We start from the raw sequence: 72,089 nt of genomic DNA, 5'->3' as shown, positions 1-72,089 counted from the left end.
CTTCTCCATGAGAGGCTGCAAGCCTCTCACCAGGCTGAGCAGACAGGATTGGGAGAAGCTGGAAAAAGGGTTCAAGCTACAGAACAGCTGCTTCTGGTCCCAGTCAGCACCACTGTCCTGCTCAGAAACTTCAGCATCAGTGTAAGAAAGTAATCTCTAAGAAAAGGTTCTCCATGTCTCTATTCCTGGTTAAATATTGCAAGTGGGTCACTTGCGCTTGGAGAAGAGGGGGAAGAACAGGAGGAATCAGGAACCAATTCTCTGGTGGTCACAAAGCTCAACTGTCATTTCTCCATCTGTGTAAAACAATGGCCATACATTTTCCAGAGCTGTGCCCAGGTTGAATGCTTGTCGTACGATGTTCCCAAGCACCCTGCATGTACTAGGGAGCAAAATCAGAGCTCCTCAAGCGTATTCTTTGGGTTTATTTTTGTTCTCCCCCTCCCCGTCCACCCAGGAATAGAGACATCGCTGAGGTGATGAAGACTCCTTTTAACCTTTGCAAGACGCCTGAAAACTTAAAAAGATGCTAACTTGGTACTGGGCCCGAGCAGTGCTGTTGAAGTGCTGCTGCTGAAAGCAAGCTGTGCTAAGATAAATATTTTGCTCTCCAGACCCACATGGTATCTCTACATAGTACTCAGCTGCGTGAACATATGCACTGAACTGAGCTGTCTCTGTTCTGGGCCGGTTGCTTGCTGCTGACATACCCTCCATTTCCTCTTTTGCTGGAGATTGTGGACTGCAGGCCTAACGTGAAAGCCTTCCAGCTTCAGCACCTTATAACTAGAATCTTGGCTTTCCAAATTGTTCTGGTAGAGTGTAGCAGCCTTATCTACATCTAAAAAATGTAGTAATGCCCATGGGGTTCCAGGAAAGAGCTGTGTCTTGCTTTTCCTAAATCTCCTGGGGAGCCTGAGAAATAGGAATGGATCCAAATTTGAATGACTTTGTGGTTTCTGAGCTAAGCTAGAAAGGAAAGGAATTTTCCGCTGTCACTCATTAATTTGTAGGGCATTTGCATTTGAAAAAAACAAGAATGTGTGTTGTTATCTTTCTATGTTTTTTTTTTATATAGTAAGTGTGGAGCAAAAGTAAGTAATGCACCTACTCTGAAGTCTGTTATAAGTAGTAGCATGAGAATAAAGTTCTGCCTGAGCTGCCAATATTTTTCCTATGTTAAGAGCAACAGCAAAGTAAGATGTGTATGTTCTTGTTTAAGAAAGCGTATTACTAATGAAAAAAATGTGGTTTTTTTTCTTCTTTTGATACCTATTTCTGTCTGGAAAGATATTAAATATTTCCAAACGTTTAAAATAGTGAGATCAGAAGTAAGGAAAAGACTGTCAGTGGAAGGACTTTTTTTCTCCCTTTAGATGTACAGATCCTAATATGTATTGTGCATGATTATGTCACAAACATGTAGACTCTAGGGCCTGCCTCTCCCAGAGTCATGTCAAGGTGACCTCAGAGTGCAGTTGCACTGACCTTTACTTCATATGTGCAGTGTGATTTCTCATGCTGAGACCCCAAGACCCGTAGCATAAGTACGCTGTTCCCAGAAGGAAGGAACCTGAGCAGAGCTTTGGGCTATGTCAGCCTGCCATGGCAAAATGTGTGGCAACAATGTTGCATTAGAACTGACCCACCAAATAATTAAAGTGGAAACCCCTCTTATTTGTAGGTAATATAAATACTTTCGATGCCATCCTAGAATTCAAGACTTGATTAATTAAAACAGTTGACAACTAATTTTCTATATACTTCCTACAAATCCTCAATGTGGATCTCAAGTGTATTCCTTTGATTGCCTGCCTCCTGTTGATCAAACTTAGTCTAACACAGGCAGAAATTACAAAAAAAAAAGCAGTTGGTTTGTGCGGAAGATGTGTAAGATGAAGCTGGATCATGCCTTGAAAGAATATGTATTTATGCTGAAGAAATCTGCCCATTGCATCAAAGTATTCACTTTTCTTTTTTTTTTTTTTGTCTCATGACACTTTCTGGTTCATCTAACACTCGTTCAGATTGTTTTGGTCCCTCCTCAGCAGTATTTTCCATTCTCTCTTTCTTCCTCCCTCTCCCTCCCCCCTCTGGGTTTGTGCAGGGAAACAAGAATGCAAAAACCTGTGGCATCACATTGTAATCTATGACAGCTCCATTGTGTCTTTTCCTGTCTTTGCTGCTGGTCTTTCTCCAATAATATGTTCATTTGCAACAGCCACATAAATTACCTGGTGACATACATCTTATGTCCTTCCAAGGTGATCTATTCCATCTCCATCCCCTTGCGCATGACTCATTCCAGTGCTCATGTGACAGGTTAGGTGACAAGTGAAGCTGAATCCAGCACAAGTACAGAAGATTGCTACAGGTATAAGGTTCACTGACCAGTGATCTCTTTTCCCTAAGCAATCCTGTGAATTATTGCAATGGAAGTTTCATTTCTCCTGTTATTGAAGTTTTTTATTCTGTAATCTTGTCAGGATGAAATCAGCAGCCAAGTTGTGTCTTTGCCTTTTTGGAGATTTCTTCTCTCTAGAGATTTTAATATGTTTTTTTTCCTAGGAAAATATAATCTGTAACGTATCTTTATAGAACTGAACTGTCTTCAAATGATGAGGTTATTTTATCTTGAGGAAGGCTCATCACATAATTGCAAGGTTTCAAAACAAATCAAGTAGAATTCTGAAATTCAGAAAAATACTGTTTCTAACTAGATGTCAACTAAAAAGGTAGGAAAACAGTGTCTTAGCTCCAACAGAATATGCCTGCCCCATCTAGTAGTTTGCCACAGGAAGAATTAAGAAGCATTCAGTGACTTCTCTAACAATGGAGCAGGAGTCCAGCCTCAAACAACTCCGACCATCTTACCAAGAAGAATAGAATATGACAAACAAGACAAGAATACAGTCTTGTTGAAAGTCTGTGGTCAGAAAAGGCTCAAAAAAAAGGCACATATACTCTCACAAAATAATTACATGGGTGGTTTCTGAGTTAGAAAAGAATCAGTAATAAAGTCATAACTTCAGTATTTTAAAAAAAAGAGAAAACCAACAACAATAGCAATAGCAATAATAACAGGTTTTGCTGGTCAGGATTTGACTTTGCACTGGAATTACTCTGTAGGCACTTACAGAGCAGACGTAAACACAACACAGAAAAAAAAAATATGCTGCAGGAAGGTTTGTCCCTGCTCCAAGCTTAAACAGAAGAATATTTGCATTACAAAACAACCACACATAAGATAGAAAGTGGATAAATTATACATGCAAACCCTATGGAGTTCTTAGTTCCTACTAAATAAAAAGTACAATGCAGTGAAAAATTTTAAATTCCACTTTATATAATAGAGACAGTTGTTTAAGTATTTTTCATTATGCACCAATTATCCCTTTAATAATAGAAATAAATGGAGGCTCCATCATGCAAAGAGCTCCACACAGGGACAGGTCTGTGCAAGACAGAGACCTAAACGTTGAAACCCTATGGATTCATTTTACTGTAACAAAAGATGTTAAACTATTCTAAGATTCACTCTGGTAATTACATGTTCTATTCTGCATTAAACACCCATGATTTAGCTACTAGGTTGTGCTAGCTTCCACAAGCATTCAAGTTAAGTATTAAATTAGTAAAATCTGTAATGAGAAAATCATATTGAAAAAGATTCTTAGGTCACATTTCTGTGTGCTGTACGAAACGCAATAGATATATCACTTAATCCCTGTTGCACTGTGCTAGTTATGGCTTTAAAAAATGAGAGAACAAGGCTGTTAGATGTATGCCTTCCTGAGGCATACACAGAAAACCCATTCAGGTAAAGTGTGGTTTCCCACCTGTTTCCTGAACAGAACAGGGTCTCACAAGATGCGCACACACGAGTGATGCTGATGGGGGCAACTGCACGGCCCTGGGTGCGGTGGCTGAGCGGTCCTACGGGCTCTGGGCTGCAGGAGCAACGGCAAAGCAGAACCTTTAGAGCAAAAAAGTTCACTGATTGCTTCATGGCACTGACTGTCTTTCACATATATATAGGGAAAAACAGACCCACCATTTCCTAAAACAGACCATCTGCCTTTCCTCTTTATATACAAAGCAAGTCTCATTCTAGCGTTACTCCATGGTGTAACTTATAAATAATGGGATCTACACAGCAGACTGGGAGATGGGATTTTTCTTTACATAGCCAACAGTCTTGCTGCTGTCCTTGAGGACAATGCCTTTTTGTTTGTTTCATATGAATATGTGAAAAAAAAATCCCTTTCTAAACACTCCTAGGCAATGAAGGAGAGCGATATAGTAAAAAAAATGGACAAATTGCTCCAAGCAAGGGGTGTGGAATGGTGTGATTATACCTATTAATAAAGCAGACAAGCTTTAATTGCAGCGAGAGTGCTTTTGACTGCCGAGAGTTACCGCCCAGTTCCAAGAAGAGGATTGTAAGTGATTAGTGCAGCACTCGAGGGGGAAAGAGGAGTCAGAAGTGTAAATACAAGAGGAGATTTAGGGCTTCTCTAAGCTATGGCTTCAAACCTGTCAACAACCTGCACACAACATCTCTGTTATTTAAGTTACGAGGTGATTCTGTTTTGCAGGGAATGTGTATCCCATTTCTGGTTCAGGTCCCCTCCCTCCTTTTGGCAAGTTAATCATTTGGGAGAAAATTAGTAAGGACTACAAGTGATGATAATGCATTGTTGTTTGTGTCAGACTAGTTTCCAAGGGCCTCAAAAAGCATCAGGGAGCTGTTGTGTTTGATACTGCAGGAACACACAGGAAGGCGCTCCCCGAATGACATCCCTCCTGCCCTCTCGAGTCCTCTCAGTAGAGGCAAGATTATTTTTGCAGACCTTTCCAAGCTCTAGCATTAAGTGTGAGGCTCGCACAGTTGCCCTTCTCCGTGCACTTTCCCACAGCCGGGCTGCCCTCTCGTGCATTTGCTTCAATCCCTCCCCTGCACTTGGTCCCCACACGGCCAAGAAAACTGGGCTGACCTGGTCTGTGTGGCTGCTGACGGGAATTGCCTGGTGCAGAGGGTCATGAAACGAGGTTGTGGGACTCCGCTGCAGCCAAAGGTGAGACCTACGCTCAAAAGCTCCTTGTGCTTTGGCTTCTCCTTTTGTTGTGTAACTTAAAGCATTCCTCTGATATGTTCATCAGTTCATAACACCATACAGCACTATGCCTGCGTCAGGGTAGAAAATACTCCAGCAGTCTGCTTCTAGTTCCCTTCAAAGCGGCTTTCAAGTTGTGCTATTTACATCAAAGCAGTATTGACATTTCTCTGTTTTCAATATTTTTCTTGAGGGCATGGAAAGATAACAGTATGAGCAGTAATAACAAGAGTAACAACAACAATAACATAAAAGCAATGTTTCCAGTAGGAGGCTTTTACAAAATATAGTTCTGTAAGTGTCTACATCACAAGATCCAACCTGCTATTTTATGTAGTGCTATCAAATCACAGAACAAAAAGATAAACTCAGTGGGATTTCAGTAGGCTATGGATCATATAACTGGGTGATCTGAGTTCTGTTATCAGCTTCAGCTCCCAACTTTGAACAAAACACATAAGCTGTCCTGCTTTCATCCTGTTTTCCTTCCTGTACAGAAATTTCCAGGTTGGATGCAGTCATTATGGTCTGTGTAGAAGACAGTTCAATCCACTGAAGGTTTTACTCTTTCATACGGAGGATTGCTGAGGGCAATGCCTTGGGTAAATGTGCGTGTAATGTTGATGCAGTGGTGGGGAATGAACTCAGACCTCTGAATCCAAGACATTTAAAAAAGACTGAAGTCCTGTGTCTCCAAAGATACTACAGGCCTTTTAACCTGCCTGGCAAGCCCTGTGTAGGACTTAAAAGCCAGAAGCTAGAGGCCTAACAAAAGATGGAGAGCTTGTGAGAACTGCAGTCGAAGGTAACACAAGGATCTTCATCTATGGATCTTCAAAGTAGCTGTGTCGGGTACTGCTGTTTCAATGTGACAGCAGTAAAGAGCACAGCACAACTAGCAACTGGTTTTATAGCCTAGGCTGGCCCCATGCCTGTTCCTGTCAATACCAGGTGTGTCCTCCATGGGCATAGGTAATTCAGGTGTGTCCTCATGGGCTGTAGTCACATCCCGGACAACCTCCTGCTGTATAAGCATACCTCAACAAGTAGTTTTTTTTCTCCTGAAATGCATATTCTGTGGTTTTGTTGGGCTTATATGCATATTTCTGTGTGAAATTCAATGGTGTGCAGCATGAGGGAGGTTGTACATGTTGACAGGAAGGGTTGTTCATGGTTTTAAACTTGGTGAATCATAGAATCATAGAATGGTTAGAGTTGGAAGGAACCTTCAAAGGTCATCTAGTCCAACCCCCCTGCAAGGAGCAGGGACATCCCCGACTAGATCAAGTTGCTCAGAGCCTCACCCAGCCTGGCCTTGAACGTTTCCAGGGATGGGGCATCCACCACCTTTCTGGGCAACCTGTTCCAGTGTTCTACAACTCGCATTGTAAAAATTTTTTTCCTAATATCCAATCTAAATCTACCCCCCTCTATTTTAAAACCATTGCCCCTCGTCCTATCACAACAGGACCTACTGAACAGCCTTTCCCCATCTTTCCTGTAGGCCCCCTTGAGGTACTGGAAGACTGCTATCAGGTCTCCCCGGAGCCTCCTCTTCTCCAGGCTGAACAGCCCCCACTCTCTCAGCCTGTCCTCACAGGAAAGGTGCTCCAGCCCTCTAATCATCTTCGTGGCCCTCCTCTGGACCTTCTCCAACTGGTCCATGTCCTTCTTATGTTGGTGGCTCCAGAACTGGACACAGTACTCCAGGTGGGGTCTCACCAGGGCAGAGTACAGGGGGAGAATCACCTCCCTCCACCTGCTGGCCACGCTCCTTTTGATGCAGCCCAGGATGCGGTTGGCCTTCTGGGCCACAAGAGCACATTGCCTGCTCGTGTTGAGCTTCTCATCCACCAGCACTCCCAAGTCCTTCTCCTCAGGGCTGCTCTCAATCCATTCTCTGCCCAGCCTGTATTTGTGCCCGGGATTGCCCAGACCCAGGTGCAGGACCTTGCACTTGGCCTGATTGAAATTCATGAGGTTGGCACGGGCCCACCTCTCCAGCCTGTCAAGGTCCCTCTGAATGGCATCCCTTCCCTCCAGTGTGTTGACGCCACCACACAGCTTGGTGTCATCAGTGAACTTGCTGAGGGTGAATCACCGTCAGATGGGACTGAGCAAAGTGTTTGGAGAGGCTCAGACTGAGAGACTGTGAAGGTGCAGGGAGCAGGGCTCTGGCAGTTCCCAATGGCCTTGTTGCAAATGTTAAAAGTTAAAAATTTAATTTTGAAATAAAGTGAGCTAACCTTGATCAAAAGTAAATTGTAGAATATAGGAATGTTAAGAATCAATGGTAGTCACAGGAATTGTAGCCTTAGAGGTTTAAGTTTTGTTTAAAATTGGTTAACCACGGAGATTTTGATTAAGATTAATTGACTTGTAGCATTGTGTTTTAGAAAACTAAGGAAACTGTTACGGACAGCAGTTTACTGCTAGGAAACCCCCTACCCTTTCCATCTCAATCTGGGTATCGAGGACCCCAATCAGTAGAGCTAAGTGAGATTAACCTATGATTGCTTTAATATAAGAATAATATGATTTTTGATGTTTAAATATCAATATGAGGTGATTCTTGCTAACTATAGAACTGTAGTCACATAGGTTAAACTTTATATGAAATCTATTTGTCCTTAGAGGGAATGGGGAGTCTTAGGACTGTTACAACATCTCATTTGTTAGAAGTTAGCCTAGCATGTCTGGGGTAATTAAGAAGAGTGACAAAACAACGGTAGGCCCCAAACACGACCTGTAGAAAATAGACCCTGAGCCATTACTTTGGAGCCAGAAAATCAAGGAGCAACGCGACCTGTTCCCAAGACCATATATGGAAATTTTAAGGAGGGGTTCGACCAGCAAATTCGAGGAGGGGGTGCTCTGACGAGCCCCAAGACCACCAAAAGACCCTCGACTCAAAAGACTAAGCATGCGCAAGTGGGTGGGGAATATTATAATGGTTTCTTTGGAACTTGATGTTTATGCATAATATTTCTCGGAAATCTAGTAAATATGTATAACAGGTGTGTACATAACCTGTGCTGTTGGATCGAACGGGTGCGCACGCTAGGTGGAGCGATCCCTGTACACCCAGCGCTGCAATAAAGAAGTGCCTGCTTCTTAACTTCTCATTGCTGTTAAGGAGTTTTATTCCGGATTTCGGTAACAGCCTGTTCAGAGTTGCTGGTTCTCCAGTGACAGTGCCTACAGCTACCTGCATTTGTTTTTAATTAAATTGCATTGAGTGTTTTTGTGACCTGCAGCCATGTCCTTTTATGCTGCTGCCTGCTCTCAGAGGCTGAAAAGATTATTGTAAATCAGGACTTATGTGATGCTGGGGTGAAACTGTTGTGTCAGAAAGCTGAGGTGATCCTGAACTCACCCTCTAACAACATTACTGCAATATACACTGCTAGACACTAGTCACAAAATTAAAGCTGAAAATCAGGTGCTTGGCTATATTTTGATTTGAGTAACTAAATATTGTAATGTGCTGCGTAGAAAGCAGAAAAAGCAGTGAAGAGTGAGAAAAGATTTCCCAAATCTATTTCCTTGAATTCACAATAATGTGAATATATAGAATCATAGAATGGTTAGAGTTGGAAGAGACCTTTAAAGGCCATCTAGTCCAACCCCCCTGCAAGGAGCAGGGACATCTCCAACCAGATCAGGTTGCTCAGAGCCCCGTCCAACCTGGCCTTGAACGTTTCCAGGGATGGGGCATCCACCACCTCTCTGGGCAACCTGTTCCAGTGTTCTACAACCCTCATTGTAAAGAACTTCTTTCTTGTGTCTAGTCTGAGTCTACCTTCTTTTAGTTTAAAACCATTACCCCTTGTCCTATCACAGCAGGCCCTGCTAAAACATTTGTCCTCATCTTTCTTTTAGGCCCCCTTTAAGTACTGAAAGGGGCATATTGATGTATCTTTACAGCTTTTATTTTGGTGAGATGTTTTCCCCAGTGACTCTAGTTGTCCAGTTCCAATAAGCCTTCCTCAAACCATGAAACCTAAAATTTCCTTGAGTATACTGATGTCTTACCAGGACTTCTTGGAATTACATTTACCAGAATGCTGAACATGTTATCTAGAATGCTGCAGGTGCTTATGAACCACCCATTCTTTAAAGGCTCTGTACAAACAAACATAAGGAAGAAACTCTTCACTGTAAGGGTGGTGAGGCACTGGCACAGGTTGCCCATGGAAGCTGTGGATGCCCCATCCCTGGAAGTGTTCAAGGCCAGGTTGGATGGGGCTTTGAGCCACCTGGTCTAGTGGAAGGTCTCCCTGCCCATGGCAGCGGGGTTGGAACTGGGTGATCTTCAAGGTCCCTTCCAACCCAAACCATTCTATGATTCTATGATAAGCCAAATGCCTTGAAAATCTGTCAATAAGCAATTGGACCTGAATAAGAAATTTTAACTCCTAAGCCCTGACTTGTTTGTCACTCAGTGTACACTTATTGTATTTTAGCCATGTTCTCTAATTATCATAGTTTCTTTATTAACAACTTTTGTTAACCACTGAGATGCTAGATTTCTTGTTCTTTGTTTTATGCTCCTGAACTTGTACCTTTACCAATACATTTAACTGCATTTTTAATCTGTGAGTTTTCAAGGTCATTCAGCCTTACTGAATATAGAAAAGAGAACCTGATCTAATTTACTAACTTCTCAAAATCGGGAAATATTTGGACTTAACAACTAAGTTAACAAAAATGAAGTAAAATCATATTTATGAATGACTCAGGAGTAATTAGCTGCAGCCAATGAGTTTCCACATGTCCCATTTAGTAATTACTTCCCCACCCTAAAATTCTTCTAGTAACATCTGTTTTTTATATATAATATGAAAATTATTCAGTAGTAATTCATAAAATATGGTGTCATATCACATAACCAAAATCAACTTTTCTACAGACCTTCAAGAATATTATTTTTGAAGTACTTCCTCTGTGTAAAAATCAGATATTATGAAAAAAATGTCTATTTGTGCATTACCTCCCTTTGTTAGGTAAATGAACATAATTTTTCTTTCTTTCTAGTTTTGACTGAAAGTTTTGAATACTACTTAGTATCTTCAATTTATTTTCAGTTGACTCAATTAATAGCTTGATAAAAAGCTATCTATAGCTGTCTTTGTAGATACTGCTTCTCTAATATCCTCACCATTTATGCTAATCAAGTAAAAATAACATTACTTCTTATCCAGCTGGGAGTTGTGTGATGAAATCTGTTATTTATCAAATCCAGAAGTAATTAGTGCTTATCGTTACTGGTACCATTTGTTCTCCAGTCTGTATCCATTCATTCCTACCAAAATGACACAGTTCCTGGTGATACTTATATCTCTAATAATATCACAGATATTTGGATATGGTATTTATCACTGTCTTCTCTAATCGGTTTTATAGTTTTCCTCCTTATGCATGACCCTCTTCCACATGACATCTTTCAGTTAAGGTCTATGCTAAAAATTCTGTCTTTCCTGTCGGTAGTGAGATATTTTCATTGGAAGAATTTCACTCTTCCTGAAACTGGCTTCTCAGTCCTGGAAGAGGTTCAAATGAGCCACAGCAGACCTCTGGTGACAAGCTTTGCATACAGCTTCATAAAAGTTAAATCTTTAACTCTTAATAGACCATCTCAGAAATGGAAAATGGCACAGGAATAACTGGGTTTGTTCTGTTGGCTACAGTTTATTTTGAAAGGGAAAAGTTGCACTACATCTAGGCAATAGATTTCTTCTAGTCCAATTAGAACTGTCTGTGTTAGAAACCCTGTGCATAAGTCCCTCAAATCTTCAGTTTAGGTAAATTTCATCAAGTTATTAATCCTTGCCAGTCACAAATGTCAAACGAGTACCACTGAGAGCAGGGGAAAAAAAATCCTGTATTTTGTTGCAGTTCCCATCACCATAATAGCTTCCAAGTAGTCCAAAAGCATTGGTTAAAAAGTTCTTGATACTCTAGAACAGATTTTGCTTTTTTTTTTTTTTTTTTGGTGAGTTACAGAATGTTGGCAGGAAGTTTTTGGGCATCTGAGCAAGAACAGAATATGCTCATCGCAAATTACATCTTCAGCAAATTCGTGCTAACTCAAATATATGTCTCCCAAGCACATGTAAACAGATTTTCCAAAGTCTCAGAACTTGGCAATTTTATGTTGATTTTCAGAAGTATGGCAAAAGTTACTTTAAAATAAGTAAGCCAAACAATATATTGTTCCCAAACTGCATTCTAGGAGGCAGATGAAAAAATTTTACTGAAGTAGCTTTTCTCAGTCCAGGTTGAATTTAGAATAATAATAATAATAAAATTGAAAAAGACTCTAGAGAGTAGACCATGCATTGCATGTGAATCTGACAAAGTGCAAAAGAAAGCAAGCAATCAATTAAATTATAGTACAAAAATGTAGATAAAATCAATCTTTCAGAGGGTTTGGACACTAGTTTCATAGTATGTCCCAATAAAGACAGATGATATTGCAAAAATATGTGAAAACAGCAACCATGAAGTTTGTTATACTAACAATTCTGATATCTTACAAAAGATAACAAGCTATAATAGGCACATGCTTTCCTGTAAGCCACTGAGACATTTTCTGTGAGATGGTGTCATGACAGATTGCAACAGTAGAGTTCAAATCCTGTTACCATTTCAAAACACTTCTTCCTATTTCAGTCTATATAATTGCACTAAGGTGATCAAAATTCGTCATAGCTTCAGCTAGTTTCAACTAACTAACTAAAACTTTGTATCCCAAACTGATCCTTTCCAGTTTGTCCTAAAAGTCCTTGAAAAAAGTCCTCTGACTCCAAAGCACCCATGTTGTGCTGTGATAGTAGCTCCTCATCCCATGATGCCACCAAGAGAAGCCTGGCATCAGGACTTCCAGGACACCTGATTCCAGCTTTTGAACTGTTCGCAATACAGTGGCTGCTCTCAGTTTTTGAGGATGCATATTGAGTGCCAGGTAGTGTGTATGTAATGAGTAAGAACACTAGAAAGCTTCTGGCACTCCATCTCCTTTCCAGTACAGCCATCTCCTTTCCAGTACAGGTGAGAGTGCCATTCCTCCTCGCTCTTGCCATTGGATTTTTGAGTGTTATTGCATGACCTAATGAAGAATGAATTAAAAAGACATCTAAGACCTTTTAACATGTGTTTTTCTACACCCAGTCACTACTAAAATAATAACTATATAATGTTTTTTAGTCTCAAATTTCCTGCCAGTGGATTGGCTTGGCCTTTTACTTTGTATTTATTTGGAAAGACTGCAACATACTTAAGGAAAAGAAAAAAAAAAAGAAAAAAGATATTTATATTGCAAAATAATAAATGTGTAAAATATTATATTTGTGATATAAGTCATGAAGATTAGATGAATGGTTATTGTTTCCCTAGAAAAAATGTGCAGCACAGAGCTGGATGCAAGTCTGCAAGGCCATGGTCGTGTTAAATATATCGAGAGAATGATCTTGCAGCTGGTGCTAGTGAGAAGAGAGAGGAAACAAAAACCTTCATAAACCTGTCCATTAAGAAATGCTCTTGTAGCACATGACGCACATGTACGAGCCATGCTACTTCTACTTACATAGCCTGGGTGGTAAAGTCCAAGCTGAACGGTTTGGAGGTGCTCCATTTTTTGATGCTTACATATTTTACTGCTGCTGGCCGCAGGAATACTCATTTACTGGTATTTGCTAAAAAGCTTAATTTGAAAAGTCTACTCATGCCAAAATCAAGACTTTTGGGCAGAATATTTCTGCATTCAGGTGTCTGAAGACATCTTTGCCTATGTGGTCGCAGTAGTTAGCAATAGCAGGGTGGATATCGAGCAGGAGCAATATTAATTTTTTGTTAGTGGTATCTCCATCATTTAGCAAAGGTAGCCTCAGACTCCTTGACATATCTCCCCTTTCCCAACGTGTTCAGTAACATCTATTCAGTATTTACTCCTGGAAAAAAAATTATGGAGATAAGAGGGTGGGTTTATGTGACTTTTTGCTATATTTCTTCCTAATCTCTTGACAATGAAATATATCATCTGAATTTTCCACTTCAACAGAAACATTTTTTCTAACAGGGTGTTTTACTCCTCCGTAACACTGAGATGATCAGAGTCCTGGCAGGGCAGTGGTCTGTCCAAGTGCCAGCAGAGAAGCTCCAGCCTGATAGCAGACTCAAAACTTCTGGGCTAATGGATGATGGTGGTGCCAGCACATGTGTCTTCCAGGAGATAGGAATGTCGATCTCACGCTGCGGCAAGATTTCTTTCCCTTTACAACAGCTGTGAGGAGCAGCAGCGGTGGCATTGATTTCAGCTGCTGCTGCCCAGCTGAACGCCAAGAGAGATAAACTGTGGGATGTTCTTAGCAGCTCCTCCATGAGGTAGTAAGATAAACAAGAGAAATACAAGGAGATATTAAAGAGTAGATAATAATCCATTTTCAGGAAACAGCATTTCTCCAGCAAAAGAGGCTGAACTTTATCAAAGGGAAAACTTCTCCTGGAGGACTTGCCAAAGTAAATCTCTTTGATGCAAATGGTTTAAGCAAAGACATTCACCTTAATCTACTGTGCAGTGACCTGGTCTTCTGATACAGAGAATAATTATGGGTGTTTTCAGAATTGCTGTGGTCTGCAAATCCCCCAAACCAAAAATAAGTACTTACAGTGTTCCCACTTCACCACTCTGATCTTGAAGTTGCCTGCTTTTCTCTTGAATTTAATAATGCCTTTAGACTTTGCTGCTTGAAAGGACTTCACTGGCTTGTGAAGGACAAATTAAAAAAAAATCCATGTCCTCGTTAACAAGTTTCTTTCAGCTTTACAGTTTTATTATTGTGACTGTGCTAAAAGGGATGATGTCTAATAAAATGAATTACCCACAAATAACTTGCTTAAAGGGTAGTACAGACTGGAGAGAAAAAAGATGAGTGTTTAGCTGTTGAAATTAGTGCAGATTGAGCTTTGCGCCAGTTCACCACCCCGGACATTTTCAGTTTAGTTTATTTGTGTTACAGTAGTAGTGACAATGTAGTTAAATATAGCCTCTGAAAACAGGATCTCTGCCTGTTTCATTTGTATTCTACTGTTCTTTCATTAAACATTTCTTCATCTTTGCAGAGCCAAATTCTTACAATAATAAATCAGAGACACCTAAGGTTCTTGCCAAGTCAAATATCTACGGTTTCTGGCAATTATGTAATTTCCAGATTTGCTACAATGGCTCTTGCTGATAAGTCAATTGTCATAAAAAGAAATGTTCCAGACCAATCTTTATTAGGGTGTCCTTCACTGATCTGTGTAAAATAATCCCCCTCCTGCCCCACTCTCTTTTAGAAAAGAGAAACATAATTACAGCTTTTTCCCTTGCTTTGAATGACTCTTCATCATAACAATTTATATCTGGAAAATGTCACAAGAAAATGTGAAAAAGGTAAGTTTAAACCAAAGAAATCAGACACTGCTGTTATTAATAGAACAGCTCAAAAATGTTTCCCATTATGTGTTATAATGGCTCTGTCTTATAATAAAATTTAACAGTGATGTATTTCCCTTGTTCTCAAGTTGATTTTGTATTAGAAGTCCAGACAAAAGTAATTTGTAGCAAAGGTCCTTGATCCAATGTCTGTATATGGAAAAGACTCAAAGGACTTCATGCCCATTTAAAAGCCCTTTAAAATGATTAATGGCTAAATGTATTACAAATTATCAAGTATTTCACACTGACAAAACAGAGGACTTGTTATGAGTTTTGGCCAAGTTTTCCTTCCTTAGTACTTAGAGTATAATATCACATAAACAGTAATTGTGAGCACCCATTCCACGTGGTGATGAAGTAGGGGCGGATTTTAAGAAGCCCTGCATTTTTTGCCCATCTTTGCTTTTAAAAAGGTAATTGTTTTATAGTTAAAAGGGTGCTTGCAATCCCCGTTGTCACCTCTACTGCAAAGCATTCTCTGAGTCCTTCATCATTTTGATGGCAAATGAGGAAGAACAAAATGAAATACCAGGGCTTAGCTGCAAGTTCCCAGTTTCTGATCATACCTGGAAGTGATTCTGGCACCAGCTCGGAAAAAGAAGCCTATCCCTTTCTGCACTTAAAACCTAATGATTTATTTTCCAGCTCTCATCATGGTTTTTTCTTGAGTAAAAAGGCAAAGCTGGGATATATAGAAAGGGGGCCTGTCCTGGCTAGTGGAGTTGGCCTGTCTCATTCCCCATGGTTCACTTTGAAATAAAGTCCTACACTATTACTGTTGGTTTTGCACAAGCAGAATGGTGTAGTGTTAACACAAAAACAGACAAACACAAACCCCATATCTTTCAGCACTAGCCAAAAAAGAAAACTCTTACTACAATTTACATTCTTTGTAATGAACATGTTTGCCTCTGATGGCATTTTGAACTCCTCGGTGCTGGTGATGGCCACACAGCAAAGCAGGGGTATCGCTTGCAGTGAGCCCAAACACAGCAGTTCATTCATTCGCGCGGCTACGCTGGCATCCCCAGAAGGCAGATCAGGGCATCACTCACTTCACCTCTGAAAAGCTCCCTCTTCTATCAGCAGCCAGCACTCCAAGAGCTGGCGGCGCGCCTTCCAGGGATCTGCTGGCTGCCACCTCCGCTTGAACTGCCACATAGGAACACCCAGAGCCCAGTCCAAAACCTGTTGACAGCTAAGAATATATCGAATTATAATAGCTATTACATATATTTAATGACAGTATGTTTACACAACTTTATTAGGTCATACGCTTACTTTATGCAGAGAGCTGCTAGCTGTTAACAAATGTGCAAAACTGCTGATCTTATGTGTAAGATCACTGGTATCTTTTCTGCAGTTGCGAGAGGTTTCAAACACACAGAGGAAAAGCAAATATTACTGAATTGTCTACCGTCTCAGAAACATGGAGGAGACTAATTAATCATGCATAAGACACGGCCAGCCTGTGAAATGTCACAGAACAAAAAATAGACCTCTGTATGTCTGTTTATCCATTAACATATTATTTTCCAGTTTCTGTCTCTTTCTACAAAACATTGTTTTTTCCTCCATGCATGTCGTGCCTCGATACTGTGCATATAACTCAATAACTGTTCTGAAGTTTGGCAGGTTTCCAGCTGCCCTCATGTCATTTCTATGAAATTTGAAAACATTAGGGTTGTGCATATTATCTTTTGAAGTGATGATGTGATTCATTATCCTGCAGTTCTCATTAGCCACAAGGGGCTAAGAAATTTATATCATGTACGAACTCAACTGTTTAGTGGTTTGTCCAGGGGCAATGTTAAGGTCAAAATTAAAAATGCTGAACCTCTCTCTTCCGTCTTTCATGCTTCTTGCCCTCTCTTTATTAGCAAGTTCTCCGTAATAAATAAATTAATAAATAAATCATTTTTGCTCTTAGGTATTTATAGACTTAAGGAAAAGTCTCAGCCAATAGAAAATATATCCCAATATTAATTCAAGCAGGCTGAAATTCACTACAATGCTAATATTTTAGGAAGTATGTGAAATAATTCAATTCAAGTCTTCCATGATACCAACACCAACAAAATATCACACCACCATCAAGCTTTGCTATGCATTGTAAATGAGAGCTTAGTGAGCTCCCAAGGGGGCTGGTGATAAGAGTAGGGATGGTTCTCTACTGATTAATCACCCATCCTCCACTTGGTCAGGAACTTGTCTCTGAGGCTTAACCTCCAGGCTAGCATCTGCTATACTTAGAATCATAGAATTTTTAAGGTGGCAAAAGACCTCCAAGATCATCAAGTCCAACCATCAACCTAACACCACCATGCCTACTAAATCATATCCTGAAGTGCCCGGTCTACACATTTTTTGAACACCTTCAGGGATGGTGACTCCACCACTTCCCTGGACAGCCTGTTCCAATGCCTGATCACTCTTTCAGTAATTTTTCCTAATACCCAATCTAAACCTCTCCTGCTGCAACTTAAGGCCATTTCCTCTCGTCCTATCACAAGTTACTTGGGAGAAGAGACCAACACCCACCTCACTAAAGCCTTAGTGAGGTAGTTGTAGAGAGTGAGGCCTCAGCCTCCTCTTCTCCAGACTAAACAATCCCAGTTCCCTCAGGCACTCCTCGTAAGACTTGTTCTCCAGACCCTTCACCAGCTTCGTTGCCCTTCTCTGGAGGCACTCCAGCACCTCAATGTCCTTCTTGTACTGAGGGGCCCAAAAATGAACAGAGTATTCAATGTGCAACCTTAAGGTCTCACCAGTGCCGAGTACAGGGGAACAATCACTTCCCTACTCCTGCTGGCCGCACTTCCTGAAGCAAGACTTACTTGTGTCAGTAAGTCTTTCTCTGCTGACTGAGAATCTTAGAAGCCTTTTCCAGCAAAATTTTCTTTCTTCCAACTCTGGCTGTGATGCTGGGCTGGGCAGGTAAGCCCACAATAAATAATAAAAGGCTAGGGAAGGAGTCGGGCACCTTCTCATGATTACCTGTAGTGCTTTGCTGTCAGCGTGCTCCTCCCAAACACACTCAGTTCTGCTGTGGGGATTTCATGTTGCAGATGTAGCTTCCAGTAAACTATTTCAACACAACCCCTCTGTTTTTGGAAAGAAGACATTTTACCCTTGTGGACATAAGTTGTGCCATGGCAGCTGTCCTCAGAGTACAAGAACAGACCCAAAACTGCTTTTTTTTTTTGTGGTCGATATGCCATAAAATCCCCCTGAAGGCTACTCTCCTCTGCTGTAGCATTGTGCTTGAGAAAGAGAGAAGCACACCCAGCTGGGGGAAAGGAATTCAGTACGTGGTACCTCTTCAGCTCTTCCCACATCCAAGTGCTGGAGCAGAGAAGGAATTCAAGCAGTCTTATCTATGCTCTGAAGCAGCAACAAAGAGAGGTACAAAGAGGTCACAAAGGGACTAGGAACAGGACACAAAATTAGCAGAGTGAATACAGCAAGTCTATTAACATCTAATAATTCTGGCACTGTTTGAAACAGGGGATATTTAAGACTATTTCCATGGTATTATAGCATCTCCCATCACTATATTCAAGTATTAAAACATGGATTATAGCTAACAGCAAAATTGCCCGCATGGGACCTGAGAGACCCTTTGCACTTTGCTGAATTACAGGAATGCTTTCAGTGAAGTAGATTCATTGATGCAAATAGGGGAAAATCTACTCTTAAATTTATGGCTAACACTGTAGTACAAGTTAGATCTGAGGGATTTTTGTGTATGCGTGTAAAACTATATATCTACAGTTATCCTACCAAGTGAAAACATTGGTTTTGCAGAACAGTTATCTTTTGGGTCTGTGAAACCGACATAAAGTATCTCTGCAAAAGCAGTCTTACAGTTGCAGTAGAGCCAATATCTTACAGCTGTAACTGTGCTAGGAGAACTGCCATCAGTATGGTAGTAAAAAAGAAACAGGCAGGAAATAGGTTTCACATTCTGGCCAAATGTAACAGTATGGAAAAATATTTATGTCCTGAATCAGGACAAAGAAGTCAAAATCTAAAAACATCATGGGCTGTAAATCCAGAAGATATGGTTTTGGTTCAGATCAGCTGTAACATTTTGTTTTGGCAATTTGGAAAGATTTTGGTTGTTTCCAATACCTACTTTGTGATTTAGGTTGCTTATCTTTCTCTGTGAAAAGTAATTTTGAGCCATCAAGTGGTCATTTCTGGAGACAAAGTCTCAGTTACATCAAAAAACTTTCACAAATGTTTTTCAATTCGTTTCCCAAAACCAACATTTCCCATTGAAAAAAATGTTGTATGAAGTAATCAATATGTTCTAATTTGAAAAGTAGAACAAAAATGTACCTGATCAGCTCACTGATGTATCCGTAATGATGGCAATTTTCCTTGGTAAATGAGGCTTGGAACAATTCGTATAAATTAGACTCATGTATGTGGGTGCTGCAGGACTAGCAGTGATAGTTTTATGTGTTTTGATAGTTTTATGAGCTCTGTCTTCATTTGCTGGAGTTGATTGTTATTTTTTATTTTCTGACAGTATTGCGGATTCTTTCTGCCCCACTCACAGACATCAGTAAGCAGAGTTATTCCCACTGCTTAATAATGGATTTGCTTTAGGTTTGAACTAGACAATTACAGCATCCTAAATACTATAAGAAGGAATTTGAGGAGGTAGGGCAGATTAGAAATAAAAACTTAAATGGGAACTGTAAACATTTTTGCAAAGTTGTATCCCCTTTTTGTGGCTTGAAATATTTAAGAAAAACATGTCTGAGGAGGCATTTTGGCAGAACTTTCTGATATATATTCATTTTGCTCCAGAGGATGACATATTCTCTCATTAAGACATGTGCAGAACACCCACAAGCCTGCACGCAAGAAATTCACTGATGTTCACAGCTTAATTAATATTAGCTGAACAAAGTATCCTGTAATTAATAGAGGACAAATTATTAACAAATGTGATAACAAAGGCTAACTCTGTGACAACAAAGGCTTACTCTGGGCACAGCAAATTGGTCTTAGGTTTCCTCCATGGCTGGCGGAGAGCAGTGGATTCTTCTAGGGGATGATTCGAAGCAGAAACTTCCCACAGGGGCTCTTTGGCTGAGCCCACACGATAGGACTGACAGGTCCTACAGCAAAACCTTGCAGGCTTGGTTCATGCAGCACCGTGGCCTCATTCCAGCTCTGCTGTGAGGAGAGTAGATGGGGTTGTGTTTCATTCGCTTGTGCATCAGGATTTCCTTCCAAAGGAAATGCAGGTCCACAGGTAGACAGAATATCTATCACGTATCATTCCAGTTTATTCTCTGGAGGGAAAAATTGTGGGACAAACTGCAAAGCATATCTTCCCTGCTGTATGGATGCACCAAGGGTGCACATCCTTGGATCGGGATTGCAGGGATGCTGTGCCCTCATGGTATTGCAGAGTAGCCTCCTCCTCTCCAGGACCTCCAACTCCCTCAGTCAGCTACAGATGAAGTGTAGGGTGAGTAAGTACTTACTTTTGACGTTACGCTCTGGAATATCTCTCCCTCCAAACTCTGAAAAACATAAGCTGTTAACCAGTTATTGTTTCTTTATCATCTGGAATGAAATCCAAGTGCCATTAAGCAAAGTCTTCTCTCTTAATTCTGACAATGCATATCCTTTAAAATATGTTATCATCACCAGAAAACAAGTTACAGAATTGTTTGCTGATTTTTTTTTTTTTAAAGACCAACTTTAATGATGACCATGTCAAAATAAACCTTCTCTGGAGATTGCAGATATTTAAAATCATGACCAAACCAGTGCTGATCAAACTATTTTGCTTGATCTGGAAATATTAGACCTCCTCCTTTGTCGCTATCTGTGAAATGCTTGTTTTTTATACACACATTAGCAGAGTTTCTGGAGTATTACTTAAATAGTGTTAGTATTCAGCTTAGTTTACCCGTATCATAATTTTCACCGTTTGGTCCTTTGCTGCTGTGCTATAACAGCTAGAAGCAAATGACTTCGCAGAAATGAAGAGACAATCTTGAGGCCATTATGCTTTCTTATTCCAAATGTTATTTTATATACCTATAGAAATTATATGTTAGCTAAACCATCTGCTAAAGTAATGCACAAGCTGTTATTTAACAGGGTCTGCAAATGATCAGATACAGCTTCACAAGCAGGTCACTCAGTCACAGCAAATTACAAACGCATTTCAAATAGAATAATTTGACCAGCTGAAAGATATATAGAAATATTTTCTGGGGAGAAAAACACTAGAAACTTCTTGCCCGTTACTAGGTTTTAACTTTGAAAATATATCTAGAAAGAGACTGGGGTTCAAACCACAAAACACAGACCCGGACTTTAAAACCCTTGAATTTGGGGGATCTGGTCTGGTGCTTTAGTTCTGCTCATTGTTGAAGGGGATCTCATTTGTGCAAGTCAGAGCTGCATCTGGGTTTGGATCAGAAATTAATGCAAAAATGGGGCTGTTTGCTTCCAAGAATCTTTGTTCGGTCCCCACTTCTAATTATTGTCCCAACTCAGGAAGCAGTGATCACGGATGCACATCATTCAGGAACTCAGTACAAGTATACTTACACAAAAGTTTTACTTTACTCAATTGGAAGCAAATGTAGTGCTTGCAGCCAGATCTGGTTTGGCCATGAGTAAGAACTGTTTACAGCTCTGCAGAATGTGAAACTGAGTCTTTAAGGTTAGCAGATTATGGTTTCCACAAGCAGTCTACAGGGCATCACTTGTCCATTTGAACTTTGACTATGAGAAAATAGTCTGCTATTAGACCAAACATTGCTATTTCTACCAAACATTGTTACAAAACAAACCAAAACTCAGGAAGTTCTTTTAAAAGTTAGTATTTCGGTTTGGGTTGCTGTTGGTTTTTGTTGTTGTTGTTGTTTTGGTTTGTATTTTTTTACATTGATTTTCTATTTATTTCCAATAGAGGCAGAGGTTATGGAATTACTTCTTTGTATCTCCAAAAGCTTTTGAAATTCTTAGCTAATTTCAGCCAAATGTGTCAGTGGTAGACCTGCTAAAGATACCAGGTTCTTATTGGTTTCACACAGGGGCTGTTTGAGAGTCCTGTGTAAGGAGAAGCCTGCAATGTGGTTGCCAAAGAATCTACCTTATGAGTAAAAATATGATGAATGAGAGAGAGTGTCTGTCATTGTTGACCCTTTCTGAGGTACTCCGAAATCCATCCCTGAAATCCCAAGCCATAGGAAGTCAGATTGAATTAGTTTTGTTGTTTTGAGGACTATTACTTTTTTTTTTGAAGGTTTATGTAACTATTACTTTCTGTTTTGAACCTTACTCTTTGCACCTCTCAAACTTCACATGAAATTTTCACTGCAAAAAAAAAGCCTCCTAAAGCTGTAAAGTGAAGTCCACTTCTTAGATGGGTTCACAACAGATTAGGAGCTGATTGAATAAGGAAAATAAATATTTGTGAACAGGTTCCTAAGACTCTGAACTTGTTCCTGAGAATGATGCTGCCAGTTTCTTTGTTCATAGATATATGTATATATAAAATATAAGCTTTTTCAAGAACAACTGCTTTAATTCATTCAGCTGTTTGGGGAAGGAGAATTCACTCATGTGAATAGGAAAGGGGATTCAGCTTGTGGAAGGATCTCTTTGACTTTTGTGAAGAAAGTTGTACTATCTTACTTTCTAGGAAAACCACAGGCAGTATGTTTCAGTTAATTGTAAACATGATTTATCTCTTCCATCTCAGAAGATATTTTTTCAGTTGGAAAACTCTGCTTGACTTTGGGAATAAATCTACAATGAACTGCCACAATGGTTCAGATCTGTTGTCTATATAGTCCAGCAGCTGGGCCCCAACAGTGATTGATGACCAGAAGGAGATGCATCAAGTGAAATTATGATTCATCTTCTTTTTCCTCAAGATCTCCCAACATAGATTTATTTTAACATAATAATTAGAGATGGGTTTGGGCCCAGAATAATGAGGTTTATTATGTCAATTATATGAATTAATTCTGTGCAAAGGAAGACAGGACGCAGAGATTTTTCAAAGGGCTTAATGCTGACCTGATGATTATCCAGTCTGAGTTGATGGGTTTTATTTTACCATTCAGCAATAGCAAAATCATAATAAGAATAATTGGGGTTTTTTTGAAGACAGGCCCCAGACAGGCCAACACTCAACATGCCTACTCATTGGTCACCACTGAGGTTTCATGAAGGTTCCAGGACTTGTTGGAAACATTGCAGAGTATACAACCTCCAGTTAACTGGAATTGTTTTGGTTTTTTTTAATTAAAGCTGAAAAGAAAAGATGACCTGAATAGAATTTTGAATCCTACCTGTCTGTACTTTATTTTATGTATCTATGTTTATGATCAAAACAGCAGATGGATCCAATACTGGAAGGGGCCTATTCTCTGTTTCAGACATTCCTGAATCTCATGAAATCAGCCTCAGGATATTACTATTAATATGTCTGAGCGTTTGTCCAATTTGCCCTCAAGCCTAAGCTACAATCCTAACCTAGCTCTGGACACTATCAGCCCAACCCTAATAAAAAATGGGCTTTCTCTATCACAATGCATAGTTTTATCAGTCATGGTCCTTTGAGGCCAAATGTCCTAACATAATGTTAATTCTCTGGTTTTTTATGATCTCTATTTTGTAATCATCTGAAAGCACTCTACAAAAATCACTTATGACATATCTGTGAAATATGTAGTTCATATCATATTCTTTATGGACAGTTCTGTGCCCAAAGACATCTGGAAGCAAAAACACAAAGCTTGTCTGTTGCACCTAAGAAAAAATCCTGAAATCTAGCCACCCTATTTCTGTGACCAGAAAAAAGTTTTTCCTGATAGCTGAGTTGCTAATATGATTTTTCTGCAGTTTTTCAAGCTCCTATGATTTCCCTGTTAGCCAATTGGAAAGTGAAAAGCAGTGTGAATTTAAATTAATGAGTTGCTCAATACAGAGTGCACAGAGTAGGAAATAAAGCTATGTGATGATGGCACTTGATGAAAACACAGGACACAGAGATTCACCTCATTGATTAACCACAGCTTCTTGGGGTGACCTTGAAAGCCACATAAACTCTTTGTGGGTAGGTATCCCTTTTGGTTGGGAGAATTTCTTATGATTTTTCATTTCTTGTCAGTCTGATTTCAAAATCTTTGAGGACAAAGCTTACATTAATTAGAAATCACAATATCATCCCTGATCATCAGGCTTTGATCTTAGCTGGGATTTGATACTGCTAGAATGCAAATTTGAAATGGCACCATAGGAATATTATATATTTCTCTTGTATAGTAATTTTCCTGCTCACAGATAAATTGACTGATAGGATGACCTATGTTAAAGTTTTGAAGTCTTTCCTTTCATCTCATGGAGGCCAAAATATAGTCACTAAAGTGTAAAGCGGTTTGCGTCCTGCGCTGTTTCTGCAAGTGGACTCTTTCCTAGCTGGAAGGAGTAAATTATTTGGGCTCTGCTCATCTCTTGCTGCGTAACTTCTTGCCGAGCGACCACTGGGTGGCTGCACCTCCCTTCAGCATCTCCAGCCCTCTCTCCGTTCCGCTACGGACTTGTTGAGATGAACAATGGAAGGATACACCCAGAAATCTGGAAGTATTCAAAAACCAGGCTGCACTGGTCTCTTATTTGTACACTATGGCCCGATGGCCTGTATGTTGAAAAGTTACAGTGCTATTGCAAAACACCATCAAACAGCAATAAATGTGCAGAGGAGAAAGGGAAATACAGAGATGAGTTAGCAATAAAGGGAGCATATTCTGCACATTTATCTTGTTAGTCTCCATGTCCTGGCCACTTCCCAATTTGAGCAGTTCTGCTGGTTATCCTACTGATTCACAACTGTTTTGGATTTTCATTCCCTTTCCTATGCTGACATTCACCAAGAAGCCTCCTGCTATGTTCTGGGACAATCTCCTGGTTACTGATATGGAGAAGAAGGGATTCTGGCCTCCTGCACCTGACCTCTCTTCATCTCAGCCCTACCAGGAAGATGATCTGTTATATTGCAGAGGCTACATGTGTGAAATCACCAGTGCAGCTTCACAGCATTTCCATTTTCCAGAATGAAACCTTCCAAATCAAACTTGTAACTGACGGTCTCTTTAAGCTACCTCCAAAGAGTTTTTGAAGCCAGGCAATTACTGGTGCTATAGCAAGACAAATAATATTAAATGATAAACAGTGCTGATGTGAACAGCAGAGCAAGCTCAGCTACAGCATGTCCCATGGTACTGTGAGCGGGAATAGCATATGTTATTTTCTTAATAATGATCGCTGTAGACTGCCATGAACAGTCCCCTTGGAAATGGTAGCAGAGAAGCTGTGGGAAGAGATAAAATGTTCAGATTAAATCTATTCCTGTGCTTATGCTGAAAAGTGATGGTCATGAATGGTTGTGCCTGTTGCTCACTAGTCTTCAGTATCTCTTGGGTTTTTTTTTCCTGTTAACTGAAACAAAATAAGGAAAAGGTATAAAAAGTTTTTTTTTTTTAATTATAAAAAATAAATGAAGGTTGCCCTAGCACAGCTAGACCGTTGCTGCAAACAGAAGATGTAGCATCGTGGAACTGGCAAATGTTTAACATTTAAAAAGGAGAATGGAAAAAAACCTGTCAGTAAATGTGGATGTGTCAATAATGCTCCAGCACGAATGAATAGGTGTGCCAATAAAATACCCACACACCACACTCTCATTTCAACTAGAGAAAAGGTTTTATGTTGTGGTTGACAAAAGTCAGGATATTATGAGGGAAGAAGAAAGCAACTGGTATGTTAACAGAGAGAATGAAGTCAAGGAGCTAATTCTGGGGTTTGTATGCGATGCGATTTCCAGTCTTTCGATGCAGCAGGAGTGAAAGAAGGCTTCTCAGCCTAAACATAGCATTGACCAATTGCTGTGTGCTGTGCAGTCATGCTGAAAGGTTTCTGTCCCGATGGCCATGTGCGTGGGAGGCAAGCTCTTTGCAACTAGGCAAAGTCATGCAGTGCTGCAGGATAGGATTTCCTGTTGTACTGAGTAATTTCTGCCAAGAGCTTGCAATAGGTAAAGGCTTTGATTCAGTCTCTGCAATCTCTGCAGTCTTGGCAATCTCTGCTCAGCGTCTTTAAAAGAGAAAGTTTAGGTGAACATCTGACTTTATGATTTAAAGCTTTCCTGCAGGCTAAGCGTTCAGTAGTTCTGCATTTATTCACTAATGCCGCTGTTCATGGTACATTATTAGTCCACGGGGGCAGATGTTATGAATGGCAGAAGGGTGCCCTGGACCGTCCTGTGGCCTCTCCCTCCTTGTGTAACATGAAATGTGCCACAGTGGGGAAATGCGAGAGAATGAGTGAGTGGAAGAACAGGATTTCACTTCCTGGATTGCCATAAATCTGGTCCTGTCCCTTAGGTGAAATTAAGGGTTATCTTTGGGCAGGTGAATTAACTCAATAGTATCTTGATTTTTCTGTCTTGTAAAATGGGGATAATATATCTTGTCCATCCCTGTAAAGGCTTTAAGGTATCTGAATGCAAAGTGCTACTTAAACACTGGATGTTATTTTTAGGGCACTCCGGAGCCTGACTATGCCAGATGCACGTATTCACTCCTCTTTCTTTGATAAAAATTGGAGAAGATGGGATCAGAAAATTGGGCCATTTCTTGAGCACCTTTGGACACAGTTCTGGGGCTAATAGTGCCCTTTCTCCTTCGGAATAGCATCTTCTGAACACAGCCAGAGAAAGTAGTATTCCTTCCTTAATTTCCATTTTCTCGTTCTTTGCTTGTATGTTGATTAAAAGTAACGCTCTCTAAGAAGAGGTTGAAGTTGTTATTTTCTTGGTTTAATTTTGAACTTCTGAATCTCCCAGGTTTAAACTGTAAGAGTAGTGTCCATATGATACAGCTGCTTGCCATATGTGTTGGAAGGAGAAAAATGTTATTGTGAGGAATATGATGACATCTGAACTGATAAAACATGCATCCCAAGGTGAATGGGAGTATCTGATATATATTTATGTATTCTCTTTTACTGGAAGACTTAGAGCAATTTAAAAGCATAAAACCATAAAAGGAGGAGAGATCATAAGGGTTTGTGAGGGAGACTGACAGAAATAGAGAAGAGGGCTTATCACGAGCTACAGTGATGGAAACAGTGGGAAGTATACAGATGAAGTGGAACCACTCCGAGATTCTCCTTCTCACACATACATTATAGTAAGAATGGCCGATTTCCAAAGACTTTTTTATCACCAGGAATATCTGTTTTGCTATTGATTGCCTTTTACTCCCTTAAAAAAACTCCCATCTTTGTTCTCAATTTGTTTTTCTATCCCCCATCCTGTGTCTCACTATCAGAGTCCAAAGCACCTCTAAACTTGGCAGGAAGCTGACACGATACTCATGTAGATCAGCACAGTATATCCTAACAGCCCAGCCTAAGATAATCCTATGACTTCGATATATCATAATAGACCATTGTAAGATAAACTTGTATCTTTGCCATATGTAAAGAAAGAGCTCAGCATAAAAGAAACCTATGCTGTGGTGCTTCTTCCCTCAGGGTGAAGCTCCTCCCTAGACAGAAAGGAAGGAAGGCCTGTTTGGACCCTTCAAATAGAGTATCAGTGTAGAAATGTCCTTCCGAGGCTCCTCAGAGCATGCATGTTTGGGCTTTGGAAAGAAGCACATAAAAATTTTCCATAAGAAATGGTACTGAACAGCTTCCTTTCCCCTTTTGAGCTTTTCTTCTCTGGCAACAGCATCTGCTGCTACAGTGTTCTGGTCAGCCTCTGTTGTGCATATCATGCCTAGCTGAATCAGTAGACAGAGGTTTTTATCCCCTTGAACTTCTAATCCTTTTGGGAATGTAATACATCTAAATATTTGAAATATGAGACATCTATTGAGATTCCAGTACTATTTTTCATTTGGCAGTGTTATTCGAGCGTGGTGACCATCACATGACTGACTGTAGATGTCTTTTGTTTTTTTTTTTTTAAGCAAAGAAAAAGAAATAATTAACAAGCCAAGTACAACACGATTTAGAGGATCAGGGATGAAGAATTGGTAAAAAAATCCAGAAAACCAAGTAAGTAATTAACAACATATCCAATAATGAATAGTTAAGGCATAGATTTGAGCACAAATATGTCCTTTAAAATCATTAATTTAAACAGGAAGAAAAGTCACTGGTCTTTTTGCAGATCATTCAAAAACCTTCATATCCAATTTGTTTAAAAAAATACAGTGGGTGCCTAGCTCTATTTCAGTACTTACAAGGAAGCTGGAAAGCACTATACACAGAAATTTCAAACACAATCTGACTGGGTAGAATTGTTCAAGGTGTAGTATAATGACAATGTGTAATGTAAGGCATGGTTGTATCCCTCTCTGTCTGCAGTAGCCCCTAGTGATTGTTTCTCTAAGAAACCAGAATTTGTGGTTGTGCCCGTTAATTGTAAAGAAGATTCTCAAGAGTGGCCAGAAATGTGCTTTCTCTCATCCACACATCTCCTATCTTCCTGGGAACCATCTCAGGTAGCCTGATAGTATCTTTCTGGCTATACAATGAAGTACACTGGCCCAGACAGGTGGGATCTAAAGGGTGACCCACCACACATGCCTAGGGCTGGGCTGGAAGGTATTAGATGGCCATCAAATGGCCAAGAAGTTCAGATTTGAGAGGACAGTCAGTATACTGTATAATTCCTATATCAAAATGGAAACAGGTATTTGTATGCAACACCAAATACCATCAGAGTTTACTGGTGGTGTTTTCTTCAAGGTAGCAGGTTTAATAGTTTCTTGATGCTTGCCATATACATGGTCTGGTGTAAGACAATCAGCTGGAGCACTTCATGCTTACAAAGCATAGTGAAACACATATACTTCCAATGCCACATTAAAACTCAATTGGCTGCTGCTTACCCTCAGAACATTCATTGTAAGCAAGACATAACTTTTAAGAGAAAAATCCATAAGGATGTGTTTATGCTCCAAAGCGGAACTTTATGTTGACTTGTAGTGAAAGATTGAAGCAATTTCAGAGTAATTAATGGGCTTCCTGTGTTTGTTGACATGATCTCACCTATAGCTAATGATGGTATCATATGAGCACATGAGACAGATGTGGATCAGTCACCTGGCATGGCAGATTCAACATCTAGTTAAGATATGGAAGGAATGGCAAGTGAATCTGTATGGAAAGAAGAATACTTAAGTAAGCATAATAACTTTACTGGATAAAAGAAAAGGATGAGCTATGAAGTTCATAGGTTTTATATTTTTCTTTCTTGCTTTGAAATAGTAATTATTAAAACATCATAGTTTAATTACATTGTATTTATAATTTACAATACCAATATATATCTGAATTTATATATCTCACAAGGCTTAATGCTAGGTAGGATGATTGCATCATTCAGTTTAAGTCTCTGCCTATTTCTGTGCATTAATTTTCATGCAGAAGACCCAGCTGGCCGAGGGAACCCTCCGTATCCTCGCAGAGTGGTGTTCTGTCCTGCGGCTGCCACATCTCCAGCAGCAGCCAATGTAATGTTGCAGAGGGAGAAGAAATGCACCAAACCAAACAACCCAAAATAACACTCCACTAGCTAAACAGAAAATGAGCAAATAAACAGAAGAGCTCTTGAAGTTGTTCATCGGGATGGAAAAAAATCTTTTTCCGATTTCTTCAGGCAACAAGCTGAAGCATGAGATTGAAACACAGCCACTGCCTCTGCCCAGAGCAGTTGATGCTTTTTGCCTGCTGTGGCAGCCCACACACCCCAAATTCTATAAGAATGGAGATTTACTGAATCTATGCTCAGAAAAGAACCATAAGCCCTTAATTTAATGCCTATAACCTTAATCCCAACCCCTGAAAACACACTGTAAAAAGGTACTGAAGGGGATGTGATCATCTCCCCTTACTATCTCTGCTCTTCAATTGTCCCCACACTGAGAATGCTTCCTCTTATTACAGGGCTGATTTGTCTAATTTGACCTTCCAGCTGGTGAGCATTTGACAGAAGGCTGACGTTGACAGTTCTGCTCATCTCTCACCCATGCACTTTCATGGCATGGTAGCTCACCCGGCCGACAGAAAACTTTCACAATGGCCCTGTTTAATAGCGAGAGGAGAAAAACACAGAAAGAATGGAAGCATTTGCTTGTAGTTGTCTATGAGCTAAGCAAGTGAATAGCTGAAATTTGCTTTAATTGAGAACTTTTTAACCATCAGAGTGATGTGGTTAGGGGAGTTGCGTAGATCTCTTCCTAAGTGAAATTCAGTGGGTGTGAACGGATCCTGTGAATACACGGCTAAACCCTGCCAGGACTTCACTAAGAAACAGCACATCTCCCTGGAGCATGGCAAACCTTTCAAAAGCAGTAAATTGCAGATTTTGGTCCTTAAAGGACTTTGTTAGTCAAAGCTTTACATCTGTAGATTTAAGCATTTATACAAGTTGAGCTTTTAGCTGATATTATTTAAATAGGACTTGGAATGTTGTAGGCAGCCAAAATTAGTCTTTCCTCTTAACATATGGTATGGTATAACAGAACATTTAAGCCTTTAATCTTGCTAAGTAGGAGAGTGAGAGAGAAATCAAACATTTTTAAGTCAATAGGCAGCTGATAGCAATATTATATGCATGTGAAGTACAGCAGCTAGTGTTGGAGAAGCTGTGTTTTTCCATTGCAAGGGAAACCTGTTATATTATGGATAGCTTAACAAAATCAAGGTATTTAAAAAATCCCTTCGAATGAAAGCTAACTTACACTTAAAAGACCAATACTGCTTTTAGTGCTCTGCATAAAAGTATATTTCAGTATGCCAAGCCATCAGTAAGTCACACAGATCCAGCATGTGACAAACCATTATACAATAAACCTACAGATGTCACAGCTTTTGTTCACAAAGTTAAGCACAGACATTTATTGTGCAGAGCCAGAACCAAAATTTCATTTTCTATAGGTTGTTTATTCTTTATCTGAGAAATTTAATGAAGTAGAATGAAACTCAAAGGTTTCACACTCAGCTTCAGGCCGTTCTAAAGTATTCATCTGAATTCAAGATGAAGAAAATCTCTACCAAGTTTTCTGTAGGTCCCCATATCTTTTATTTTGGGCACAGTAGATTACATTCCTGATCTTGCAAACACTTAATGCATGTTCTTAATTTTGTGCAACCCTTTGATCCATGTAACCATAAAAGTTTACTCTTGTGTGTTAACATTTGAAGGACCAGGCACGTCAGAATAGCAGTATGTGTTTACTCTGTGAAAAAAAAAGGAACAACAATACCAGAAGCTGGAGTATTTCACAATCTGAAACCAGACAAATTCTCCTTTGGGGCACATCTAGCAAATCGCAATTCCCACGCTTTTCTCCAAAATAGTACTTGAAGTTTAACTACTGAAGTAACTAGGTAGCTGCTTTGAATCAGGACGTATGTTTTGAATGACACAGCTGTACCTGTACCTCTCTTCAGCAGAGGACCCTGGGACAGTTTTGCTTCTGCAGTACAAAGGTGGTAAGAGACGTGGGACTGCCCAGGTGTGCCTGGCTGGGGCAAACCTGCCGGTGAGGGGAAGGAAAGTGGGGGAGAAAACAAAGGAAGAATTAAAAGGAACTAATTTTTCATTAACACGGCACATGATTTGCATCACATGAGAAGGGACAATTCTTCAGCTGTTCGTCACTGCTGGGGCTGCATCCAGCTCTTCTCTGCCTACCAGAAGGTGGAGAGATTGGTGCTGGGTAAGCTGGCTTCTGCTGGTGCAATGCGCTGTCAGTCACTACTGGGTTGGAGAGAACAAACAACACAAAACAAAACATGCAGTTGTCTTGCTACCTCTGTGCAAGACCTATAGCTATCAGTCAAGGTGTGAACGGACTCTAAACAAGCCAAATGGGTAGATATCGTCCATCTTCCACAGCTAAAATCCCATCTGTTTAAATACCTGCCATTTGTTATTAAAGCTTGCCAAATAGAAGATTGCATTTGGTAAAAGATAGAAGAAATGCTTTTAATGAAAACAGATTCTTAGAATGTTTCATTTGATAAAGAAGTCCCAAGATAACTTTGTTCCTTAGTGGGGCAGTCCTGTTGATTTTGTATTAATCCAGTGGATTTCTGTCACTTGGAAAAAACCCAACTATCAAGTGTTTGATTACTCTTTTATCTTTATTCCATTTTCCTCTGGCTTCATTTAAAAAAATAATTTCATTATCTGCTGGGCAGCCGCTGCTCAGTCCTTGTCAGAGATGTGTTTCTTCTTTGACACTATCAGCATTAGCACATTTGCTGAAGTTAAACTATCTGTGTTGTCTAGAAAACGGTTACTTTGCTGGCTGTAGACTTAAAAGACAAGGGAAAAAAAGTTGGCAGACTGCTTTTTAAACAATGCATGGTATTTGATGAAGCGTTCCCAGCTATAAAGGACATAACACCACGGGTGAATTGCAAAACTAACATTAAATCTGAGTTGCTCTCAGAAGTCTATTTTTGCCTTCCTGACATAATGGTCCCATCCTGACACCACTATCTCCTCTCTGCCAAGCAGTAGCAGACGACAAGCCTTTTGTGCTGATTTCTCAGTGGAAGATCAATCAGTGATGGTGAAGCTGGGTATAATCCAAGAGTAACTATTTCATTTACAGTCCTGGGCCAGAGGTGGTCGATCAACAAACAGAATAAAAATTTCTTTCTGTGCTTTTCTACAAAAAATTGACTCACAAGTGCTTTAAATCAGGGATGGAACCAGAAAGTAAAGCCTGCATCTTTTCACATAGTACCTTACCCTAATCTCTTGTTTCTGTACAGAATTCGGCATAACAAGAAAACTAACTATCCCATGCTGCTTCTCAGATATTTGCTGGCATACAAAGACAGGTGCAGCCCTCCCACACACATATTGGAATTCAGGAGCCCATGTTTAACTTTCCTCCTGCATAATACCTTCCAAAAATTTATTTCTTTACAAAAGGTATGATGCTGCTTCAGTCCAGAACCTACAGATCCTGCCCTAGAAGGTGGTTAGGAGCCTGAAGGACAAAGCAAATTTTCAAAAGTCAGCAGGATCTGCATCACAGCATATCTGTGTGATTTGGTAATGACAGAGGAAATTCAGCACTGAAATAACTTTTAAGTATGATTTAAAAAAAAAAAAATCTCCCTTTAACCTCAATGAAGTACAGTGGAGGTGTGGAGGTGTAAAAAGTCTTGTAGGCCTGGAGTACTTTCCTCTGCAGGGTATGTAGTGCCATTTAAGTCTTGCGGGACATGGTAATAATCATACAGTAATTGTCCCATGCTTTCCTGAGTTATTACCAGATATTTCTCCTCTCCTCTTTTTGTCCTTGTGGAGGAAGGGAGTGAAAGAAGGGAGAGCAACCACTTCTGGAATGAGATAAGTTTTCCCCATGGATTGAGAACAAAAAAAAAAAGACTGAACTGAGTTCTTTGAACCCTTTAACATATCATGGGTGTCAAAATTAAGATGACAGAGCTGCCTCTGTCAGAATGGAGGAAATAAATGCAACACAGGTTCAGAACATCATCTGGGAGAAAGGCACAGGGGTAACTGGGTATTAAATTGAATGAAATGAAGTTCACTCCCAGAAGAAGGCTTGAAAATATTTTTTCTAAGAGGACAACTTTCCTGTATAGATAATAAAGAAAAAGGATGAGAAAGATATTCAAATAACAGAGCTTTTTACATGTGGGTATGTCCATATAAATGGGTGCTGGCTGTAAGCTGAATGGCCCAGACATGAACCATCTGCAATTTGGAAATTATAGAGCTGTCCTAGAACCCTGTTCTAGTGTAAATATGTGCTAAAACATCCTAATGCGCTGTGTGGTTTCTGAAATAGAGATAGATTTTGTCTGTCTGCTCAGAGAATAGACAGAAAGAGGTCATCCCTTCCATATAGACATGTGCAGCATTATCATTAGCCCTGTTCAACATCTTTGTCGGCGACATGGACAGTGGGATAGAATACACCCTCAGCAAGTTTGCCGATGACACCAAGCTGTGTGGTGCTGTCGACACGCTGGAAGGGAGGGATGCCATCCAGAGGGACCTTGACAGGCTGGAGAGGTGGGCCCGTGCCAACCTCATGAAGTTCAACCAGGCCAAGTGCAAGGTCCTGCACCTGGGTCATGGCAATCCCAGGCACAAATACAGGCTGGGCAGAGAATGGATTGAGAGCAGCCCTGAGGAGAAGGACTTGGGAGTGCTGGTGGATGAGAAGCTTAACATGAGCCAGCAATGCGCCCTTGTGGCCCAGAAGGCCAACCGCATCCTGGGCTGCATCAAGAGGAGTGTGGCCAGCAGGTCGAGGGAGGTGATTCTCCCCCTGTACTCTGCCCTGGTGAGACCCCACCTGGAGTACTGTGTCCAGTTCTGGAGCCCCCAACACAAGAAGGACGTGGACCAGTTGGAGAAGGTCCAGAGGAGGGCCACGAAGAAGATAAAAGGGCTGGAGCACCTCTCCTATGAGGACAGGCTGAGAGAGTTGGGGCTGTTCAGCCTGGAGAAGAGGAGGCTCCGGGGAGACCTGATAGCGGTCTTCCGGTACCTCAAGGGGGCCTACAAGAAAGATGGGGAAAGGCTGTTTAGTAGGGCCTGTTGCAATAGGACGAGGGCTAATGGTTTTAAAATAGTAGGGGGTAGATTTAGATTGGAAATTAGGAAAAATTTTTTTACGATGCGAGTTATAGAACACTGGAACAGGTTGCCCAGAAAGGTGGTGGATGCCCTATCTCTGGAAACGTTCAAGGCCAGGTTGGATGAGGCTCTGAGCAACCTGATCTAGTCAGGGATGTCCTTGCTCCTTGCAGGGGGGTTGGACTAGATGACCTTTGAAGGTCCCTTTCAACCCTAACCATTCTATGATTCTATGATTCTATGATAATATACGTTAGCCAACTAAAGGGAAACATTTCCAGGAAAGTAATGGATCTGTTAGTTCCTCTACTTCAGTAGCCAAATTTTCCTTTTATTCCCATGATGATTAGTTCTCACAACATATGAGAAAAGTAATTCCCTTTGTCTAGAAACATTAAATAACCGCATTATTAGAAGTTCAACACTTGGCAATTTGTAAATTAGATATTAACACTCTGAAACAAAAAATCGTTGGCTACTTAAGGCATTTCAACCAAACTGCATGGCCAAGTTTGACTTTCAAGTACTATGGAGGGAGAAAGACAGGGTTTTTTTTTTAATTAAATATTTTTACCACAATATTTTCAGAAAATTGTTACCATTTTTTTAATGACAAACCTGGAATTCTTTTCACTAGCTTTGTGTAGAACTAAGACACTTCTGCCTCCCAAACAAGAGACTGAAAGCTTGGAGCTACAGGCAAATCAGTGTTTGGTGATGTGTTCATAAACCATCAAGAAACTTAGAATCCATCCAGCAGCTGATGTCCATGAGCCAGTTCATTACGCCTTTAATCAGAACTGTGCACAATGTTTTGATTTCCTTTTGTCTGAGTCTGGCCCCAGAAATCTTGTCACCAGTGAGAGAAAAAAGATTAGTTTAGAGCTCTCCTGCCGAGATGGGGTTACACGAACCTGACTCCGCATTAGGTAGTGGGGACAGCAACAGTATCTAATTTTCTGAGGGAGAAAAGAGAGCAGGCCAGCTGGAAGCTCCTGAGGACCACAGAGAGCAGGACAAGAGCCAACTGGAGCAGATAGGTTGAAGGGTTGGGAGGTGCTTGGAGAGAGACCGTGGGAATGGGCAGAGGGAAGGCTTCAGAGGTAGGTGGGAACTGTATTCCAGAGCCTGGGTTGACGGGAGTAGCGAGCTTGCTTCTGACACGATAAGACATGTCAGACATAGTGGTGAAGGGTTTTGGGGGCAGAGAGGGACAGGAGGGGAAGGAGAATTTAGCTGTGACTTTAATGAGGGGAAAAGCTAGAGATGAGAAAAATCACAGAGCCAGTGGAAAGAGGCAGTCAAGATCTCAACCTGGCTTCTCCTCAGAGGAATTGGTAGAATTTTGAAGAGCAAAAAGGAATAATTGACCCAATTTAATGACAGGGTTCACATCAGAAACAGATATGTCAATTTTTATATGGAGGTGTATATTTTGCTATCTAGCTACGCACCAATGTGCATGGAAGTGGTAATCTCATAAGTTCTGTTTTAAATCATACTCCTCCAAGTTAATGAGATGAGAAACTTGATCTGTGCCACAATTATTAAAAGTTTCCTTAGCTAAAGAAACATGGAGTTTTAAAGTATTTAATTAAAAATGAATTGCTTAAAAATCTGCTATGTTAACCTAAAATATATTATGAGAGAAAATGTAGGTACATTTCTTGTGTGTTACACAACAGATGAGGTCATCATAATGGTCTCCTCTGACTTTAGCATGCAGGAAAGTCATAGATAGAGATCTAAATTTGATTCTCTGAACGTTGTGCTGCTCTGCTCAGAGTTGGCTTCTTAACCGGTTTAAAGAGATGCACGGGCAAAGCCAAGTTAAAAAATAGATATGAGAGACTCATATGTGAAGTGATCCTATTATAGAAAGGTCTTTCATAAAACTAGGTCAATTTTCATTTGGTAAGGTGCGTCTCACCTGCCTTGGTAACATGTGCCTGCTCTAGAGGGAGTCTCATTTATCTTTTTATTGTTCCTAAAATTAGGGAGCTTGAGTCCCTCAATAGAGAGGGCACTAAGTTTTCCCTATTGACTGCACAGGAAACTTAGAAACCTCCTTTAGAGTGACTGCCTTAGGAATATAGTGTTGTAGAGTAGATGCCCACATTGGGTTCACTGGATCCTTGGCTGAAAGGGCTGCCATGAACGGGTTACTCAGCCATCCCATGTCCTAGCCACTGACAACTTGAAGTAGCACTTTTCTCTTAGGTCTGGTATTTGTGAAATGCTTGTTAAATCACCTCAGATATCATTAGATGAATGCCAAGGAAATTTAGGATGAATTCCAGTTCGATGAAAGTAGCTTTCCAAAAATCTGTACATTTTGGACACTTGCAAGTACATCAATTAAGGAATCTCGTGAGACATTTACAGTGCCAGAAGATGTTGTTCTTTGCGATTCAGGCTGAAAATATTTTCTCAGGAGCTCAGTATGTTTGAAATAGCATCTTTGGTGAGTAAGAGCAGAACCACATATCCTAGCTGCTGAATTATTAATATTTGCAAAATGTAGAGTATTATATCATAATAAATCTGCTGTTTGCATTCCTTAATCTATACTGAAAAGCTCCCATTTTTTTAAATTTTGCACTGCTTTTACAAAGTATGCTGGTGACCTGAGCACATTTTGACTGCTATATTTCTCTGCTAATCACAACTAGACATTCTCTTCTCATGCTTTATGAAACACAAAGTCAAAACAGAGTGAAACAGAGGGAGTAAAATGCAAGGTCACACAAGCAATGTGCAACAGGACTAGGAAGTGAAGCCAGACAAGCAGCTTTCATTGCAAGGTCTTTCTCCTCCTCCAGCCCTTTTTAGCAAAAACGCTTAACACCTTGGTGCTTTGGGCGGGTTTCCATACTCCACACATCTCTGGAGGTCAGAGAAGGGTGGGAAAATCTTGCTTTGTCAGTGCGTGGGAGGGCTTTGACAGCTGCAGGGCGGAGCTGGGGCCCATTTAACCAATTTGGCAGCTCTTACTCTGCTCTGGCCTCTGGAGATGGTGACCTGGAATGCAAAGCCTCCTCCTTTGTGTGGTCTCATGCCTATACATGCTGCACGAGCCTCATGCTAGTCCTGCTAGAAGAGATAAATTAAAGAAATTATTCAGTTATGTAGAAATCTTAATCAAAACCCATAAGCTCAGCACAATCTGTAAATATCTCAGTGTTATTTCTGGGAGTAAAGTTGAAAAACAGGAGAAGAAACAATGAAATGAAGGAAAAAATTACCTTACAACAGCCAATTAATGTGAAACAAGTAAATATGTCTTTGTTGGAACTTTGAAAAAGGAAAGCTTTGGCCTAGTGTCTACTGTGGCATTATCTCAGACTAAGAAATGGGGTGATGAATTTGTTGGGATAGTCGCTAGAGAAACTACTTGATTGCAATCTGGCCTGCTGCTTAAGGAAAATAAAATTGAGTTCTCATCAGGCAACAAGCCTGTATAAGTTAATAGGCTTTAATAATAGCACCTCATTACATTTTTATAAAACTGCCTGGGAAATGAATGCTGGAAATACATAGGAAAGCTCTATGGGATCACAGTTATAAAGCAAAGATAACATACGCAATATTACAGCATTTCAAAATAATGCATACACTAAACTGGATACCACACAGAATTCAGTGACTGGGAGTAAGGCCAAGTAAGGTTTTTTTTGAAAGGATGTCCAAAGCAGATGGGAGACCTGACTCATGTTTTGGAGTAGAAAAAATATTTCTGGGACAAGGCGTTTAAGAAGCTTGATAGCAGTCACAAAATTAGGGGGTACTAGCCTCAGTGCATGCTAATGTCTAGTAACAATATTGTGGTCACTATTAAAAAAGTCACATTTGCCAGCAAATAATAAAAAAAAAGTTTTACTTTTGTATCCAAGAAAGACCACTTCTTTCCCATGGATTTTTTAATACCTCTGTGCAGTAACTGTTGACAAACGTTTACATTTTTGAAAAATGATGAGCACTGTGTTTGTGAACTTGGAGGCATTTCTGTTCCCAACAATTGGCCATTAATCAATGCAGTGGTGAAGAAACTCTTAGACTCAGTGGAGGTAACAGCAACAGAGAATACTTCTCAAAGGATGCATAAGCAAACAGCGTGCACTACAGAAGATCATGTTTGTATCAGGGAGGTCATTCGCATTGCATGCAGGAAGGATCTACTTTAGGTGTTTCATGTGGGAGCCAGGGCTCCCAAGGCTTACTGATGAAGGCAAGGGCCTCTAGAGGATGATGCAGAATATCTGAGTTGGACTGTAGTTAGGATATTAATTTAGATACCTTCTTCTTTCTGTTTACTATACACAAAGCCTGGGCAGATACCTAAATTAAGGAATTAAAATTAGTCAAGGCGAATTCCAAGGTAGGTCCTGAGGGAACTGGCGGATTAATTTGCCAAACTACTATCCATCATATTTGAGAAGTTGTGGCAGTCTGGTGAGGTTCCCACTGATTGAAAAAGGGGAAACATAACTCCTATCTTTAAAAATGGAAGACCTGAGCAACTACAGGCAACTACTGGCAAGATCACAGAGCAGATCCTGCTGGAAACTATGCTAACGCATGTGGAAAATAAGGAGGTGATTGGTGACAGCCAGCACGGCTTCATTAAGGCCTGACAATTTTGGTGTCCTTCTATGATGGGGTTACAGCAAAGGTGGACAAGGGATGAGCAACAGGTGTCATCTACCTGGACTTGTGCAAAGGATTCGACACTGTCCCGCATGACATCCTTGTCTCTAAACTGGAGAGATGTGGATTTGATGGATGGACCACTTGGTGGATAAGGACTTGGCTGGATGGCTGCACTCAAAGTGTTGTGGTCAATGACTCGATGTTCAAGTGGAGACCAGTGACGAGTGGCGTTCCTCAGGGGTCCGTATTGGGACCAGCCCTGTTTAACATCTTTGATGATTACACAGGTAGTGGGATAGAGTGCACTCCCAGCAAGTTCACTGACAACACCAAGCTGTGTGGTGCGGTTGACATGCTGGAGGGAAGGGATGCCATTCAGAGGGACCTTGACAGGCTGGAGAGGTGGGCCCATGCAAACCTCATGAAGTTGAAGCAGGCCAAGTGCAAGGTCGGGGCAATCTCAAGCACAAATACAGGCTGGGTGGAGAACAGATTAAGGGCAGCCCTGAGGAGAAGGACTTGGGAGTGTTCCTTGATGAGAAGCTCAACTTGAGCTCTCAATGTGCACTTACAGCCAGAAAGCCAACTGTATCCTGGGCTGCATCTAAGGAAGCGCAGCCAGCAGGTTGAGGGAGGGGATTTTCCCCTTCTACTCTGCTCTCATGAGACCCTACCTGGAGTACTGCATCCACCTCTGGAGCTCCCAACATAAGAAGGACATGGACCTGTTTGAGCGAGTCCAGAGGAGGGCCACGAAAATGATCAGAGGGTTGGCGCACCTCTCCTATGAGCACAGGCTAAGAGTTCAGCCTGGAGAAGAGAAGGCTCCAGGAAGACCTTATAGAAGCCTTCCAGTATCTAAAGGGGGCCTACAAGAAAGATGGGGAGGGACTTTTGACAAGGGCATATAGTGTTAGGACAAGAGCTAAGGTTTTGAACTGGAAGAGGATAGAGTTAGATTAGATATAAGGAAGAAATTCTTCACTGTGAGGGTGGTGAGGCACTGGAACAAGTTGCCCAGAGAAGCTGTGAATGCTCCATCGCTGGAAGTGCTCAAGGTCAGGTTGGATGGAGCAACCTGGTTTAGTAGAAGGTGTCCCTGCCCATGTCAGGAGGATTGGAACTAGATGATCTTTAAGGTCGCTTCCAACTCAAACCATCCTGTGATTCTATAATTCTATAAATTCCATTCCCCCTGCTCCAGTGTGTGCAATGTCGTGAAATGCTGAGGTCTCTAGGAGCTGTGTATATCACATACTTTGTAGAGGTGTTTAGTACATCAGGAGAGATCTCCTCTGATCTTGTGTTCTCAGTGGTAATGCTATATTTTAATTAGTAGATCAAATTTCTCAGCTTGTCACTGTCAGTTGCAGACTAGAGATGAGGCTTTCACGGGACATTCACTGACTCCTCTGGGATAGAGATACATCTTATCTTTATCTCATTTGAGGGATGTTCTTACGTGAGTTTTTGATGAGAACTCTCAGCATGTGTGGCTAATTCTTACCTGGTGGGGACTGGCTATTTTGTCTCTGATGAAGGGTGTCATAAGAGGTGGACTCAAACCAGAATGTGACACATTCCTTGAGCATGGGGAGATGCTTCTCTCCTTCCGCTGAGGAGACCTGAGGGCAACACCAAAGCCTTGACATTGAAACTTTTCAGAAGGCAAGGTTCACATCTCTGACTTTAGCACAGACCGAGAGCAAGTGCTCTTTAAATATTAAATAATAGTGCGGTTCAGATCTGAATCCAAGCTTCTCATCTTGCACCATTCCAGCTAAGCTAGTTATGAACAGGAACAGTGCTCAGAAACCCCTTTGAACTTTGGAGGAATTTTGGTTCTGGATCTAAAACCTGAGTTCAGTAGTGTGTAACAAGGGCTTTCAGTCAAAAGGGAAGCATGAAAGGAAATCATTCAGGATTATTTTTGTAACATGTTGGAGTAAACAGCAGAGAAAAAGAGGTCAAGTCATTTGTGACTTGTATTCTAATAGCCAAAAATTATCTAAAAATACAAATTAAAAATATGAAACAGGCTTGTATGCGTACATTTGAACTACTATTTCACAAAAGTTTTAACTGCGGAAAAAAACTTTATAACACCACCTGCTGTTCTGCTGGTTTTGACCTGACCCCTTTCTCCTTTTCTTGTTATTATAAACAGTGAGCTCTTTAAGTGAGAGCTGTTTAAAGGATAGGGGGCTGTAAGTGTTCCTTCCTAGATCCCAGATGCAGTGGGAGACTGACGGGCTTTTTGATCTTTATTTTATGAGTGTCTGATAAATTGCCTCTGGCACCTGGCAACTGAAATTTCACTATCTGAAAACTAACCCTTATGTCAAACAATGTGGCCAGTCTCATACTCCGAGTTAAATAGCTGCATGCATTTAAGTACAGGATGTTTTCCAACATTCAGTACAGTATGTGGTGAAGCCCTGCTTCACATATTATTATTAGACAGATCCTCAGCTGATGTAAATTGGCATAGCCCCATGTGATTAAAGGAGCTGAACTGTTTTACATCAGCTGGCAACCTGGTCCAAAGTGCAACACACATTCTTTTTGATTTAAAATAGTATTTTGTGTGTGATTCTTCAAAGGTTGGTATGGTGCAACTTTTTCAATATATTGCTCTGAGGCCTCTGTTTTTTGTTTCTGAGGCAAGTGAAAAAAAAAGTATTAAGATAAAGCATCATGGGTAATGTTTTCTGGTTTGCTTGTTTGTTGGCTGCTTCAGATGGAAACTGAGCTATCGTATATTGGAAATCAAAGTCTCAAATGGTGTTCTGGCTAACGACTACCAAACTGTGTTACTAATTGTGCCCCAGGGGAAGACGTCTTGGTCTCCACCTTGTTTCTCATGTGTTCTGGCAAATGATAGGAAAACTCATGCCTATTTGTGTCAGAATTGAAAGGATCAGCAACAGATCTGCCCAAGATACTGGAATTTCTGTCTAGTAGGTAATCACAACCTTTCCTATTTTTCTTATCCTGTTTTGCAACACGGGTTTGTAAGGGAGAATTACAGAAATGGAGGAGATGGCTTATTGTGAGGAACAGTGATGAAAACAGTGACAGGGATACAGATGAAGTGGAACCACTGTAAGGAAATAGGAACAGAGGCAGCAGCTCACATATTTAAATAAACCAGAACATGGTGCAGTCTAAGTACAGAGATTATGGGACCATGAATGCTTCATGCATGGGCAGCCGAGGGTAGCTCAGAGCTTGAGAGCAGGAGGAAGGTTGTGAACGCTCCTTTGATCAAGGGAGTTTGAAAATGTCAGCTGGGTGTGAGAGAGCATTAAATCTTAAATAAAGCAAAAAACCACCAAGTAACACAAGAGCCTGATCCTAATCAGCATAGTAAACCTTATATGTCAGTAACAGTAAATGCAGGGTTTCCTTGCTGCATCCTTGAAGAGATTTGAAATCTGAGGTAGCTCAACAGGAACATCAAGGTGAGAAGTCAGGTTAAGTTCGTATTTGTCTCCTTATGCAGGATCCATTTCCTCTGACAGGCATCAAAATGGCACGTGACTGAATCTACAACCCAGCCATGTTCACAGTCATAATTATTTTGTATTGACTAAGAAACATGCAATTTTTTTTTCTTCTGAGGGGAACATGCTGTCACCTACCACCCGTGTCTCTGCATTGCTTGCTACTGGCCTCCACCACTCCCATCTCCTCTGCTGAAGGGGCCAGGGCACTGACTTTGGAAGGACAGCTGCATGCAGCACCTAATGTTTAAGTGCAGGTTAGATGGCTTTATGGGAGACATGTTGGAGGATGACATCCCACCCAGAGTGCTAATAAAATGGTTCCTTCTACAGGAAAGCTCATGCTGGCAAATTGTCTCTGAAAACAATGCTGTTTGCTTAGACCAGAGCATTCTGTGTTTTCTCGCAGGAAAGGCAGTGTGACTGGCGAGGCGCTGGGTGAGGACTCCAAACAACCGAGCTGTGGTGCTGGCTTTGCCTCCAGGCTTGTGCGGGGGTACGGGCAAGCGTCCCTGGAATTACTGTGCATGTCTTCCTCCCCACAGCCATGCCTATTAAAATGGGATCGTGTAAAACCTAGCACAAATTGAGCCTGGAGCTTAGAGGAGGCCGTTAGTTGCTACTGAAGTACAAATAAAAATAATTCATAATTCTTCCATAGAACATTTAAAGCAAAGAGTCTGGGAACAGAAAAAGCCACATTTTACTTCACTTAAAAATCACATAGGACAAAAGGAAATGCAGATGGTCTGACTGAACTGTCTTATGAGCTGTTGACTAGTTAATTAATCAAAGTTGACTAGTGATTTATTGATTAACAGAGGTTCTGTAGTCATGAACACGCCAAATTTCACAATGGAAAATTTAGCAATGGAAAAAGTCTGGTCTTTTAGTTCCTTCCTCAATGAAGACACAGAATGGTATGAGAACTGAGGACATTTCATTTATTAAGCTTATGCCAAGGAATCTAATTATGTGATAGTATTGCTTAGGCAATTTTGACTGTTTTTTTCCATGCAGCTTTTTTCTAAATGGAGTGATTTTTTTTTTCATATTTTACCAGTGCTAGCAAAACCACCTATATAAGAACTCCTATAATATCTTTATGTATATACAGTCAAAAGTATGAACTATTCCTTGCCATTGTGGTTCCATTAGGTTGTCTAGTAAAGGATAAATATTGAGGGAGTTGACTTTCCAGTAGGTGGGAAATCACAGAAGTATAATATATTTCTGTTTTCTTGGAAGACTAAGAGCTACCTTAACTATCAGTTGTTGCCTTGACACTGCATCCGTTGGATAAGGAGGACATGATAAGGGTTTGGGGTTTTTTTGCTTTTTGGTTTGGTTTTTTTTGTTTGTTTTTTTTTTTTCACAAACATGTGCCTATCTGTAAGGTTTTCTTCAAGTATTTAATTAATGAGTGCAAAAGGCTAGTCAAATACATGTATTTGAGTTGTTATTCAGAGGATGATGAGTTCTGTCACTATGCTCATATGTCCTGCAAGATTATATTTCTCTGTCATAAGACAGTTAGCAGGAGACCTGTCTTGCATGGTCATAAATCTCACCTTTGTATTTGGTGGTGGTCAACTATAAAGAGGTCTATTTCCCCAATATGCAGACATGTTATAATCTCTCTAAGAACAATTGTGCAAATGACCATGCTGGATGAGACATAGTGTTGTATCATGCAGAAACGTTCCCCAACAAAGCAGGAGGGACAGATGACTCCTCAGAAGAGGATATGACAAAAGAGGTTGTCCTAATAGTACTCTAATATCAGAAAATGGTAGAAAGTTCAGTGTCTGATTTCATAAGTCTTCAGCAATGATAGATTTAATTCTCATTATATTGTACTCTATTGTTCAGTATTGTATTGTGTTATACTATACTGTACTGTTATTATATTACATGTTATTGTTTATACAAGTAAATCTGGTTCCCAAAGAGAAAAGGTGATATGGATGTGATTCTTCTTCTCTACTTTTTTCCAGAGGATCCTATTAGAACAGCTCCCAAGTCAGAGTGGCCTCAATGCTGCTCTATTTGATACAAGTGCTCAAGCAATCTTTGGTTCAGCAGGCGATGAGGGAATTCCATCAGATCCCTTAAACACACCTGCAATGACAGCTCAGTGAACTTAATGGATGAGGTAATACCATTTCAATGACAAGAAATCCTCAGGTTCTTTTGCTGATAGCTTGGTTCTGAGAATGCAGCTAATGTTTTCCCAATGGGAAGAAAGAAAATAGCTTTTTCCATTAATTGCAATATCTGGATATTCAATCTGGATATTTTTAAATATAATTTTAAATTGCCTACCTTAAAAAAAATCTTAAGAGCTATTTCTAATAAAAAAGTGAAACATGTATGAAAAATAAGAAAGAGTGTCTTTAAATATAAACATTAGCCTACTGAAAATATAAGTAATCTCAAAGGACAGACTTACTTTTAAAAGTGTAATAATATAGTCTTGAACATGGGGATGCCCAATCCCTGGAAATATTCAAGGCCAGGTTGGATGGGGCTCTGAGCAACCTGACCTGGTTGAAGATGTCCCTGCTCCTTGCAGGGGGGTTGGACTAGGTGGCCTTTAAAGGTCCCTTCCAACCCAAACCATTCTATGATTCTATGATATATGTGGCCTATCTTGCAAAGATAAAACATCCACGTAAATAGTAGAAAGGAATTAATCAAATAACTAAATATAATGCAGCTTAACTAAGGAATCTACTTTTCATGTTCCAACAATGCACATATTGTCGTCTTCTTTTAAGTGTTTGGACAGTAACAAGAATTTTAAAAGTCATTTTTAAAGAGGGTTTTGCTTAAAGACTAGTTTTCTTTCTTTGCATGCAAAATTTCTTCTAATGTCCAAAGAAGCTCTATGAGAAGTGCGGGTGGGAGATGCTCAATTGTTGTCTGAGGATTAAAAACCTACAGTCACGAGAAGGCAGTAAATACTTCTGTCCCAGAATCACAGGAGGTACTTCTAATTAAGCATCAATTCTGAAATGTATAAAGAACTGCTCCTGTCTTTGTATCCAGCTGCTTTCTGGCATGTAAAGCACCCATGGTGTGATAGGCACTTTCCTCCGGGGACCAGAAAGACCACAATGCTCTCATCGATCTATTAACAATCAGCAGGGAAAATATGTATCGGAATACTGAAATGGTGCATAATTTTCAAAATCATCGCCTCCTTTATTCCCTGTTTCCCAGAAGTCATTTGCTTTAGTGGTCAGTTTTTGTCTCTGTGCCCATTTTATCTGACTTACTCCTGCCTCAGCAATCACTGCAGTGACTGAAGTCACTAATCTTCCCAGGTTGCAGCCTGCCTAAAGCCCGGCACCTCAGTTAAATCTGCAAAGAGAGGTGGGGTGAATTAGGTCTTCCAATGTTGCAATTAATAACAGTTTGGCTCTTGTCCTGGACAAACCTGACACAGTATCTATTACACCTATGGATTGCAAAGGGTCTACTCCAGCAGTAAATATTACACCCAGAGTTCGCAGGATTTAACTCTGATGTTTCATACATTCTGTAATGCATCTTATAAAAGGGGTGGTTTTTTGGCTCAGAAATGGGAAATTTCTTCATAGAAATGGGAAACAAATGCAGCAGCCTCCCTTTGACACCAGACTGCAGAACGTCATTTTGAGGCACATGATATCAATGTTTTGCAGCATTTGAGATGCGTGAAGGGGAATGATCTTGGGTTCAGCTGAGATCCCAGGTCAGTCAGTCTTGCAGCCTGAGCTCCTGATCCCAGTCCTAGCATGCAGCAGGGAATGGAGGAGAGATCCAGCTGTCACAATGTCTCCAGGGATACCTACAAGGGCATTTAACTGCTTCTGAGCAGAGCAACACGCAAGGGCCACAGATCAGCTGAGACTTCCCCATTGGACAGGCATCTTATGGGAGTTTTTGGTTCCTTAAGGACCTTCCCTCCTGTTTTTTTTTATTTTTATTTTTATTTTCTCAGCTTACTTTTCTTTGGTTTTTTGCTCTCTTTTCAGAGGAAGCTGAAGAAAATGAAGTGAGACTGTGGAGTTCCCCAGGTGCTGCCCTTCCTCTCATTGGTTGTGTGCTGTAAGAGGACATGACATCCTCTGGTCCTCAGCTGACATTGGTTTGAGCAATGGCTTTGTAAATCCAGGTCCAGCAAGAGCCTGAGGAAGTCAAACCTTTGATCAGTCACACAGCACCATAGGTGATGTGACATCACAGAGTCAGGGACTGCACTTTTTAGTCAAGGGTTGCCTTTAATCTCTAATTTGGCAAAACAAAACAAAACAAAGCAGAAATCCCCCTGAAGCATTTAATTTTTGCCTTTAATGCCAGAGAGCTTAGCGTGGCAGTTCAGTGATGTGCTATGCAAATTAAAGCTGTGAAAAAACAAAGCTAGTTAAACACAAGATTTTCTTTAGCAGGTAATTATTCTTAGCTGTTTCCACATGCCTCCTTACAGCCATGAAACCCTGGTACCTAACGATGAAAGACTAATTTCAGAACTCACACATGCACTATTTTGTTAGCAGTGGAAGCACAAGCAGAACATCTGGGTGCCAAGTTCAAGCAAAGTGCAAGGGTTTTTTTCTGAATTCTATGTTGGTGTGTCCCATCATGTAACTATGATATATGATAAAAGGAAAAATCACAGCCAAACTCAACCTTGTTCAAAGCAAGCTGCTAGTGAAAGGATGGGATGGAAAATAAGTACTAATGGATTAATGTTCCATGATAAATGCTTTATTATAAAAGCTAGTGAGTGATTAGATAATTCTTGCTTCCAAAAGCAGGATTTAAATATTTCTGCTTGGCTTGCAACCAAAATAAATACATCACTTAACTATATGGTTTATAGGTACATCTATATGAATAAAAAGGTAATAAGAGACTTGCTTTCTTTTGTACAGTAGGTGTAATAAATAGCCAGTTATAGCAATATGCTGCTTACTGTTTAGAGCTGTTACAATACATAAAAAGAAGACATTACAAGCGTTACAAGAATAGTCAGATTTCTCCTCTGTGCAAGCTTCACTGTCACTAATTCAAAGTTATTCAAAGGGTTGCACAGTGAAAGTTCACATAGGAAATCTTACATTTTAAGGAAAATAAAATATAAACATTGAAGAAATCTGAATATTTAGATATGTAAAATCTATACAAACACTTGAACCAGGACACCTTTAGTTTCCCCCAGTACAGCAGATCCTGAACACAAGTGGACTTGCCAAAAGAATATAAAGATATTAAAGAGAATCACTTGTAAAACTTTGCTTCTATGGATATCTTTATTCATTAATGGATCTCAAAGGTCTTACAGGGGAAATTCATGTTATCTTCATTTCACTGATGAAGAAATAAAGGTATTCAGAAATAAACCAGCTTATTCAGCCCCATCCAACTAGTCAGACCCCAGATGGCTCAGGTCCATTCAATACTGTGTTTACGTGACTGTGAGAGCACTGATGGCATTGGTTATACTGATGCAAGCCATTGAATATACGCGTGACACTTTCTGTTTAAAGAACTGTCTTTAGAGGGACAGTGTCCTCAAATCAGATTGCAATGGTGCCTTCTGTGCGTTTTTCTCAGAGTAATCAACATCACTTCAAATAGCATCTACAAGAATTTGAACAATGTGGGAGGCCTGCTTGGACCTTGAGGAGAGCTGTAGGAAAAAGAGGCAGACCCTATCACATACATGAAAATAACTCTTTTCCTATGTACAATTACTTAAACATGGACAAGAAGGCCAGAAAAAATGATGCAATTTCTAAGTAAGTCACAGATTTAGTCACAGTCACAGTTCATTGACTTAACAGTGAACAAACACAGGGATATATGAGTTATGGAGAGGAGGACACAAAAGGGTTTTTTTACTTGAACAGCAAATTAAAAGAAAGAGGAAAGCAGTAAATTGAAGAGAAGCATGTTCGTGCTCTTTCCTGCTGTGTTCATAGTATCTAAGTCTGCTCTCTCTTTGCTTCTTGTTGAACACCTTTGGTTTTGTTTGCTTCATTCTGACTCCCTGGCTTAGTTGAGGGATGTGCCAGATGCCAGGGGAATAGAAAGGACATGTACAATAGTCAAAGCAACAGTAAGTTGATCAGTAGATATACATGCTGAGGTCACACATTTTATAGTGTAACCTTATGGTACTTTAACATTACAACGCTCCCAACATAAGAAGGACATGGACCAGTTGGAGAAGGTCCAGAGGAGGGCCACGAAGATGATCAGAGGGCTGGAGCACCTCTCCTATGAGGACAAGCTGAGAGAGTTGGGGCTGTTCAGCCTGGAGAAGAGGAGGCTCCGGGGAGACCTGATAGCGGTCTTCCAGTACCTCAAGGGGGCCTACAAGAAAGATGGGGAGAGGCTGTTCAGTACGGCCTGTTGCAACAGAACTAGGGGTAATGGTTTTAAAATAGAGGGAGGTAGATTCAGGCTGGATATAAGAAAAAAATTTTTACAATGAAGGTTGTAGAGCACTGAAACAGGTTGCCCAGAGAGGTGGTGGATGCCCCATCCGTAGAAATGCTCAAGACCAGGTTGGATGAGGCTCTGAGCAACCTGATCTAGTCAGGGATGTCCCTGCTTCTTGCAGGGGGGTTGGACTAAATGACCTTTGAAGGTCCCTTCCAACCCTAACCATTCTACGATTCTATGATAAAGACTATACTTAAGGGCTCAGGCTAGTCTCATTGCTAAACAGACCATTGCCTTAGTCCAGGCAGCCTAGGGATAAGTGTGTGTTTATACATTTTTCTTCTGGCTGTCTAGGATATGATCTATTTAATAAGTATATTTAGTAAGTGATGTCTGCTGACAGTAGGATGCTGGATGTGATGATCGGTCATTGCTCTGGCTCTTGCAATCTCACTGTGTTGTGCTGTGCACAGGATCAGAGAATGAGAGCATGAGAGGACCTACAAAGTTTTTGAGTTCCCTAGACTTTGGGGAGATTGTTCTGGCCAGTAGTTTTGGGCTCAGGCAGGCCAGCCCTAAAATTAAATAAATATGGGGGTACTCAGTCTATGCTGAAATCTGTGCTATCACAGCTGTGCTTCAAACAGTGCTCAGATATTCCTTAAAATGCTTGCTCAGGAATGTCTACTCACACTACACTCACTCCAGTGTAAACACACCCTTAAAGCAGATGTAGAACATGCCCCACGGGGAGATAATGCAACACCCAGGGATGGCTGGTAAATAAAGCACTCTGCGTACCGTCACTTTGCCCTGCATATTCGTGCTAAGCTGAGGGTCAGCTTGGTGAAAAGCTGGTGGAGCATGAGAGCCGTACAAAATACGATATAATAAACATATGGGAGTGTTGCTTTCTTCTGCTGCTATCGGTCTCTTGGATGTCAGTGGAATGAAAATTTGGCCTGTGTTGTATTACCCTACAGTAGTTTTACAAACAAGGTAGATTTATACGGCTTTGGAATTAAGCTACTGCTGCAAAAACAAGTCCTGTAGAAATGTTTGGTGTGAGATTATTTACAGAGAGGCTGCACTGATTCCATTTGTATTAATGCTGAGGCTCTCTTAAGGTTATGCTGAGCATACTTCTTTTCCATTTCTGCTTAGAGAGGGGCTGAAAAGTAATACTTTTGTGGAAAGAGCCACAATCCTAATATCCCTGACTTAAACTAATCCCCTTTATGAAAGGACTTGAATTAAACTGTGCACTGAAAGCCAGTAGAGGAAACTTTATATTGAATTGCCTTGAGTATATAATGCAAGCTAACAGGAAATTCAGCTGGCGATGCTACGTAGCACATCCATGAGTAAAGATAGGTCACCACCATCACAATTTAACAAAATATTTCCTCTGAAGTTCAATGAACATCAGAATTCGAGTTTGATGGCTGCTGAAGCCTATTTCTCAGTTACCTGGGCACCCAACTCTCATATAATTGACACAAAAACTTTGCTCACTTTGAAGAGCTTTGATCAGATGGACCCAAATTTTGTATCTATCAAACTTCATCATATTTTCCAAACACATTTCTAATTTTAAAATGTTTTCAAACATCAGAGAAAGAGCTGTTCACGTGACCATTTAGCAACAACTATTCCAGCATTTCCATTGGAGCCTGAAAACAGTGTTTACATGAGTTATTCAAGGAATATGCAGAAAAAACCTTTTCACTATGTGGTGCAGAAGTGACACAAGGTCTCCCATGTGTCACTGTTGCCTGTCATGTTGCTAAACTTTTAAAAAAGTAAAATAGGACTACCAGACATAAATGTGTGTGATGTGTATGAAGGTGAAGAAGTTTCCTCCCTTCCCATCGCTCTGTGTGAAGAAAGCAATAATAAATGTCTCTGAGTGCAAAGTTTAGAGTTAGAAGGAGGGTTTTGTCAGGAGACGGCCTAAGATGGGGTTGTAGGGTTGCTTTTAAAAAACACTTTTCTACCAGAAAATACATACTTTGTAGTGCTTATAGAATTTGAGGCACTGGAGTGTATCCTGCAGTATTTTGAATCAAAACTAACAGACTATATGGAGAGCGTGTTGCCATCCCTGTTTCTTTGAGGGCCTGGGATGGGGTTGATGCGGTGCCCGTGTCCCCAGCCACAGGGAGATTTCAGAGTCACACAGAGCAGCAGATGGGTACGTTCATCTGGGTAACGGTGGGCTCTTGTCTCAGGCAGGAGTGAAGTTTATACACTGCGGGGAAAGGCGCATTTTCTGCAAAGGACAGCTCACACCAAGAGCCTAACTAGGATTCTCCGAACCACTTTTGAGGTGCCTGTCTCTCCTTAATGACTCTTAATAAAGAGGGTGTAGGGTGACTGGCCTCCAAAATGAGTTTGTTTCCATTGGCATTGTGAGTATCTGCTGAGTGCCACCTGGAAAGGATTTTTTTCCTCCCGACCCTCTGAAGACTGACCCTGTTCACTCAGGCTGTGCTCCTGGGAGAGCTTTTGCCCCTGCCTGAACTCAGATAGAGTGAAGGTTTGTTTATATCCAAACTGAATGAAAATTTCCAAGTAGTTCAGGGTATAGAGCTGTATGAAAACTGCAGCTCTGACTCCAGGGAGTCTTGGCTTACAGTGAACCTCTTCAGCAAAGAAACATGAATTTTCTGTTTCCCCCCACTTCTCTGATTCCCTCACAATGAGCCAGAGGAATTCAGCCAGGGAGGGGGTGGCTCAGGCTCTGCTCTCGGGGCTTTTCACTGGAAAGAAGATGCTGACTCCTCATGATGCTGCTAGTGGGCTGAGTGTAAATCCTCTTTCCCACCTCAAGGACTTGCCTCTGACCATGCACAGAAATTTATAGTTTGTTTTTTAAAAAAATATTGCTCTCCATCATCCATAAAAGAGAGAGGCTTGTTGGAGCTGCACACCTCCCAGGCACGGTGCTATTGGTTGCCCTGCCAGCCCCTGTGATGTAAATTACCTTTGCACTTTGTAATAGAGTCAGCACCATGACAGGAACTCACACATCACTCAGTTGGCTAAGGGTAATAAAGAGGAAAATCAAAAGGAGCATGAGTTCATGCTGGAGGTATGTGCAATCAAGAAGAGAGATTTATGACGAAAGCTGAGTTATAATATTAAAGGGTATAAACAGCTTCTTACTGTTATGCTTTCATACACTCTCTGTTCCTTCAGTAAGTACAGTGTTAAGTTTGGGGGAGACTTAGCTGCGAATCATTGCTTTCTTAGAAAGGGCTCTGGAAAAACAAACATATTTATATGGCATAAAAATCATTGCCGAGGTTCAGCCTGCATCAAGGTGGGCGAGTGTGAGATTGCAGTCTCTGGTAACAGGCATCAAAAGTCTGGTGTGACAATCCTCATTTGTTGACAGTGGCTTAGCATCTACAAAAACTCACTTGCTGTACTCACCAAACTGCAGCAGCGCCTGTCATCAGTAGCCACTCATGTGTTTACCAGAAACAGAGCCAAGTGCCTGACACTGAAATGGCCTCAGTACAGATGGTACCCAATTCCTTCTGCTGAAAATCTAATGACTATAATATTACCTGGGCATCCTCTGGTATACAGTAGGAATGGCTGTACTGTCTTGGGCCGAAGCTTCACCCATCCCAATTTCAAGCCCCTCACATGAACCACCACAGACGCTGAAGGAGGCTTGTACGAGCAGGGCATGACACAGGGAGCTCCTTGGGCCCATGGTGGTGGCTCTCCACTGAGCTGCTCCATGGCCACCGGAGCCTTTGGCCACTGTCTTCTGTCCCCAGCAAGGTGGTCCAGTGGCCCTACATCCTCCTTCCTCCTCCACGCACACCAACCCCGGTCCCCAGTGAGATAAGAGGAGCTGGCTACATGCTGAATAAAGAAAAACTGTAACTCGGAAACAGCTCAGAACAAAATAATAGAAGAACTGAAATGCCAGAGAACAGTAAGTATAACAAATATTGAGCCACTTCAATGTACTTTCTTGCTTCTGTCTCTGATGCAGCTCTTTGCACTTACTAGTGGTATCTGATCTGTATTTTCCTGAAAGACTTGCAAAAGGAACCGTTCTGATTTCTATGATCTTTCCAGTGGTCTTTATGCCCCTTTGATTCTCAGCTGGGAAACCAACAACAAGGCCAGGCAATGAGATCTCCTGCCCACTGTTTGCTCACATCCTCTCCTTGTCAACTTCTAGCAAAGAGCTAGATCAAAATCCTCCAGGACTGTGGTACATGTGGTATGTGAGCCCTTCCCCTGGGGTGCCCGTTTTTCACCCCATTTCACCCCACAACTCCACTAGCTGTGTTGAGATAGAGGGGCAGAGAGGTTTGGCCCCCCAAAAATAATCTCATAGTTTGAAATAAGAGAAAAGGGAAAGCATGGAAAACATCAGCCCACTTTTTACGTTACACCGAAAAGGATGAAGCAGATGTTTTTAAGTAAACATGGGCTCTTGTTATGCATTTTTGAGAAGTCAAGAGAACCTTTTCAGAAGCAGGAGTAGCCCATGAATTTAAAGGAGATTTAAATACTGTACTTTCCCATAAAGCTATAAAACTCTGGCAGAAAGCTCAGCAGCCAATCAATGAGGAATGAACCTGAGCATGTTATAACTCAGATTACCAATAAAAATGTCAGGCTGAAATCAGAAGTGGGTAGTTTTATAATCTTGAACTGAAAGTCTTTTTTAATTGCTTTCAAATGGGGAACTTAACAATATAATTAAATATATGTATAAAAAGCCCCAAAGTGCTACAATCTACTTTACTGTCTGACTTTGTCAAGCTGATTATTATTACAATAGGGGAAATGGTGGATTTGAATGTCTTTTCCCTCGCACTGCAATTTCCCAGCTGTTTTATTGGGATTGTATTAAAACAAGACAAAATGGACTCTGCTGCTTCCATAAAAACCAGTTGAGCATTAAGAGTTAATACCAGCATTTTAAAATCATTAAAACCAGCCTATAGTTGTAGATTAGTGCAGGGTGAGATGTGTTATTTGAAGCAGGTGTGATCTGTCAGGAGCAGTGTTTTGGCATTTTACAACCAGTGGGGCTACGTGCACAGCTGTAGACTGAAGAAAAATGGACCAACGTGGGTACAATGGGCTGCTTTGTATATAAGCTGCTATTTTGCTAATGCACTTTTAGCATATATATAGATAAACAGTTCAAATATTGATTGGTATTTTCTGGTATTAATAGGCTCACTTTAATCTGGTTTAGTCTCTAAAGTATATTACATTGATCAGCGACCACTGATATATTTTCTTAGTGAGACTAAATTATGCTCTTATCCAAAGGATATGTGTGTAAACAAAAGTGCCTGGAGGAATAGTTTGGATAGTGAGAGAGAGCTGAGTATGTGCCAGTCAGGTGTAAACTGCTGGAAATAACCTGTTGCTGTTTATGGACCAAGCTGTACAGAGCGCTTTAGAATAGAGTTGGTTGGGAGCCAGTGATCAAACACTTCGTTTGTTGGAAAATGCCAGTGCGGGGAAACAGAAGTATTTTGCAGGAATGTGTCAGGTCTGATGGAGTTTTGATGAAATACAAACAGAGGCCTGCTGGAAGTCTACCATGTTCCTGCCAACCCGCTCACAGGTTGTTGTTGGACCAGAAATTGCTTATTCTTTTAAGGTTCATGTTGGTAGGGCTGCCACAGCCTCCAGAGGTCTTGACCCTCCCTAGTGCCGGTAGGGCTGGGCGATGTGGAAACCTTGGCTGAGGAACTTTGGAAAGTGAAGTTCCAAGAATTATTTAATTCTAAAAATTTCAAAACAATATCTCCATTATGACAAAACAACTTTATAACATGAATTTTCTTTTCCATGGGGCCTTTTGTTATTTCTAGTGTTCCAAAAGGCAGTGTTGCCATTTATAATTATTTTAAGCAAAGGTATTTTCTCATGAAAGGAAAATATGAACTTAATCTCATACAGTTGACGGCATAGAAATGTTATTGAGGTGGAACACATGGATTTTCCAAAACTTCACATAAGCTCCTCAGATTTTGATGCCATCATGTTATTTGGGACAGGAACATGTAGTGGTATTCCACTGTTTAAAGTATTAGAATACTTAATGTCATAGTAGAAAACTTACCTGGTATTACTGTTTACAAGAGTGTTATTTATTATACCATAGAAACAGTGGAAAATATTTTTTATCATATGTGGTGAAAACAAAATAAAATTGAAACATGTAAACTCTGTAAGTTTATGGAAACACTGAGTTAAACACCATAAAGACTGATAAGTAAATTGGATTTTAAGAACAAGTACAGTTCTGGGAGTCCGATGGGTTATAGATAACATACAGATAGTTCTGTTTCGTTTGCTGTAAATATGAGGGTCTGTTTTTCTTCCCACCTATACTGATTTTTTAACCATTGTATTTCCTTTTGCTGGAGTGGAGCTACTAGTGATTTATACTAGTGCAAATAAGAGTCAGAATTGTGAGCATTACTTTCAACCCAGCAGTGTCCATTTAACTGTCACAGTGGGTAAAGATGAGAGCTCTTAGAGAAGGTTGTTTATCCTTATGGGAAGGGACAATAAAAACTACAGGGGATTTCCCTTCTGGCCTGGGTGGAATTTTAAGGGATGGAAAAGGGTAATTTTTATTCTCCACTTTAATTAGCCAAACCCTTTGATGTTAGTGGTAGATATCAGTATAAATCTCAAGGGCATGAAGTTAATGGAACTACATTAAGGGTGAATTTTCCTCAAGGAGCAATTCAGACACTCTGCTTTGCAGCTAAGAGTGCTATAGGTCAACAAGGCTTTGCTAATTATTACAGATCATGTCAAACATGACTACCTAAACCACAGAAATATGCACTGTTCAATTACACATGTATATCCAAAAAGACAGTATTAGTCTGAATCTTTCCTGTTGAACAAAATACCAGAACTTTTTCCTCCTCGCCCCTGGCCAGGAGCAGTGGTACATTAGCAGGAGGATTCTGAGTATAAAATGGGCTCTCAAGAGTTTAATCTCCATTTTTGTACTTAAATCTTGGACTTTTTGCATTCTATGTTACTGGGACATTCACACGATCCCTGGTGACTCCTGGGACGCAAAATGTGTATCCCGTGCAGTCAAAGGAGCAAAGCCAGCACTGTCACATAATAAATAAAACTGTGGAAGATCAAACGTTATAACATCATGGAGGGTGAAGTAAGTGAAGGCAAGCTAAGGAGAAACTTATTCAGAAAGGTCTGTGAGGCAAGACCAAGGATTTTCAGTTCAGATTATCACATCATGGGAGTGTGAGGGCATTAGTTTCATCATCTCTGGTGGTAAAACAGAGGTGGGGAGGAAAAAGGACACGGAGATCAAGAAGGAGAGTAACCACCAACACTTTCCATGTCTCCAGTGTATAAGAGTGGTCATCGTTAAAAAGCCAACAGTAGATACATGAGGTTATATGATATTGTTATAACCTCTCTTTTGGGAAGAGAAGCTATTCTGTGGCAAGACTTGGAAATGACTTTTGCTAGAGACAGGTCTCTGTGTTTGGAAACGGTCCATGTCTGTTGGAGAGGCCTGCAATTTGCTCTTATTGATGGTGAAGTTAAGGTAGAAATGAGTTAGGGGGAAAATTGCTTTTTAAAAAAGCAGTGGCAAGAAGAAAAAAAGTCTCTATGTATACAGTGGCTCAGTCTGCAATAGCATTAGGTTAAAGACTTCCAATGCTTTACTATCATTAACACATTGTAAACACGTGAAGCTAACTATTCGTAAAATAGCATCAATTTCATGGGCCAGATCACTCCCCTCTTGTGGGAAACCATGTAGGAAGAGAAGGTGGAGTCTCTGGGGAACAGGAACATTTGCAAGATCATTTCTTAAGGGGAGACAAAATCTCTCTGGCCTGTAAACAAAAAGCTTGTTTGAACCCGAGAACTAGTATACCTGCAAGATTGCTGCAGGGTCCAAAATTCAAAAAAGCTCCATGATTCTGCATCACAGTAGTACAGCAAAAGGTAACTGTGGGGTTAGAGTGAATCTCATTCTTCTTATCAGTCAACAATCTGATGCTTTTGCAAGTCTCGCTCTGGGAGAAGTTAAAGAGAAGGTCGTACATAAGACGTGGTAGAGAATTTAATTGGAAGTGGTGAGATCTCAGATAAAGTATTGTGATGAGGTCTGGGTTTCAAGGAGGACTCAGGTGTGCTGGAGATAGAGAAGTTAGACACAGTGAAAAAAGATTTTCAAAACGTGATTTCTGAAGAAAAGTTGAAAGAATTAACTTTGTTTTCTCTATCAGAGGACAAAAAAAGGCAGTGTACAATGCAGTTTGTAGTAATACAGTTTGCAGTAATACAGTTTGCAGTAATACATGTTTTGGAAAGGAAAGCAGTAGATTGTTTTCAACATCCAAAGAGAACTGAAGAAATTTTTTCTGCAGCAATGATGAGCAACTCAGTACAACTCCCCATGATTTGTTCAGTGAAGATATGTTGGTGAGAGTGAGCCTATTTCCTTTCCCTGAAGGCTCTAGATATTGTATAAATATATCTGTCACTCCAATGTGACCTAGGTAATAGTTGATCCTTTTTCCAGATTAACGGATACATTAGATCATGGGTCAGTGGCCAATGACAGATTTTGAGTAATGCTCAACAGTGTGATGGCAACGTCAAGCTAAGAACAGGTACCATCTCATCTATCCACTGACATCTTCAGCTACTAAGCAATGACTCTGCCATATTTCTCATTCTCCATTACACTGCATTTCCAGAAACCTGCATCTAGTCACTGCTGCAACTCCCCCATCCTTTCTTGTACCTATGGCCCTGACCTCTGCCAAATCATAGAATCATAGAATTGTTAGAGTTGGAAGGGACCTTCAAAGGTCTAGTCCAACCCCCCTGCAAGGAGCAGGGACATCCCTGACTAGATCAGGTTGCTCAGAGCCTCATCCAACCTGGCCTTGAACGTTTCCAGGGATGGGGCTTCCACCACCTCTCTGGGCAACCTGTTCCAGTGTTCTACAACTCGCATCGTAAAAAATGTTTTTCCTAATATTCAATTTAAATCTACCTCCCTCTATTTTAAAACCATTACCCCTTGTCCTATCGCAACAGGCCCTACTGAACAGCCTCTTCCCATCTTTCTTGTAGGACCCCTTGAGGTACTGGAAGACCACTATTAGGTCTCCCCGGAGCCTCCTCTTCTCCAGGCCGAACAGCCCCAACTCTCTCAGCCTGTCCTCATAGGAGAGGTGCTCCAGCTTCATGGCCCTCCTCTGGACCTTCTCCACCTGGTCCATGTGCTTCTTATATTGGTGGCTTCAGAACTGGACACAGTACTCCAGGTGGGGTCTCAGCAGGGCAGAGTACAGGGGCAGAATCACCTCCCTCGACCTGCTGGCCACGCTCCTCTTGATGCAGCCCAGAATGCGGTTGGCCTGGGCCGCAAGGGCGCATTGCCAGCTCATGTTGAGCTTCTCGTCCACCAGCACTCCCAAATCCTTCTCCTCAGGGCTGCTCTCAATCCATTCCCCGCCCAATCTGTATTTGTGCCCGAAATGTTTGCTCAAAGCACGAAATAGGTGCTTTCACTTCTCTGCTGATTTCTGGAGCAGGAGACTGGGAGGGAAAAGGGATCGCGTCCACTCCTCCGCCCCCACATTCTCGCACTCACATGTCACAAAGGCCATCGAGGAAGGTGCAGAGGCTGGTGTTGGTGTCAGCCTTTCATTTCCAATTAACGAGATTGTATGTGTGTCTGTATTGTAAAGGGACAGTCTGGTCCTCTGTAATGAGATATAAGCTTACAGGAATACCAGACTAATTGTCCCAGCAAAGTGCTGAAAAAAATCATGTGGTAGCGAGCATAAATAAAAGATCTCACAGTCTCTTTCAACTGGTATTACTGGTATTGCACACGGAATATATACAGTGCCACATGAAGAAAAGCACATACAACTGGTGCGAGCAACAACTTCCAGCTCTGTAAGAAGTGGGAAACACATTTTTTGCTAAAATGGAGTTTGACTTAAACTAAAGGCACTTTGGGCAGCTGCTAAATTGTGTTCTGAACTGGCATTTGCAGACATCTTATCACATCCAGATTGATGCAGAAATTGGACAAAGATGTGAATGTCCGTGGTGCATCTGAAAGCTATTCCTGTATTCACAGAAGAACTGTTGCTATTCAAATGAGAGAAACACCCCATCTCCCCAGTATGCTTTTTTCATCCCTCCACCACCAGCAATTTTGCTTTCCTATAGTGAACCCCTCTTTCGGGCTGCGTGTGCTCAGGCAGCAAGGGCACAGCTGTAGGGGGACCCACTCATTACCTGTCACCTCCTCCACCATGAGACTGACAATCTGGGAAAACCAGCATCATGCTCAGTGCAGCAAAAACGTAACATACAAAACTGGATTAAATGATTACATACTTATGTATATGTATCATTTTATTTTGGAAAACAGCTGGCAAAGTATACTTGGGCAGAATAACCACCTCAGCCTTCCTTTAAATTTTGTCTTGCAGAAGTTTTAGCAAGCAAGAGAGCCCACTGCTCCACCAAGCAGTGGTGAGGCAGAAGCTCTAGGCTGTGCTTTTGCTTGTGACTGATGGACTTTCCGGCTTGAAACCAGGCGTGCAACTTCTCTGAGACGCAATTGCTGTGCCAATAAAACAGACTAGTGAAAGATATCTCCCAAGGGCGCAATGAAGATTAATAAATAGTTGAAAGAGCTTTGAGATACTCAGCTGAAAGGGACTTGATACTGTCAAATAATTTTTATATTCGTTATTCATTGATAAATAGTTACGTGGATGTTCCTTGGGAAAACGTGGACATTTGAAAAGAGGCCAATAATATTCTTTACAGGAAAAGCAATGACTACAAATTTGAACATGCTTTATATAGGTTACATCTGAAGAATGAAAATGTATCTGTAGATTAAATTACTACATTTGTAGAGTATAAAAATAGGATATAGCAATAATCCTCCTTTGAGTAAAGCAGGCAAAAGAAAAAAACAGCTGCTACACAAAGTTTCTAGATGCAGAGTTCCATAAAACCTTGATGTATGTAGGATGTATAAGCAGAACTCAGCTTGGATATATTAATCTACAAACCCCTTTATTTTGCAGCCAAAATATGCCTACATGGAGTAGATTAAAAATATTTATACAAGGCAAAATTCCAAGGCTAGTGAACACCCTGTTGCCAAAGACATTTTGCGGACAACAATATATCATTTTACCACATACAGTAGTTACTGCTTACACAGTGAAAGAATATGATAACATAGATACATGCACGTGCAATTCAGAAATTATATTTGTGCTCACAAGTCAACTGAAGTGTCTCGTATGGTCACGCAGGAGACCAAATCCTACAAGTGACTTCAGATACCCTCTTTTCAGGTTGTGAATAGTTGTTTGAACTCCAGGGAAAAGCTGTGTAAATCAAAAAAATGCTGCTTAGACATGATAGATGTCTTTGGTTGCTAACTGTAGACTTGGATTGGGTTGCCCTGCTGCACCACAGTTTTCCTGAATGAGGCTAGGAAATGCTTTAAGGACCTTCACACCACCTTTAGAAACATTACTGGCCAGAGTTAAAGCTTCTTATGCCCCTCAGAGGGGCCCCTCAGAGACACATTCAGAAGAACAACAAAAAAAAAAGGAGAATACGAATGGGTCATCCACACTGTCCAGAGTCCCATATCCCATAGAAGACTTTTGAATTCTTTTTATGCCATGAATGTGCCTGATTTCCTTGAATCCTGCATGCCAGGGCAATGAGTTCTGCCATTTAATTCCTTACTGTTACTTACCTCTCCATTTCTTTTGAATCTGGTATGGGTTTATCTCATTTGGTGACCCTTACTCTTGAAAAAAACGAGAGAAAGTGACCATCTGTTTCCAGTTCAACTTCTTTGAGTGACATAATTGCACATACCTCTACAAGATCTTCCGCAGGCTGAAGACTCTAAGCCGAATTACTTGTCTCTTTGGTGAAAGTAGTTCCACATCAGTAACAATTTTTATCTTCCTTCTGTCTCTGCCTAGGTGGTGATAACCTTTTAGAGATGAGGGGATCAGAAGACAATGTTCAAGCTGCACATGCACCAAAGATTTACATCACAATATAATGTCAGTTTCTAGGTTGGTTTTGTTTGTTCTTTGTTTATTTTTCCTTTTTTTTTTTTCTCCATTGCTTTCCAGAAATGCCTTCTGTTTTATATGCTACTTGATACAGGCCTTCTGTGGGCTCAATCTCCCTCTGGTGGCTCCCCTCTATCTTATTTGGCTATAGAGGGAACTCAGGGAAACAGTGATGCTAAAGCATACACACCATAAGCACCTTGGGTTAAATTTCTGAAGTGAGGAGGAATTAATTCAGACTTCTGTTTCTCAGTTTGTTGTGCATAAAAACCAAAGGATACTATGAAAATTAGCCTGAGACATATGCAAATAGTATTGTAATAGGATCACGTAAAATATGATTATTTACATTGAGTAGCCATACTTGAACTTAGCTAAATTTAGGAGAGCATGATTATCTCCAGTTTTGGAATAATTATCCTATTTTTCTACCATTTTTATCGAGAAAAATAGAGATGAGGCACATAGAAAATACTAGCATTAGATGGAGATGTTAAACATGCCTCCAAAACCAGATATCTTGACTTCCTGGCTAGCAAAAATTAATCTGAAAAAAATAAATTAAACAAATAACAATAAAGTTTGTCTTTTCTGGGCAATCTTAGGGAAAAAAAACAACCAACTACTTTTACCATGCATTAGATACAATGTTTTTCATCCTAGAACAGTGCTTTTAATGACAAAGTTAACATTGTTTGGGTGTTTCCATTGCTTATTATATAAAACAATCTCTTGGTGTTGTTTTTGATGTTTATTTTACAATTCATTGATTATTAGAAATTTATTAAAACAATGTAAGGAAATTCTACTACTTTGAAGTTTTTCCATCTGAAAAGAGAATATTTCTTAGATTAAAAAAAAAAATCAATGAAACTAACCTTTTTCTCATATTTCATTTTGAAAAATTTTATTCAATAAAATTGAGAAATCATTTAGATCTTGAATTTTGAACTATTTGAAAAATAGTTTAAGAAGACGTTTAAATACAAAGAAATGTAAAATGTTAACATTTTAATTTCAAATTATGTAGTCTCTTCATATTGTTTAGACTTTTCAACATAAAATTGCAAAAACCAATTTGTTTTCCAAACATTTGCACTTTGTCAGGATTTATTTGTTGACCTTTTTGTTTGTTTTAAAACTCTTAGGCAAGCAGCTATAATCTGCTCTAATTACAATGCCCCATTGTACAATAACTAGTCCAATTTTTTAACTCTACATACTCTGAATGTGAACATCATCTTAAGGAAACCAAAGCTACAAAATTGACCTTATAAAATAAGTAAATATAAGGGACTGTGCTGTTTTGTCACACAGAATAATAAACAACTTCTGTCCATCAATAGAGTCAAGCATCCAAAACTATTTAAGCTGTTCCATGGTAGCCATCACTGTCAATTTTTTCAGATGATTATACATTGCTAAAACCACTTAATTTACAGTGAAGAAAGACTGAACTCTGCTTTCTATCTTCACCAAACTTTCAAGCAGAAACAAATACAAAGGCCTCCCAAAACCTAAACCAGAAGTCTTAAAGTACCAAAGAAAAGAGGAGAACTTCTCCATTCCAAAATAAAATCTTGCTACTCTTGGCAGCTACTTTCCAGGACATCCTGTTTTGATTTTTCCATTTCATCTATTCTTCTTCTCTTTTCCAGTCTGATATGAAGCATCTCCATCCTTGATTGCCTTGCTTAAATCACCTCTCTTTCACCATTTTCTGTTTTCTTTGAAGTGAACTTGTTCTGCCACTGTTTTTTGAACACCTTCAGTACAGAATTTAATTGAGAAACAACATGGAAGTGTTTTTTCTTAATTTCCTTTTTTTAAAAAATGGGATGTTTCAGCCAGCAAAGAAGCTCTTTGGGTGGTTCAGAGCATTCTGAAACACTAATGCCACTGAGTTACCTCTCTCACATAGGTACACGAGTACCATACTTCTGTTAAAGTGATGTCCTGTTACGTGCTTTAGGCATACGTTTAGTTCTTCCACTGCTTCAGGACTTCAGACATAGTGGAGTGACACTTAAACATTCCCATTTGCTACACAGGCAAGACCTGATCCTGCAAACATTTACACATGCTGACTGGTAGTTTTGATAGTCATAGGTTAACACAAAGTTGCCCAAATGCATAAAGAAGAATGGAAACGTAACACAGAATTAAACTTAACTTCTCTTTTCATTTTCATCCTACTCTTTTTTTTTTCATGAGCTACAAACTGTAGCAAATAATTGCTTACTGCTGCATTTCCCAAGACATTTTCTTCTTCATTGTTGTTTGGTAATGACACTTTTCTATAATATGGTAAAAATATTTTGAGTGTACTATACATTAAGGCCGTTGATTGAAAACTACTTCAAGATACTTATGAATTGCTTTTGGTTTTGTTTTACCTCTCTTTGCACTCTATATTCTATAAGAAAAATGCTTGGCCTACTTTATTATTATTATTATTTTAAATAAAGAAAGCCCATTCTTTTCCAATCTGGCAAATAAAACTTAATAAAATTATATTCTTTGATCTCTACCTAACAAAGAACTGTATATTGTTAAATGAAGTGGAACTGCAGCTACACAGTTTGTTGTGGACACACACTCCTGGAATCAATTATCTATAGATTTTAGAGGAGCACAAAATTTACAGACTTTTCAAATGGGAACTGATGGTGAGCTGAAGGAAAAACACAGATGTTTCATAGTGGTGCAATGACAAGAAAGAGATCAATAAAACACTATGAAGGAAAATTTTAAAGGAAATAATGCTTCCAGATTTATGTGTAAGATTTCATTAGGCACCATTAGAGGAAATAATTTGATTATTTGCAGAGATAAATCTGTACATCTTTTAAAATAGTTTCTGTGATGAGTTACTGGATAGTACGGAAATTTAATTGTAGTTTTAATATATCTAAGTATTAAGTAATTTTTATATGCATCATATATTGTTAATAAAGTGGTGATATAATGTCCAGTCACTACACAACAGGAATAGGGCACCATTCTGCCAGAACATGTACGGTAACCAACCAAGGGTGGTAGAAACTGCCACTTTGCTATTGCAGCTTCAGGAAGACCCATGCCATTTTGCTTTGCTGTACATTTAAAAAAATGTACTAGTTATCATGGTGAAGAAAATCCTCGTAAGTTATTCTAGTACACCTTCAGCAGATAACTTCTCTGAGCGAATGGTTTATTAATGAAGATCCAGCTGTGTAACGATTTCATACCAGACATATTCATATCCATATTCAGAAAATTGTTATCTGAACCTGGAAAATTTGACATAGGGTTGCACAGGCTTCCTATGCATTCAGTCAAGAAATAAAGGATCTCCAAAGAGAGATTCTTATTTGAACTAAGTTCAGGCTATGAATCTATATATTAATTTGCAGGCAGATAATTCAGACATCTGCATCCGAGTTAAACTACCATAAGATTTTTTTTGTAGTTGATGGAGACAAATAAGCATGTGTAAGGCTTAACTAAGCAAAAGAAGTCTGAGTTTTTAAGGCAGACACTTCAGGGTGAGTTGAATTGCACCCTAGAAGCAGCTCTATCTCTCCATTGTCCCTCCAAAGACAGCCTAGATGACTGGCTCACATGTTGAAATTTATGCTGTAGATAGCTACATTGGTCAAACAAGTCTTATGGGGTGCCTCTGCCTGTGATTCATTCCAGCTGAACAGTAGTCAGCTCCAAACCAGCAGCATTAGTTGTGGTTTTACACTGAAACTGGACCTGATTCAAATTGAGTCGGTGTAGATCTCACGCAGAGGGAGTTTGCAGCTTACTTCAAAGTCTTCCTGGGTGCATCCCTCTGGTACACGGGCAGAGCATAATAACTAAGGCTTACAGCTTTTGTAAATATAACATACATAAATCACACGCTTTTAAAAATGAGTAAAGTTCTATTTAGTCTCTAATGTGGTAATTGTCGATAAACTGTCTTCAGAAATTTGACTTAAAGCACTATTTGCTCTTTGATGCAGCATCCAGAGTGACAGATGAAGACAAAAAAGAAGACATGGAAAATGGCAGTGAAGGCTTGTACAACTGGCAGAAAGGTAGAACAAGGAGCTGATATGAAGCAGCAACATTGCTGGTCATAGAGTTTAGTGTGGAGAAAATTAGAACAAAGGAAACAAAGGAAAGGAGAGCGGGTATCGATTTAGGATAATGAGTGAGGAGGATGATCCTAGCTGTCTCACTTTGAAGGTTCTCTAGGGAAGTCAAGTGTTTTTGAGGTGTCAAAGAGAAAGAGTTCAAAGTAGATTAAATTGAAAATTATGAAGATCTGGCAAAGATATTTTGGGAGAACACTTTAAGGAGAATGTAACAGATTTCAGATTGGAAAAAGATATGGTGCTATTGCAACAGTCAGGGTGCAGATGAACTTCCCGTGACAGAGTGGTTTGCCTGAAAAATCCTATAGCACTGCAGTCCTCTAACCTGCAGGCAACAGGCTGGTGAACCCTCATAAATGTAGGAGGTTTTGCCTTCCTATCATTTTCTTCTTCTCCGTTCTGCAACCTATTAATCTTTACCTTTTGGGATAGATAAATGAAGGTGAAGACCATTTCTATTGATGGGTTTGCTGGCCACAGTGCTCTGAACTGAAAACCTATCTGGTATCTGCTACCTTCTGTCATATGTTCTCTTGATTTTATTCTAACATCTTTCTCCTTTTATGTAAATATTTCAGACTATTCTTAATCATGCAGTTACATTTGGCAAAACTACAGGAATACCATGAGGCAGGGACATACTATAAATAAAAAATACTAAGTACTTCATGCTAGCTGTGATAGCTTTCTTCTTATGCTGCACACCTCCTGGAACTGGGAAGGTCTAGTTCCAGTTCCAGCTGTTGCCTTTTCCATAACACTCTGAAATCCAAGAAACAGGAGCCCTGCAGTTATGAACTATTTAGCCTACAGATAATGAAACTGCAGTTCTGGTAAGTGCCCTGGCCATGGCATCATCCTAGGCAACCGTCACACTCAGTCCCTCGCTTGAGTGTGGGTTGCTGCAAAAGTTACGTGTTACTGTGGAGAACAAGAAGAAGAGCCTATCTCTGTCTGTGGTTATCCACCAATACAAGCAACTTCTGAGTGTCGTCTAAGTGTAATTAAAACTATGGACTTATAATTCTTTCATCTGGTACAGGTGAATTAATGAATTCAGATGCCTACAAGGCTATGCAGCTCTAGGAACTAATTTGTCCTCTGGGTTTGAATAGATTTCAGGATGTGACCTGGGTTCCACCCCAGATGAAGTAGAAGCAGCAATTAGCAGGAGTGGAAAAATCAGAGTGATGTTTAAAGCCATAGCTCCTGTTTACAGCACAATCGTGTTCCAAGCACAGCTGCACTCAACATTTATCAGCAAAAAAAAAGAGACCTCCAGCTGTCTTGTTGACAGGTACTAACCTTACATCACTCTGCCTCAGTAACAGATTGTACTTATGGTCTGAAATAAAGCATCCTTCTTTACTCCTGTAGTCACCCACCCTTTCTGCCCTTTACTCATCAGTATTTACATGCACATTCAGTAATTTAGTGCATGTGCAACTGTGCAACCAGTAACACTGGATAGCACTGTTTCTTTTACGATCTTCCTCACAGATCTCTGGCTGAAACTTAATCCTAACCTAATGTTGCCCTCCTCTTCCAGAAGTGGGATGGTATTTGAAAATATGATGGTGCTATGAAAGCCTGTAGAGCTCAGAATGGGGACATTTAAGCTGAAGTGTTTGATCTTTGCACCCAGAGTTAAGCATCATTTAGACAGCAAAGTGGCTTCATTTTCAGAAGGGCAAACTGACCACAAATGTGGTGGGTAATTAACATCCCAACAGTCCATTTAGGTAACTTAATAATGTTATCCCTGATTTACTGAATAGGTCTCTGGCTCACAAATCAGTGGCACAGCCAGGAGATCCCAGAGCATGTAACTCTCCCTCCAGCGCTCTCATCATTAAGCAATGAGTCAAGTTTAAACCTCTACAGATATTTTGTGGATAGAACTGGTAACCTCCAGCAGCAGGTGGGGTCAAAACACAGGCATGCCCTCACCAGGGACCTCCTAAGTAATATCAGATCTGCCTGCACCTTCGTTCCCTGTTCAGCTTCCCAGGTTTTGACTGTCTCACAGAGAGAGTCAAATCCAGCCTGAACCCAGTAGTGGCAGTAACATGAGCTCCCCCCAGGGCCAAAATTTCGGATCACACACTCAAAAATATCTATGTGAACAATCCCCTTTTTAATGTTATTTCTGTATAAATTATGCGCTGCTCCTTTCCAGCCAACTTTTTTTTTTTGTCAGTAAAAATTATTTGGTAACGTTTTTGTTTTCATACTGAGTTTTGATTAAAGAGGAGGAAAAAAAGAACCTCATTTCATTTTCACAGTATCTCTCGGCAGAGCAAGCACTCCTGTTTCTGCTGTGGGATTTTGTTTTTCTCTACAGTATGTCTTGACAAATAGCCCTCTCTGATTACTGTGCTTGCACAAGATTTCATTATGGTTTTGATAACATGCCACAATCTTTAAGTTTCTGTTTGATATAAAGAGTCTGTCCCTGAACAGTAATCATGAGAGAGTGGGGAATATTGAGTGTTAGAGTTTCCATATTTTACGAGCTGCCAAAGTAAATGATTTAGGGCAGGGAAGCCTGTATTAGTAGCAGATCTCCAGCTTCAATAAGGCAAGAAACAGTGCTGACGAGTAGGCTGGTTTGTGGGAACTTATTTTTAGGGCTATTGTTACAATTTCAGTCTTTACAGACCAGATTCCCAGGTGGTATGAGTTGATCTGGTTGCATTGTCTTCTGCACAACTGTGAGTTCTCCACTAGTTGATGATTCTCTCCATAGCCCATGTCTTTCTAAGCATCTGGTGGAGATGAGACGAGCCTCTTCCAGACACCTCAAACAGATTATTTTTACCACTGCCCAACATGAGTGGCATTTTGATTCTTGGCAATGCTTCTCAGGGTCTTTCTGATCCCTGCTACGTTAATTCTATATCTGACCGTAGAAGTTGTATCAGTCAAAGGGGAGTCAAGTTAGTTTTAAACTTTGGCTGGCTGCAAAAGAGGAGTAATACACCAGTGATCAAAGGGAAATATTTTCCAAGGATCTCATCCAAGGGAACTCCTCTCAGATAAAAATATTCCAACGGCCACACAGACTGAAAAAAATGTCTCCAGAGGCCAGAACTGCCCATTTTCAGAATCTCTGTGTTAACAACTTCCAATTCCCTCTTTAAGCAAACTTCTCTGGTGATTCTTGTTTCACAGTATTCTTTATTATCTATCTACTTGGGAAATCATATGTAGGTAGTGTTTCCCACCACATTAATTTTATCTAGCATGTATCTTAAGATAGAACTGTTCCCTCAGTCTGAGATACAGGATTGTGTGAAGTTGTGTTTCTGGGAAGTTACTGATTTTTGGGTAAAAGTCTGCTCTGAATGTCCAGTATGAACCTTCCAAGCTTTTCTCTTGTCCCTTGTTGAATTATCTGCTACTCCTGAGAGTAGTTTGGTCCCATTGTCTTTATAACTATCCTTTAACTAGTTGTAGGTTGCTGTTAAGGTCACCTCTTTGCCTCCACATCACTGCTGAATGGAGAGGTAACTTCCCTCCTTCCTCTGACCACACTCCTAATGTAGCCCATAGTGCAGTTGCCTGTACTTGCCATAAGAGCACCCTGATGTCTATTAGTCTAACTGTTGTTTCCTAGATGCCCAAGGTCCTTTTCAAAAAGGCTGCTGTTTAGATAATTGACTCCCTAATGAGTTTACTCTGCTTCAGCTGCAAACCTCTGCCTTTCTCCTTGCTCAAGTTCGTGGGACTTCTGTTAGCGTAATCCTCAAGTTTCTTGGGGTCCTTGTGGCTTGAAACTCTGCTGTTATAGACTGTATCAAATCCTACGTTCTCTGGTTAATTACAGATTGTCTATACATTAGATAAGGGTGGATTCTGTCTCATTATCCAGGTCATCGATAAAAACACTGAAAAATGCCAGTCCTAGTATGAGCTCCTGAGCTGCTCTGCTTGTTGCCAGCTGCCAATTTGATGATGAGTCACTAATTAGAATGAGGTCCTTTGGCAAATTTTCAATCTTCCTTGCAGACAGTTTGTCTAGTTCAGATTTCCTCAGCCTACACATGAAAATACTATGGGGGGACTGTGTCAACAGTTCTACAGAAGTCAGAATGTACCACACATTATCTGCACAGACACTCATTGATTCATCAAAAGCAGTTGGACTGGTGGAGTGTGATCTGCTGATGTTGACTGTTCCTGATTACCTTCCTGTCCTTTATGCTCGTGGAAGTAGTGGTAACGTGGTGGTGGTGGAGGGGATGGAAAGCTCTTCTGATGGGATAGTTCTCAGTCAAATGATAACACCAAAATATTTTACCACTCAGTGCAAATGCTTAAGTACGACTGTGCATTAAACCAGTGCTGGTTTTGGTGATTCCAAATAATTCAGCTCCTGAGACTCTACTTCTCCTTAGCAGAGCTTCATTCCTGCTGACTGTTTGATTCTCCTTGACTCAGAAAAAATATAAGGGTGTGAGGATATAAGAACACTTATAATTATATAAAAATATATTTTTATATAATATAGTTTGTCCTTGGCAGCAAAAAAAGCTGGCTTTTACAATACCTGGTTCTTCCTGTATCATACTCTTTTCTCCTATTCTTTTTTCTCATGCTTTTTATTAAACTATTTTAAATATTAATGTTAAATATCACTCCTGGACACAAGTCAGAATGAATAGCTCATTTCACATCTCCCACAGTTGTTGTTTTAGGGTTTCCATAAACTCAGCTAGACATCAATGTATCAGTTACATTTGGGCCATATGTTCAAGACTTTCTTTAAAGCAGTAGGACTAGCATCTCATATTTTATGCTGTTCAGTATATTATAACATAATGTAAAAACAAATATGAATATCAAAATTAAAACGATTTTGCTTTTGGTCAAACTGAAACCTTTCAATTGACCCCAAATTAATGTCATCTTGCAATTTCCCTTCAGAGAATTTTTGAAATTTTCAAGTGGAGAACAAAGCCAAGGTTTTAAATCCTTTGTGAGAAAGATTTCCATTCCCTGCAGAGCTGTAAAATTCAAGTAACAAACATGTACATGTTTTATCCCCTCCTAAATCACATGTCAGCTTCCTGCAGGCAAATGCCAGCAGTTTCTGACAAAGGTATAAGGTATAAAACTGTTCTGGTAGGAGCTGTGCTTCAGAGACTTCCTGGCTAACATGGGGCTTGTAAAAAAAAATCCAAAATAAATTAGGAGAGAAGGCTGTACTCTTGTGAAACAAGGAAGCTCTGCTCCAGGATCAGAGGTGATTTTTAAAGGGTCAGGATCTTCTGGTTTGTTAGCATGGGCTTAGGCTTTTCTTTGGAGAGATACAACTTGAAGAAGAGAGTGTTAAGGTAATAAACATAACTACAGTTACAGAATTCTTCAGCTGGAGCTTTTGGAAAAATTTGAGAAGAAATATGTGTACTCACTGGAGCTCACACAAGAACTATGAGTAGATAATAGATAAGGTGAGAAAAAAAGCATTTTTCAGGAAAAAAAAATCCAAACCATTTCAGAGAAGAAATAATATTTGATTATTTGTGCCAAGCTGTCTAAGAATGTCCCTGGTTTAAATGAGTATAAATCAGAAGATGTGCAGAATGAGGAAGGTTTGCTTTAGAAGTAGTCTTTAAAGAAGACAGAGACATTCTTAAATTAAGCAAATGAACAATATATTCAGCGGTTCACTCATAGTCACAGCAGACACAAATAATAGAAAAAGACTGCTCTGTCTGGTGTATCTTCTGGCCTGTGCTGGATATTTCTCCTCAGATTAGTCTCTTAGTATTTTGATTTTTATGAAATTAAAGGTTCCAAAGAAGTTTTGACTTATTTTGAAGACTATTCTATAAATAAGTCTATAGAATCCTTTTATCAGTGGGGGAGTTTTTTGAGCTTAATCCTACGGGCTTGTTTACCGTAAGATGTAGCATCTGCAGTAAAAATAAATGGATTTAATCTAATAATTTCAAATCCTGTGCAACTGCTTTTTTTTTTTTTTTTAATCTATAGACCTGAGTTTTCATTCATTTCAGCTGGCATATACAAATGTCCAGTCTAGATAACTAAGATCAAGTAAGTTACCTATGTTAGCTGTGGAACAAAGGCACCCATGGGTGCAGTGGTTGATCTGCCAGAAATCCACATCCTAGCTCACCTCACTGCAGCTTACATCAGTGACATGAGCTCATTTTGGTGAGAAATTAATCAAAGCTACTGAAATCAAAGCAAGGAATAAAATGTTTGTGTATATTTCTGCTTAATTCACAGTCTTGAAAAACTATTTTAATTAAAATAATATAACTTTACTCCTAGCCATATTTTCTTTTTCTTTTAATTTAATAACAGTATTTAATAAGTAATATTTAATAGCAATTCAGTAATTAATATCTTCTATGTACCCACTGTACATATTTTTTCTCTGAACAGATATTCCCTTTCTTCACCTACATTCCCACGAAATCTTGTAGACTTGCTTTGCGTCCCCAGCACAGGGGCCTGTGAGTCTGATTAAACTCTAGCTCTTGCTAGCATGCTGTTGCTCGTCAGTGCAATCTTAATACTAAAGTCCATTTGTTTTAAATCACTGACATGAGGTTGAGGAGTCAGAGACAAGTAGTTCCTGGAGCTGCATTAGTGAAACAACCTTTTTCCAGCATTACTGAATTATTCAGAGCAGCACTATCTGCAAAGACTTGCAGAAGGATGGTTCTCACACTACTAAACCAAAATAATAGTAATAGTTTAATGGTAATAAAATGGCAGATACACTTAATTGTTGATAAATGTGGTACCGTACATCTATGAAAAGCAACCTTGATAACACCTTAAAACTATCTAATAATATCTCCTCACTTCATACTGCCTTGCAATACTGTCTTTCTCTTAAGGCCAGTAAATATCTTCTAAATTGGTAATTTTCAAA

This window comes from Chlamydotis macqueenii, chromosome 3 (genome assembly GCF_036417535.1).
Source record: "Chlamydotis macqueenii isolate bChlMac1 chromosome 3, bChlMac1.mat, whole genome shotgun sequence".
Classification (NCBI taxonomy): domain Eukaryota; kingdom Metazoa; phylum Chordata; class Aves; order Otidiformes; family Otididae; genus Chlamydotis; species Chlamydotis macqueenii.
This window is presented reverse-complemented; position numbering follows the sequence as displayed.